General features: G+C 39.9%; 1 protein-coding gene and 1 long non-coding RNA gene across 3 annotated transcripts in view; one reads left to right on the forward strand and one right to left on the reverse strand.

The window, feature by feature from the left end:
* Positions 1–29484: 29484 nt before the first annotated feature.
* On the reverse strand, positions 29485–38340 carry LOC142182733 (uncharacterized). Its single transcript, XR_012711745.1, has 2 exons — positions 37836–38340; positions 29485–29866 (listed from the first exon to the last, which is right to left on the reverse strand). It is a non-coding gene; the product is annotated as an uncharacterized LOC142182733 (long non-coding RNA).
* Positions 38341–64548: 26208 nt separating this feature from the next.
* LOC107766127 (protein TIC110, chloroplastic) overlaps positions 64549–72089 on the forward strand; it is a 13158-nt gene continuing 5617 nt past the window's right edge. Inside the window, exons 1-11 of one of the 2 annotated variants that reach the window (XM_016584869.2) lie at positions 64549–65258; positions 65845–65904; positions 66645–66768; positions 66924–66992; positions 67100–67198; positions 67800–67866; positions 68547–68611; positions 68790–68884; positions 69082–69209; positions 69397–69497; positions 71399–71615. In XM_016584869.2, the coding sequence (XP_016440355.1) occupies positions 64720–65258; positions 65845–65904; positions 66645–66768; positions 66924–66992; positions 67100–67198; positions 67800–67866; positions 68547–68611; positions 68790–68884; positions 69082–69209; positions 69397–69497; positions 71399–71615 (1564 nt within the window). In that variant the 5' untranslated portion in view covers positions 64549–64719. The remainder of the gene's footprint in view (positions 65259–65844; positions 65905–66644; positions 66769–66923; positions 66993–67099; positions 67199–67799; positions 67867–68546; positions 68612–68789; positions 68885–69081; positions 69210–69396; positions 69498–71398; positions 71616–72089) is intronic. The other variant, XM_016584877.2, reaches the window with a different exon arrangement.

The raw sequence follows: 72089 nt of genomic DNA on the forward strand, positions 1-72089 counted from the left end.
GTGGCTTGAAATCGAAGAAGAGGCCCAATTCCGACTTTCTTTATATTTTTGCTCTCTTTTCTTCTTTTATTTTTCTAAAACTAAATTATAAAAATACTTAAATTATTATTAAGAACTAAATTAAGTTATAAAAGCGCAAATTAACTCCCAATAACAATTAACGCACAATTAAGTAATAATTAAGCATAAAATTGTATATTTGGACATTAAATGCTAAAAATGCAAACGATGCCTATTTTTGTAATTTTTATTTTTTGTAAAACAAACTTAATTACTAACAATTGTAGAATTAAATCCTACATGCAAAATGCGATATATTTTTGTATTTTTATTAATTTAACAAATAAACATGCACAGACAAATACAAATAATTATTCAAAAAATATCACAAAATTGCACATCAAGGAAAATCATATTATTTTTGAATTTTTTGGGAGTAATTCTCTTATAGGGCAAAAATCACGTGCTTACAAATAGTACCTGTAATGATTGCATCTGAATCCTCAGCCTTAGGCCTGGCTGGAACGGCGTAACATCGGGGCTGGGCCCCACCACCCTGAACCATATCTCTGGGACTGCCTGCAGCTGGCTGGCCTCCACCTCTAGCGGCTTGAGCTCCACCTCTAGTACCTCTACCTCTACCTCTAGCACCTCTACCCCCACCTCTAGCTGGCTGGGCGGTCTGTGGAACACCTGGTGCCTGGACCATAGCATGGGAACCCTGCTGCTGCGACTGAGTACCCGCCAACCTCGGACAAGTCTTCCTTATATGACCATACTCACCACACTCAAAACATTCACCTGAGTGTTGTGGATGAGGAAACTGAGTCTGACCCTGGCGACCCGAATGACCACCCCAAAAACTCTGGAGAGGCGGTGCACTGTAGGACGACTGATCGAAATACCGCATCTGCGGACCACGGCTACCTGAAGCGCCGTGAGAAACCTGAAGAGCTCACTAAAAGGGCCTAGGAGGATGGCCTCTACCATATGAATCCCTGCCTCCAGACGAGGCACCACTGAATCTACCTGAATGACGGGGCCTCTTATCCGACCCATGACCACCTCCCTGCGACAGGACTATCTCCACTCTACGTGCCACATTGGCTGCCTCCTGAAAAGTGATCTCACTCCCAGCCTCCCTAGCCATATGAAGGCGAATCAGCTGAATAAGACCATCAATAAACCTCATCACCCTCTCTCTCTCTCTCTCGGTAGGAAGTATGACAAGAGCATGGAGAGCTAAGTCAATGAACCTGGTCTTATACTGGGTAACCGTCATGGAACCCTGCTGAAGGTGCTCAAACTGCCTCCGATAGGCCTCTCTCTGAGTAACGGGGAGAAACTTCTCCAGAAATAACACTGTAAACTGCTCCCAAGTCAAGGCTGGCGATCCGGCTGGTCTCGTTAAGGAATGATCCCTCCACCAAGTCTTAGAGGATCCAGACAAGCGAAATGTAGCAAAATCGACCCTATTGGTCTCAACAATACCCATGTTCCTGAGAACCTCATGGCAGCTGTCTAGATAATCTTAGGGATCCTCAGTAGATGCACCGCTAAAAGTGGAAGTGAAGAGCTTGGTGAACCTATCCAGCCTCCACAAAACATCGACAAACATAGCCGCTCTATCACCGATCTGAGCTACCATACCCGGCAGAACTACTCCAACTAACTGAACCACTAGAGTTTGAATCTGAGGAGCTACCTGCTCCGGAGTGCGAGTAGCAGGAGTCTGGGCCCCTCCTCCAGCCTGAGGGACGGCTGGTGCTACAGGAGGCAAGATCGCTTGGGTGACACTCTCCATGGGGCCCACTAATCGGACAAGAGCATCCTGAAGGACTGGGGTAGCAATAAACCCCTCTAGGACCTGAGCTGGGCCCACCGGAGTTGCTGGAGCCAGAACCTCATCATCAAAGTCAACATGAGGCTCTGTTACTAGGGCTACTGCTCGGGGCTAAGCTCTACCCCTACCTCGGCCTCATCCTCTGCCCCTCGTGGGAGCTACTGCTGGGGGCTCGGGCTGCTGAGCGGTAGATGAGGAAGCGCATGTTCTCGACATCTGCAAAAGAATAGAGTAGAAATTCAATTAGCATTGAGAAACAAAACCGCACGACTTGAAAGAACAAATGTGAAGTTTTCCCTAACTCTGTAGCCTCTGGGGGATAAATACAGACGTCTCTGTACCGATCCCTCAGACTCTACTGAGCTTGTCCATGTATTATGAGACCTATGTAACCTAGAGCTCTGATACCAACTTGTCACGACCCGGAATTTCCACCCTCGGGAGTCGTGATGACGCCTACTTGTAGAAGCTAGGCAAGCCATGAACTTAGAAATCTTTAACTCTTATGTGTTAATCCTTTTTACAATCATTTTAACAAGTGATAAATACCTACATGACAGCGGAATATGAGATTTAAGCGGAAGTCATAAATAAATATGAAACCAGAATATTCGAAAGTCAACACATGCCTCTACCCAGAAACTGGTGTCACAATATTCACGGACTACTAAGAGTACTACATACAACAGTTTGAAGGAAAAATAACACTGTTTCTCTCGGATACATGAGATAACAAAACACAATAAAAGATAGAGGAGACACCGGGCCTGTGAACACATGCAAGGCTACCTCGATGTCTTGGTGGATTGAAGGTTGGCTCCCATACTGCTGCTGATCAAGTGCCGCTCTAGTATCTGCACAGAGTGTAGAGTGTAGTATCAGCACAACCGACCCCATGTGCTGGTAAGTGTTTGGCCTAACCCTAGCGAGGTAGTGACGAGGCTAGGACCAGACTCCAGATAAACCTGTGTAGTTATATAATATACAACAGAAATATAAATAGGTAATAACAGTTTTAAAGGGAGGGGAAACATGCATCGGAGAAACATATCAATTCTATCAGAAACTTAATAAAGTATGAAAAACACTTCATGTCTACAATCAATACAATAACAATACTATTGAGGCGCACAACCCGATCCCTTATCATTTAACATTATTGCGGCTTGCAACCCAATCCACATATATATAACTGTTGCGGTGTGCAACCCGATCCAATATAATATCTGTTGCGGCGTGCAACCTGATCCACATATATAGCTGTTGCGGCGTGCAACCTGATCCAATATAATATCCGTTGCGGCGTGCAACCCGATCCAATATAATATCTATTGCGGCGTGCAACCCGATCCAATATAATATCTAATAATGTTGCGGCGCGCAACCCGTTCCAAATATACAGTCCACAATAATCATAATTAACCGTCCCAGCAAGGGATCAACAATAGACTACACTACCCCAGCAAGGGGACTCCATAGTACAAGTATATACGTCCCGGTAAGGGAGAAACAGCCATAACCAAACTTGTTCCAACACCTAACTATCTCAACTATAACTCCACTAGTTTCAACATCTAACTATCTCAGCTATAACTAAACTTGTTACAACACCTAACACAAAGAATCATCAACATGAGTGTCTGTAATATCAATTAAGAACACAATGTAAGGGAACCTCAACTCAACAATAGCCTGGTAAGGGGGCAACATAATGATCTCTTCTCTTTCTCACTTTTACTTCACAATTCACTTCACAACACGAGCCAATGCTCTAGAGTTTCGATTATCACTTATACTTTCACAATTCATTATACAACTGGAGCCAACGCTCCTCAATGTTCATAGGTCACAACTCTTTCCACAACTTTACACAATAAATAGAAATCTTCACCAAGGCATGAATAATACAACGAGATCATAAAAATCACAAGATAAGACACGGTCATACTTGACACCAACACATAGATACTCGTCACCATGCCTATACATCGTACTCAACAAGAAACAAATAGCAAATAGGACACAACTCCTAATCCCTCAAGCTAAGGTTAGACCAAACACTTACCTCGATGCCTCGAACATAACTCAAGCTTCAATTATAGCTTTACCCCTTGATTCCACCGCCAATTCGCTCGTATTTAGTCACAATTCACTTAATTACATCAATAAACTCTAAATGAATCAACCCCAATGCATGAAAATGAGTTTTCCAAAGTTTTAACCAAAAAGTCAAAAATTGCCCCCGGGCCCACATGGTCAAAACCCGAGGTTCGAACCAAAACCCGATTACTCATTCCCCCACGAACCCAAATATATGATTTGTTTTGAAATCGGACCTCAAATCGAGGTCCAAATCCCCAATTTTTTGAAAAACCTAGGTTCTACCCAAAACACCTAACTTACCCCATATAAAATCATTGATTTGAAGTTGAAATCTTGTTAAAAGATGTTAATGATTGAAGAAAACTAGTTTAAAATGACTTATAATTGATTTGGAGAAGGAAAGTTGTTTGAAAAACCGCCTCTTATGTTTTTGGGGTTTTGAAAAATGAAAAATGACTGAAAACCCCGTCTATTTATACTCCTCTCAGACTCCCTGTACGGACCGCATAAAATGGACTGCGGTCGCACAGGCCTTCCTGAAGTGCTGCGGTCCAGTACCCTGCAGACCGCACGAAATGGACCGCGACCACACAGGTCTCCACCGCGCTCCGCACGAAACCGACCGCGGATCGCATTGCAGCACCCTGTGCGGACCGCACAAAGTCGACCGCGGCCGCACATCCTTCACCGCGCACCGCACAAGGTCGACCGCGGACAGCGCTGGTGGGGTTCAGAGACCTGCAATTTCTGATTTTAAGCCTAAAACATCTCGAAACCTACTCGAAACTCACCCGAGCCCTCGGAACACCAAACCAAGTGCACACAAAACCTCAAGTACATCCTACAGGCTTATTCGTGTAATCAAATCATCAAAATAACATCATGAACATCAAATTAAATCTCAAGATCAATGAAATCTTCTCAAAACTTCTTTAAACATAAACTTTGCAATTTAAGTCCAAATCACGTCATATGACATCCGTTTTTCACCAAATTCCACAAAAATGTCTTAAATCATATATAATACATGTACCGTGCGCCGGAATCAAAATACGGGCCCGATACCATCATGTTCTAATCAAATTTCATTTCAAATTTCTTTAAACAATTTCAGAAAATAATTTTCTTTAAAAATTCATTTCTCAGGCTCGGGACCTCGAAATTCGATTCCAGGCATACGCCCAAGTCCCATATTTTCCTACGGACCCTCCGGGACCGTCAAATCACGGTTCCGGGTCCGTTTACCCAAAACATTGACCGAAGTCAAATTAGCTCATTCTATAATCAAAACTTATCGTTTTTCACAGATTATCATATTTAAGCTTTTCGGCTACGCGCCCGGGCTGCACATGCAAATCGAGGTGACTCTAAATGAGGTTTTTAAGGCCTCAGAATACGAAGTTTATTTTAAAACAAGTGATGACCTTTTGGGTTATCACACCAAAAGTCTTTCCAAAAGGACTAACTTTTGCTACCAAATACCTGCCCAAAAGATATACTTTTGTGTGCTAAAAGTCTGTTCAAGGACTGTCCAAAATGGAAAAGGACAGTCCTTCAACAACTGTGGCAGAAGCATGAGGTAAAAGGATACTTTCAGCCACTCTAACACTAAAAGTAAGCTACTAAAGTACCCTAATACATGATTGAACTAACTAATCTTTAATTTTTAACTAAATAACTGTACCACCCTATTTTTTTAAACAAAAACACAAGAAACCATATAACTAGACTGAAATTATCAACCAAATAGACAAACATCAGTTGTTAAGTAACAACTAGATTAACAACACTTCAACATAATTCAAAAAGTAATCTAGAACCAAATGACCTAGTTAAAACATAAATTTAATTGCAATAATGGTTACAACCTAACGGAACTGGTTATGAACTAATCAGAATATCAAACTAGCTAAACCAAATAGGTAATCAAGATCAACACAATCAACAAGTAATCGATATTAACTAAAACTTTAAACGATGATAATCGATACGGGTCAGTGTTCTGTTGAAACTAAACTAGAACAACTATCCTAATTTAACTAAATAAAAAGGCATGAATTACATGATTAGGAAAAAGCATAGACATAGAACACAAATTAAAAGCTAAACCTAATTGCTAAAAAAATAGAAACTACATTAAGCGTTAGACTAGGACGACAACTAATCAGAATTTAACTAAAATAAGAAAACTATAATCAAATATATTAAAACAACAAATCAGAAACACAGAGGAGAAGATTAGTGTTTTACCTAAGTGTTCAGGCTTCGAACCAATAGTGTGACACAAATAGATGGTGAATCGACCTCCACGCCTCTTTTTCTCGATGACAAATGCCAAAAAACACAAACTCCAGCGAACCAAGTTTAGTTCAGCACTGTGTCAGTGAGAAAGAGAGATTAAGGGTTCGTGTTTATGCATAGAAGAAGAGTTTCAGGGGTTTTTTGGGTGGTAGAGCAATAGCGATGTTGCGGCAGTGGGGGTGGCTGTCGGTGCTGGCGAGGTCAAGACCAACATAGAATGATAGATCATGTGGAGCTCTACACGTCTATGTAAGTATTGTATGAAGGAGAGGCCTAAAACTCGATGAATTTACGAAATAAAGTAAGCTAGGGTTTAAGATTTTAGTTTATTCGTGGAGTTTGGGAGAGATTCAAGGGATTTGGTTGGGATAGGCAGAAAGAGGAGGAAGGGGGGAGGAGATGGTAAAATTTTGGGGATGATTGGAGGTGCGCCGCCAGTCACACCTCCTTTTTTACCCACACCCCGTGAAGGGTATGAATACAAGGGAGTTTTTCCAATTAAAGGACAATCAAAACGGGATCATTTGTTTATTCAAAATCAGAGTCGCCACTTGGGATAATTTAGGGTGTCCCAAGTCACCGGTTTAAGATCCCGAATCAAGTAAGTTGACTATGTTCTACAGCCTGCGAACACAGAAATCCGGTAAAGAATTTTGTTAACCCGGGAGAAGGTGTTAGGCACTCCCGAGTTCCGTGGTTCTAGCACGGTCGCTTTGATCGTACTTGGCTTATTAAAATTATTTAATTACTGATTTTAGATCCTATGTGCATTTATCTATTAATCGCTTTTAAATCACTTGATTATTCATAATTAAAGAATTGAGTTACGAGCACGTATACTCTTTTCCTTTGGCGCGTCAAAAATCATGTCACGCGAACATGTCCATAATTAATAATGCCTTGTTTATTTATTTAAGAAAAAATGGTTGAAGTTGCGCGAACGCATCCCTCGTGTTACCTTTAGAATGTGCAATCATGTCACGCGGACGTGTCCACAATCGCAATGGTATATTAAACGGGCCTAAAGCAAACTATGAACATTTATTATTTATATCTAAATCATAAGAAATTAGTAGAGGGCCATGCATTTAAGAACATGAACTAACTATGAAGGGCTACTATTATAACTCGCATAATATGACTCACTTCGAAATCCCATTAATACTCCAGTCAATTTGTTAAAGGCCACTTGAACTTTTGATTTAATTTCCAACCAAACTACTTGCAATTTGAAAGTTAAAGTGTTATTAGAAGCGGAACCCACGTTTGATTGTTAAAAGAATTTAGGCTAGCTATGTGATTGTTAAAAGAATTTAGGCTAGCTAACAACCAATTGCCAATAGTTTGAACATGACATGAGAACGTAATTGGGCTTAACATAAAGCCCAAATCAAAAGAAGAGCCTGCAGCTAAAGAAAAGTTCAGTAACTAGACTGACGATATTAAGCTTATGCAATATATGATAAAATAACTCTCATTTACAAACAACCCTACACTCATGCTCAAACGGTTCTGATTTACCAAATGAATTTAAAAGTCCCAAGCTAAAAGTAAACAATATACTCATTGGGGAAATAGGTTCCCTATATCACAGGGTTAAATCATAAGTCTAAAGCAAACACTATTCATGCATGCAAATACTGATGACAGGGGGCAGAATTCAAGTACTGTCTTTAACAGGGTAAATACAATCCAAAGAGAGCTCTCAAGCAGTTGCATTGAACTTTAAAGTTTTTCAACAGAAACTCCCAACATCAGACACTTAATGCTTTCACCCCTGCTGCTCACAGGCCAAACAATAAACTCTGAAGCCATTTGAACCCAGAATACAACATATAACCATAAAATTAACCTGGAATCAAACGTTACCATACAACTCACGTATTGTTCAACTAAGTCAAATTCATATCTCAACAGCCTAAGGTTAAATACAATGGCAGAAAATCAAAGATGAAACTATGGAAAGATTAAGAAGTACTGTGAATCTGGAAGTAACACTATGCAATTCAAAGAAAGAGAATTAGATTATAAACAGAGAATTTGATGTCATGCTTTGCACATCCATTTTCATTTCATACTTCAAACTTGCTTTGCACTAGCATAGTCCAAGAATATGTACCTGATGGCAACAATCAAACAAGGAAAAAGGGGTGAGAGAGCGAGAAGAAGCAACAACGGCAGAACCAATTTTCAGACAGAAAATGATGCGCAACAATCCAGAATCCAGTTTCAATTGAGCAATACCCATAGCGGACTTCAAACTAGACTTTTAAAACCCAAATTCAGTCCATTTTTTCAGATGAGTCAATAATTGTTTCAGAAATTGAGAACCTCAGAAATCACAGAAGAATTTCAATGGAACAGTGATCTTTTATGAAATTTTAGCTGTTTTTTGATTTTTCCGAATTATTCTCCCCTTATCTCTGAACTCTGCCTTGAATGACAAGGAAGAGATGCCTTTATAGGCAAGCAAATAGGGCAGACCCAAAGAGATACATTTTTGCCATTCAGTCCTTTTTTTAGTTTCCATTTTAGCTTAAACACCCTTGGTTTAAATTGAGATTTTGCAAAGTAGTCCCCTCCCCAGCTTCCTAGAAGCTTCCCAGTCAGTTACAAGTAGATTCCCTCACTAAGACTACCCAAACTAACCCACATACCCCTGTTATTTACCTTAAACCCCAAATGAGACATGAGTCAAATTAACCTACGGCTGAATTTACCCCAAAAACCCAAACCAATTTGGGCTGCTTTTTGCCAAATGGACCAAAGACAAACCAAAGCCCAGACAAACACTTATCTATTTGAAAAGAAAAATCTGCAGGCCATGATAACATGCAATGATTTCAAAGCAAATCTACTAACTTACTGATCAATTAACGCTGACTAGGCGAGGATTTAACTCAGTTGAAGTAACTTAATTTTAAAATAACTTGGATGGAAAAACAGAAAACAAGATCAGAGAGTTATCCATGCTATTGACACAACGGACTAAAGATATCAGAAAGCAAACTTTCACGAAGAAGAGAAGGACAATGACCGGAAGACCAATCTAAACTTGAGAGATTAGTCGAGTTTCAGCCAGACTGTTATAAGAAAATTAAGCTAAAGAAAATGGGAGGAAGAAGAGAATAAGACAATCAAAAAGGAAGAGCAAACAAGAGAAGAAAAGAGCTTACCGATTTAGACTCGGAATCCATCGGAGACGAAAGCCCTAACAAAGCTAAGGTCGAAAATTTGAATCCGAACTTCAGACCTCGAAGAACGGTGCCTTCTGCCCATGCATGTACCAGGATTGACGACATGGTGGTTTCGAACTTTTGGAGTTGACCTCACATTCGAGATTAGCGGAGCTCCTGGCCGATTCGAAGGAGAGTAGTTGTGGATTTGGCATGAGGGGATCTTGGGGGTTGTGGGGTGTTAGTTTGGGGTTGAACGGAGGCGGCGGTGCCACCAGAGAGCACAAGGCGACGCTAGGGTTTACTTTCAAAACCAGATTCGAGACGTTATGGGTTGATTCGAGGAAAACGGAGGGGGAATTTGGAATTAGGGGCACTTGATGGTTATGGGGTGTCATTTTGGGAGTGGTTGGAGGTGGCGTCGTTGATGGATGGTGGCGGAAAAGGGGGCAGTTCCGTTAGGGTTAGGTTTGGGCTCTCTGAAGACGGGGGTGTGGGAACGATGAAATGAGGGGGGGTAGGGTGCATTCAGACATATATATATTGAAACCCCCACCCCCAAGTTCTGATCCGTTGGATCAGGCGATATCAACGGCTCAGATCAAGCCTGCTGAAACGACGTCGTATGGTATTGGAGGGGTTTGGACCGGGTTGGACGGTCTAGGCCTGGGTCAAACGGGTGGGTATGGGGAAAATGGCTTTGGGCCTGGGCACTTTTAACTAAAGACAGCCCAATTCTATCTCTTCAAATGTTTTCCAATTTTCCATTAATTTTCAATTCATTTTCTTTTGAAAAATCTTTTTTTTCTTTTTTCCCAAAATTAAAATTAAAACCTAAAGTAAATCTTAAACCAAATTATCCTACTAATTGCTACTACAAATAATTAAAAACCAAATTAAATGAAAAACTACCAAAATTCAAAATTAAAATCAAAAGTGCAAAATAAACTATTTTTGTGCTTTTTCCATTTTATAAAATAACTAATTTGTCAATTAATCCTAAAATGTAAAATTAAATCCTAAATGCAAATGCAACATATATTTTTGTAATTTTTATTAATTAAATAAAATAAAAATGCACAGACAAATGCAAACAATTACCATAAAATGTCACGAAAATCCCCAAAATTGCAAATACTGTAAGAAATTATTTTGTTTTGAATTTATGGGAGTAATTCATATAGGGCAAAAATCATGTGCTCACAGCTGCCCCTCTTTGCTCGGAAACACGAAGAGTTTTCGTGCAAAGATAAGTGAGCGAATACGAGCAATTTTTGCCCGTTTGAATACTCCGCGTGAAGCATTTTTGAAAGATTTGACCACACCCTACTTCTGAGGTTGCCTACATATCCTTGGCTAAAAAGGAATCAGGTCAGTATAGTTCGGGAAGTTTTGGTAGCTGGGACTACCATGAAGCTGGGCTTCCACTGTTGCTGCTGCTGTTGCTACTGCTTTCTGATCCCCCTTATTATACCATGTCAAAATAAAACAAGAAGCTAGACTAGACTATTGTCTATGGATTACAAAAGTTAAAAATAAAACAAGAAGCTAGACTAGACTATTGTCTATGGATTACAAAAGTCCTATCTATATCCTCAAACTTGCTCTTGTATTTCTTGTTGCCTTGTTGTCCTCCATTCTCCCGGAGACATCCATTTGTTGCCACCTTGAATTGTAAACTGAGGTGTTTTCCCCTTCTTTAGGTGGGGCCTGACTGCTGAACTTGATATGTATTCTCATGCTATCCAGGTGGGCTCCTGACTTCAAAACGTGAATGTATTCCCATGCTATCCAGGCGGGCTCCTAACTTCAAAACAGATAAAACAAAGAATTTGAACGCTAAAAACTTAAATTGTACTCCCTTGTTCTCCAGGCGGGCTCCTGACTTCAACTTGAACTGTATTCCCTGCTCTCCAAGCGGGCTCCTGACTTCAACTTGAAATGTATTCCCTGCTCTCCAGGCGGGCTCCTGACTTCAACAAAACAGACAAAAACAAAGAAAATTTTCTGCCCCAGTTTGGTGGCTGGGGACAGATGTGATTGTAAAACTAAATCATATTCCAAGTATTACTAAGGATTTGAAAGCTAGGTCCCATTATGCAGGGGGGTCCTGACAACTCTTAACTAAACAACAATTTAAAATCTAAGGTATATCTTCTACAGGTGTGACTTCTGCTAAATCTTGCTATCTAAGAGAATCTTTAAACTACTCCTCATTATCCAGGAAGGTCCTGAAAATCAAATGTCAAGTTTTATCTTAAGGGTGACAACTTTCATGTCTGAATCGTACTAGTCTACAGCAGAGTTTACGCTAAATGTCATTATCTAATAGAAATTTTAAAGCTAAGTACCATTATTCAGGAGGGTCCTGGAAACTCCTAATTAAATCATATCTCGAACATGCAAACTTCTAAGCTAACTTATATTCTTTTGGGATACATTTATGCTAGATTATGTTATTTCTGAACTTCAAACTAGGTCCCTTTTTCCAGGAGGGTCCTGAAAATTAAAAATCAAACCTGTTTGGTTACCACTTTTCTCCACGGAGAGTTCCTCTGAAACAAACGAACTTTTCTGCCCCTGTTTCAATCAAAGAAAATTTGTCAGTTTAAAATGGTGGTTAACCGATGGCATTCTTGCTGAAGATCTTTTCGCTGCATTGTTTTGTTCTGACTGGCTTCTCCGAACTGGCCCTGAACCGCTTTGACTTTCTGACTGACTTTCAAACCCCATGACCTTTGACGAGCCGAGTATTCTATACCCCCGCTGTTGTTTTACCTCTAACCTTTTTACCTGAGACTTTGCATCTCCCATGACATTAATCTATTCCACCGATGAAACTTCCGGTGATTCCTTGTACCCCTCTCTTGCATCATGTTATCCTTAGTATGCTTTCACCACTTCGTACTTTGCAATTTTGGAAGTTGGTAGTGAGCTTTGAAATCACTTTCCCTTGCTTTGAACAAGACTGACATTGAAACATCCTTATATAAATACCCAAACGAAAAATAAAATGCAATGACTTTGCGGGTTAAGGATAAGAAGAATCCAAAACCAGATGACTGCTACAAAAGGAAAAAGAAAAAGAAACTTATTTGAGTAGAACAGCTGGTACCAATGATCATGACATGCATTTCGGATTAATCGACCCAATCTATCCAACCAATCAACTTTCAGTTGCCGTACTTCGTTGCCCCAGAATTTCCATGACCTGATTACTTTACCCAAACCTTGACCTTGTTCATCATGTGGCGCCTTGAAAGGTTTTCACCAGCAGACCTCTTTCATTTGTTCATCTCTCAACTCACTTTCGCCTTATGGTGCCCGCGAGGATTTTCACCAATAAGACTCTCTCATTTTAATTTCTCTCAACTCCCATCGCCTTACGCTGCCCGTGTGGGTTTTCACCAATAAGACTCTCTCATCTTTATTTCTCTCAACTCCCGTCGCCTTACGGTGCCTGTGAAGGTTTTCACCAATAAGACTCTCTCATTTTTATTTTTCCTGCTTGAACTAGAGTGTTGCCCCTGACATGAATTACCTTTACCTGCTCGACTTGGCATTTCTCAAAGACTGAGCAGAAGGTCTTTCTTTGGACCGTAATGTAGGCTTTTGGACAGGGTTAAAAAGAAAGGGTATAAAAGGCTCGAAACAATTCAAATGGGTTAAAATTACAACTTTCGGAATCAGTTTTCTCACAACAACTACAACTTCTGCCCCAGTCTCTTGCATGGAGACTTTTGGATTTTGTTTTGATGGGACCGAACCATGAGGCTGCCTACGTATCCTTAAAAGGAATCAGGTCGAACGTAGTTCATGTCATAGAAATTACTTCGTTGTTATGATTTTTCTTTTCTTTTTTTCTTTTCTTTCTCTCTTTTTCTTCTGTTATTCTTCTTTTCTTCTTCTTCTTTTTTCTCTCTCTTTTTTTCCTTTTTACTTTTCTCTTTTCTTTTCTTTTCTTTCTCTTTCTTCTCTCTTTTCATTTTTCTTCTCCTTTTCCTTTCTTGTTCACTCTTTCTTTTCCCTTTCACTTACTTATCCTCCGCACTTGCGTTTTTGAATTGTGCCGTTGATCCCAAAAGAGGGGTATGGAAAGAAAATAAATAAGGCTCAAAAAAGGGTGACAAGGGATAAAGTGTTTAGATAGCAGAACAAAATGCCTTCATCATTTCAATCTTCAAAATATGCCAAATACAAACAAGTATAATCAAAGAAAGAAATCATACATAATATCTTTTGACTGCATCGGAATTGATAGCCATTTCTACACATTTCCCTTCCACATCTGTCAAATATAACGCGCCATTGGACAATACTCTAGTTACAACAAATGGCCCCTGCCAGTTTGGGGCGAACTTTCCCTTTGCTTCAGCCTGATGAGGCAAGATACGTCTCAACACTAACTGACCCACTTCGAACTTCCGTGGACGTACCTTCTTGTTATATGCCATCGCCATTCTCTGTTGGTTCAATTGGCCGTGACACACTGCTGCTAATCTCTTTTTATCGATCAGACTTAATTGTTCCAAGCGGGTTTTGACCCATTCAACGTCATCAATATCTGCCTCAGCGACAATCCGAAGGGATGGGATTTTGATTTCTGCGGGTATCACCGCCTCCGTGCCATACACCAACAAATAAGGAGTGGCCCCTACCGAAGTACGTATAGTAGTACGATAACCCAAGCAATGCAAACGGCAGCTTTTCATGCCACTCTCTAGAACCTTCTACCATTTTTCGAAGTATCTTCTTTATATTCTTGTTGGCTGCCTCGACCGCTCCATTCGCCTTAGGGCGGTATGGGGTGGAATTGCGATGTATAATCTTAAACTGCTGACATGTCTCTGTCATCAGATGACTGTTGAGATTAGCGCCATTGTCCGTGATGATTACCTTCGGAATCCCAAACCGAAAGATGATATTTGAATGCACAAAGTCAACCACTGCTTTCTTGGTCACAGATTTGAACGTTTTCGCTTCAACCCACTTAGTGAAATAATCGATGGCTACTAGAATAAATCTGTGTCCGTTTGATGCTGCTGGCTCGATTGGCCCAATGACATTCATGCCCCAAGCAACAAAAGGCCATGGTGCAGACATTGTATGTAATTCAGATGGTGGAGAATGAATCCAATCTCCATGCACTTGGCACTGATGGCATTTACACACAAAACTGATGCAATCCCGCTCCATAGTGAGCCAGTAGTAACCTGCTCGGAGAATCTTCTTTGCTAGAACGTACCCACTCATATGTGGTCCACAAACTCTGGAGTGTACCTCAGTCATGATGACTGTGGATTGTCTGGCATCTATGCATCTTTGCAATCCCAGATCTAGAGTTCTCTTGTACAATACCCCTCCACTTAAGAAAAATCCACTTGCCAATCGTCGAATTGTTCTTTTCTGATCACCAGTGGCTTGTACCGGATATACCCTCATCCTAATGTATTATTTGATATCATGGAATCATGGCTCCCTATCCAGTTCTTCTTCCACCATATTACAGTACGCATGCTGATCACGGACCTGAATCTGCAAAGGGTCCACATAAGCCTTATCTAGATGATGTAACATTGACGCCAGAGTGGCCAAAGCATCGGCGACTTCATTATGGATCCTAGGGATATGCCTGAATTCTATCGACTGAAATCGCTGACAAAGATCATGCAAACATTGTCTGTACGGTATGAGTTTTAAATCTCGTGTTTCCCATTCTCCCTGAATCTGGTGCACCAGAAGGTCCGAGTTACCCAAGACCAAGACTTCCTGGACACCCATATCCACAGCTAACCTCAAACCCAGAATACATGCCTCGTACTCAGCCATGTTTTTGGTACAATAAAAATGAAGCCGAGCCGTAATAGGGTAGTGTTGCCCTATTTCAGAAATAAGTACTGCTCATATCCCCACGCCCTTCATATTTCCGGCTCCATCAAAGAAAAGTTTCCATCCCGGCTTCTTGACTTGTTCCAACTCATCAATGTGCATCACCTCTTCATCAGGGAAATAAGTTTTTAAAGGTTCATAATCTTCATCGACCGGGTTCTCGGCCAAATGGTCCGTCAAGGCCTATGCTTTCATTGCAGTTTGAGTCATGTAGACAATGTCAAACTCTGTGAGCAGGATCTGCCACTTTGCAAGCCTCCATGTGGGCATAGGCTTCTGAAAGATATACTTCAATGGATCCAAGCGAGATCTGAGATAGGTAGTGTAAGATGACAAATATTGTTTCAGCTTTTGCGCCACCCAGGTTAGGGCGCAACATGTCCTCTCAAGCTGAGTGTACTTGACCTCGTACGGTGTGAATTTCTTGCTGAGATAATATATGGCATGCTCCTTCCTACCAGTGATATCATGTTGACCCAATACACAGCCGAATGAATTGTCCAATACTGTCAAATATAGAATCAAAGGTCACCCTGGTTCTGGCGGGACCAACACGGGTGGATTTGACAAATACCCCTTTATCTTATCAAACGCCTTCTGACATTCATCTGTCCACTCGACCGCAGCGTCTTTCTTTAACAGTTTGAAGATAGGCTCACCAGTTGTTGTGAGCTGAGCGATGAACCTGCTGATATAATTCAATCTCCCCAACAAACTCATCACCGCGGTCTTGTTCTTCGGAGGTGGCAATTCCTGGATGGCCTTGAATTTTGATGGGTCCAATTCAATACCCCGGCGGCTAACTACGAACCCCAACAACTTTCCAGATGGAACCCCAAACGCGCATTTTGCAGGATTAAGCTTGAGATTGTACCTGCGAAGCCTTTGGAAGAACTTTCTCAGATCCCTGACATGGTCAGACTACTTTCTAGACTTCACGATCATATCGTCCATGTACACCTCGATTTCCCGGTGTATCATATCGTGGAATGTTGTTGTCATTGCCCTCATGTAGGTTGCCCCAACATTTTTCAAACCGAATGGCATGACCCGATAGCAGTACATTCCCCATGGCGTAATGAATACTGTCTTTTCTACATCTTCCTTGTCCATTAAGATCTGATGATAACCCGCGTAACAATCCACAAAAGAACCAATCTCATGTTTGGCGCAATTGTCAATCAAGCTATGGATGTTCGGCAATGGGAAATTGTCTTTTGGACTTGCCTTGTTGAGATCCCGATAGTCAACACACACCTTGGTCTTGCCATCCTTCTTCGGTACAGGCACAACATTGGCTAACCAGGTGGGATACCAGGTGACCTGAATGAATTTGGCATCGAACTGCTTGGTAACCTCTTCCTTGATCTTCACACTCATATCCATTTTGAAATTTCTTAGCTTCTGTTTGACAGGAGGAAATGTCGGGTCAGTGGGCAACTTGTGAACCACTAAATCAGTGCTTAGACCCGGCATGTCGTCATAGGACCATGCAAAAACGTCTTTGTATTCGAACAGTGCTTTAATTATCTCCTCCCTGAGTTGGTTCCATATGGACACTTATTTTAGTTTCACGAACATTATCTTGGTCCCCTAGATTAACTGCTTTTGTATCGTTCAAATTAGGTTTGGGCTTTCCCTCAAAATGACTTAGTTCCTTACTAATTTCTTCATATGCCTCATCATCCTCAAATTCCAATTCGTCATCACACTCAATTTCTTGTATTATTATTTCAGAGTTAGATTGGCTTTTAAAACTGGGCCGAAGATTCCTCACGCATGTCGTGTCATTGATATCAGCATAAAAAGAACTGTACAAAAGAAGAAAACAAAACAAAATTAGAAAAAATGAAGGAAAAGGAACAATTGCATTTCATTAAATATATAAAGATAACAGGGTTTTAACACATCCAACTGGACGGAACATAATATATGAATTACAGACCCTGGAATAATCCAGACAACTAAAGAAAATCAAAACCCACTACCAAGACTCCCTCCGGGTAGGAAGAGGAGTAGCTTCCCAATTGTTGACTTTTGCACGTGGTCCCACAAATTGCACATCTGCCTTGCTGGACCCTTCCCCAGCCTGAACCATGTTGACCTCTGCGAATAACCTTTCGAACCCCTTCTCTAAGTCCCCATCGGCCCCAATCAGTGGCCCAGAGACCTTTGACAAAAGTTGCTTTCTGATACCCGGCCTGACGAATGACCTAGACAGACGCGGGATTGACTTTGGCAATGCCCATGCTTTCTGTTTCATTTTTCTAGCTCTTCTCACATCTGCAACGGTAGGCTTGAACCCCAGACCAAAAGTATCCAGATTCTTTGGAAGAGAAACTGGCTGCACAATACCCTGCAGAGATGCACCTAAACCCTTGCCCGATACGAAACCATTTTTCAACATTTCAACAGCCACCATAACTGATGTCGCAGCCATCTTTGGAGTTGGAGCGCACTTTCCTTCCGGAAATTTCTCTACCGATACTGTGTTAAAAACCTGATAAACCCATGGTCCCTTGCCATCGTCAACCTCTATGAATGGAATAATGGCACCATTGGGTACACACAAATTATCTTCGCCATGTACAATGATTTCCTGTCAATCCCATTCAAACTTGCCCATTTGATGCAGAGTAGACGGGACTGCCTTGGGAGCATGGATCCAGGGTCGTCCCAACAGCAGATTGTACGAGACAGCCACATCGAGCACCTGGAATTCCATGGTAAATTCAACTGGCCCTATTGTGAGCTCAAGCACTATGTCCCCGACTGAATCTTTTCCCCCACCGTCGAATCCCCGAATGCAAATATTGTTCTTGTAAATTCTTTCATCCTCCACTTGCAGCTTGTTCAATGTGTAGAGAGGACAAATGTTTGTGCTAGACCCGTTGTCAACCAGTACTCAAGTAACCACGGAGTCTTCGCATTTCACCATCAGATAGATGGCTTTATTGTGCTCGGTACCCTCCACGGGCAACTCATCATCGGAAAAAGTGACCCAGTTTACCTCAAATATCTTGTTAGCTATCTTTTCCAAGTGGTTTACTGAGATTTTGTCAAGAACGTGAGCCTCGTTCAAGATCTTCATCAAAGCACGACGGTGTTCATCTGAATGGATCAATAATGATAAGAGCGAGATCTGAGCTGGTGTCTTCCTTAACTGTTCCACAATGGAATAGTCTTGCGCTTTCATCTTTCTCTGAAATTCTTCTGCTTCTCCCTCAGTCACCGTTTTCTTCACCAACACTGGATTATTTTTTGAGGTCTTAGCTTTTCTCAACTCTTCGGGGGCAAAGCATCTCCCCGATCGAGTTAAACCATGAGTCTCACACACTTCTTCTTTAACCTCTTTCCCCTGGTAAGTTACTGTCACTCGTTCATAATTCCACGGGACCGTCTTGTTATTGACTACTGGAAGCTGAGTTATTGGTTTTATAATAATAGGCTCTATGCAAGCACCCTTCACGACCACAACAGGTTTACTTGTAACCCCTGGTACCACCACTTTAGCTTTCTCTGGTTTCACTGTGACAGCGCTTGGCGACCCTTTCCCGGCTACCACAGCTGGCTTATTGTCTAGCCCTTTCAAATGGACCACTGATTTCCCACTGGTTACCTTTTCCTTTGAACTGGTTTCACTGGAGCGGATCATCATTATCATCTACGAGGGCTTTTTAGCCTCCCCTCCCTTGTGTATCAACTCAATCATATGGGTCTCATGGTGAGTTGGCAAAGGATTCTGGTTGATATTTGGTGCTTCTAGGGCCTGAACCTTGATCCGATGAGTATCGATGAGCTCTTGTACAGTTGTTTTCAGTTTCCAGCATTTCTTTGTGTCATGGCCCAGGGCCCCTAAACAATACTCACAACTCACCGAGCTATCAAGATTTCTGGGAAGGGGATTCGGCATTTTGGCCTCGATCGGATTCAACTGTCTCAATCTGTGGAATAGGCTGGTATATGATTCTCCCAATGGAGTGAAAGTCTTCTGCTTCTGCAACCTTTCATTCTTAAAGGCTTGATTGGGTCAAAAACCTATTCCAAGAGGGTTTTTGTAGGATTTTGGGGGTGGATGGGTACTTTGTGGAGCTTGGTAGGGACTCTGTGCAGCTGGCGCGTGAGCGAGAGGTTAGGTATAGGTTTGTGCGTGATAGACAGAAAAATGGGGATCTGGCGATGGGTAGTAATGTTGTGGTGAGCTATATGGAATGTGGGGGTATGTTTGGGGATAGGGTCGAGGCTGGTTGTAGAACGGTGGAAGGTTCTTGGATCCACCCCAAGCTGCCGACTCAATCGTTGCAACATTCTCTTTCTTCTCCTTTCCGAGCACACCCCCAGTACCGTTTTGAATGGTCTGAGTGGTTGCTTTGATTGCTGAATAACTCGTAATCTTATTGGACTTGAGTCCCTCCTCGACCATGCCTCCCATTCTCATAACTTCATTAAAGGACTTGCCCATTGCTAACACCAAATGACCAAAATAAGTGGGCTCCAAGGCCTGTAAGAAATAATCAACCATCTCGCTTTCTTTCATCGGAGGATCAACCCTCGCTGCTTGCTCTCTCCAACGGAATCCATATTCCCTGAAGCTCTCACCGGGCTTCTTTTCCAACTTTGTCAACGACAGACGATCTGGGATAATTTCGAGGTTGTACTGAAAATGGCAGGCGAAGGCTTGGGCCAAGTTGTCCAATGTGTACCACCTATTGTGATCTTGTATGTTGTACCATTCTAAGGCCGATCCACTTAAGCTTTGGCTGAAATATGCCATCAGCAATTCATCCCTTCTACCTGCCCCTCTCATCTTGCTACAAAATCCTCTTAAGTGCGCTACTGGGTCACTGTGCCCATCGTACAGATCGAACTTGAGCATTTTGAACCCTGCTGGCAACTGAACATCTGGGAACAGACATAAATCCTTATAGGCCACACTCACTTGGCCTCCCAGCCCCCTCATATCTCGGAATAATTGCTCTAAGCTTTTGACCTTTCTGATCATCTCTTCATGCTCGGGATTTTTGGGTGATTTCTCGGTCTCTGCCGGGATATCAAGATGAGGAGTGTCAGGATATGGTTCAAGAACTTTGAAGGTGGGTTCAGGGGGATATTACTGGTTGTCGTTGAGTTTGGAACAGGGGTTCACTGGAAGATCTGTGTAATGTAGCAGGTGGAGGTGCCACAAAAATAGGTGTAATTGGTGGGGGAGGGTATTTGACTTGTTTGGGTGGTGGAGCTTGAGAAGTATGGGAAGTGGTGCCATGACATTATTGGTAGAGGGGGAAGGCTAGAGATGAGTTCACAGTGGGAGACTCTGGAGGTTGGGCTGATGGTGGGATATAAGCAGGATTGGCGGGATAAACCGATGGTGGAAGCCCCTTCGCCCAAGCTTGGTACATTTCAGCCATCTGCTGCTTTAGCTTATACATTTCTTCCCTTATTGCATTAACGTCCATTTCTTCCACCTCTTTCGATGGGTCGACAATACTTGTTTCAGGTTCCTGGTCAACCATATTCAGCCTGTCTTTCGATCGGGTGTTGTAGGAGTGAGTTTCCAGAATGCCAGTTAACTAACCACCTGCCTGGACTGATACATCAAACAACAACCTTGTTAGCGATTAGGCTTTTACAGATTGATAACCGCACATTGGGCATGAATGCACCTAAATAGTTAACCATCTCTATTATGTATTTGATCGGTTGCATGCGTCATCACGGCCTTTTCTTTCTTTTAATTGCGAACTTCCCCTTTTCTTTCTTTTCTCTTCCTTCCTTTTGTTCTCTCTTTGTTTTTATTCTCTCTTGATTTTTATTTTCTCTCTTTTCTTTCTTGTTTTTCTGCTCTTTCTTTCTCTCTTTTATTTAGTTACAGTCGAATCCTATGGAGATTGCCTACGTATCATGACCTCGCATGAATCAGACCAAGCGTAGTTCTTGAGGATAAGTGTAAAATAAAGTAAAACATTTTGTTATTTTCAATTTTCATAAAAAAAAGCGCTATTACAAAGACTGAAACTAACAGACTGAAAGAAACTAACAGACTCGAGATACAGACTCAAAAACAAACAACCCACATACTCAGAAATACAGACTCCAAAACAACCAATAGACTGTAACGGAAAGCAAACACAGACTCAAGAAATCGCGAATACATCAATGCCTCAACTGTCCCTGGGACCCGCGGGGCATCATTCGGCCTCACTACGGGCCGACTTGCTAAATCCCCCTGAAGGTGGTAGAGATCTTCCATTACCCGGCAAACAAAAATCATCACAGTAGTGAAGAACATAGATCTCGTCATATCCTCACAGCTACTGCACTTCATTGCGATATAGTTGGCGACCCTTTTGACTCGCTCTTTTATGACGCCCTTTTCTTGCAACAAACGCCCAATTTGTTTGGTTCTGACTTCCAAAGTTCGTTCGGCTACCTGGTTCTGCTCTTGGAGTTGTTCCAAGTCCCTTTCTAGCCATGCCATTAAGGCGTAACAATGTTCTCTTTCAGCCTTAAAATTTTTGGCTTGTTTAGCCATTTCACCCTCGGGGTTGCCGATTGCCTTTTCCCAACCTGTGACCCCTCTTTCATATCTTTCTTTCATCGGTTGAACGAAAGCTACAAGCCCTTCGGCGCTTTTAGCCAACCTTGCTTGTGCTTTTGCTAGTTCAGACTCAGCTTTCTACAGGTCATCTTCGTAGTCACGTACCTTTTGAGTGAGGTTATAAATGAGCCTCCCGTCTTTCATGCTTCGGCCTGGGTTCTTGGCTTCAATTTTCAACTGCCGAACCTAAGCTCTAAGGGCCTCATTTTCTCGCACCAATCTTCTCCTTTCACCTTCGGCCTCTTGTGCCTACAAATCATTGTTGAAGGTGACATTTCTCAATTCTTCTCGCAGACCATGGATAATGGCCTTTATATTCCTTTTCCTTCTCCCCCCAAGCTAACCTCTCCTGAATTTTATCATCAAAGTCTTGAACATGAGGCCTTTTAGCGGGCCTCTCGGGCTCTGGCTCGTTGTTTACATAAGACATTTTCTCAAACCAAGCAGCATAATTTGGATCTACTTACCCCTTAGCGATATTTGGTACCTGGGTGCCATTTTTCAGATACCGACAGCTATTCCAATCCTGCTGAACTACAGCCTCAGGCAATGCAGCTTCTGGATGCAACTCTATGACCTGGGTGCTTAGATCTTCATCTTCAGGCACGACCTGATACCTTCCCAATTGCCTCAAAACCCTCTGTGGTGCATATGGATGAATACTCTTTACACCCATTATCCTCACGTATCCTTTGATAGCAGTCATATAGATGGCTTCTGGCCTCGGGAGCCATCCTATAGCCACTCAACCTGACTTGCATCAAGAGCTTTCAAATGAGAAACCCATGCTTTGAATCCTTCTGGTGCGTTGTAATCTTTTACCCTCTCCTCATAACTAATGATGAAGTTATTTGGGCTCGAACCATTACTCATGAATCTAGGATGATGGCGAAGATGCTCGATCAACCACATTTGCAGAATGATGTTGCAACTCAAAAAACTGAGCCCTTGCTTTGCATAAAGTTAATACGCGATAGATATCTGCTAGCACCAACGGGGCAAGTGTATGATCTTCCTTGGTAATGAGGATTTGTGCAATTCTAGCCATACGAATATCCACCGTTCCTTTATCATTTGGAAAAACCATGATCCCCAAGAATGCCACAATAATGCGAACTGACGATGAATTTGCCAAAGGCCCTTGTTTTGTTTGTTGCTCAAACCTTTTTCATGCGTTTCAAAACCAACAGAATGCCCGAACCTGAAGTATAAGAAATGGAAAGCACAACACCCATTGCTCACACGTTCATTATTTGTCTGTTTACTAATATTCAGGAGGTCAAAGAACTTGTGCACCGATGGAGCCCTTGGAAATATAAGTTGTTGCTTCCTCAAATCCCATCCGAATTCAATGTACCCGGCTATCTCCTCCAAAGCAGGGGTGATCTCAAAATCAGAGAAACGAAAGACGTTGTGGACAGGATCCCAGAAAGTTACCAAAGCTTTGATCAGATCTTCCCGTGGTTTGATCTCAAAGATGTCTATAAGAGCACCCAAGTGCTTTTTCACCCATTTCTGACCATCTTCGTCTAGATCATTCCACCACATACGCAAGTGTACCTGAGCCTGTTCCCTGACCACTTCTGGCGGTTCCTGGATGGTATTCATTTGTTCCTGTGGAAGATTAAGGTTAGGGTTGACTCGAGTGAACCTTTTTGTAAACAGTTTTTGAAGAAGAAAATAAAAATAAAGGGAAAAGAAAAGAAGACAAGAACCATAACTTCTTCCCCTATATGCCAACTTTAGCCAAGTGATTATTTTTGCAAATGCGGCCCCTTCCCAATTTCACAGGAATTTTGAGTCCGGGGGGAATTATTTTATGACCCTTCACAAACTTGTCCATTTTTTTTTACGAAAATAGCCTTTCGACAACTGAAGAATACTCTGAGGCTATCTCGGCAAGAATGGTTTAAGACATTGTCGAAGCTGGATCGGCTTATTTCGACCAAAAATCAACATTGCATTCACTCAACCACCGACTCTCTTTTCTTGTTTTTCTTTCTTTCTTTTTTTCAAAAATAAGGCCGAACCTTATGTAGGTTGCCTACGTATCCCACATCCGGTGAGAATCAAACCTGCGTAGTTCGGTCAGTTTTGACACATTTGAAAGAACACAGTGTTTGACTCTTTTAAAAATAACTATTTTTCTATTTTCTCTCTTTTTTGAAAAAAAATTTGGGCTTTCAAATACCGGGATGTTTAGAACCGGGTTTTATTTCCTTCCCTATATCACTCTTGGTTTTCCTCTCTTCTTTTTTTTGCTTTATTTTCCCTAGCCGTCAGCATGCAAGCTAAAACAAATAAATGTTCACATAGCACATAGGATGCATCAGGATGGTCTTTTATTTCGGGCACACCTGTCCTAGACGGACCCAACCCCTGTGTTGAGTCCCCTAAGTCAAATGCACATGATGCAAACAAATGTTCCTACTAGGGATCCAGCATGGGGTTGTGTTTTCTAGGTTTAAATCTTGGGGTTTTGGTCTAGACTTGGGGTACCCGAGCGGACAACTGGGGCCGAGGAGGGGGCGACGTACCGGGAACACTAAAGTCTACTCGGCCTTGTCGTTTGCCCAACCTCGTTCTACTTGGTATAATTTCTACAGAAAAAGCGGGCTACGCGAACGTATGCACCATTTTCAGAAGACATAGATGGGTGGCGTAAGAAGACAGTTATATAAAATCCAGATAATATTAAAGCGGTAAACATATAACATTTAGCACAAAAGTTCACAGAATACAGTAATATCAATAATAAATAGAACCAAGCAGAATCATATTAACAAGCTCGAATTCTTGAACCCTGAACCAGAGATTCTGGGTTTGTTCCCCAGCAGAGTCGCCAGAGCTGTCACACCTCCTTTTTTACCCACACCCCACGAAGGTATAAATACAAGGGAGTTTTTCCAATTAAAGGACAATCGAAACGGGATCATTTGTTTATTAAAAATCAGAGTCGCCACTTGGGATAATTTAGGGTGTCCCAAGTCACCGATTTAAGATCCCGATCAAGGAAGTTGACTCTGTTCTACAGCCTGCGAACACAGAAATCTGGGTAAGGAATTCTGTTGACCCAGGAGAAGGTGTTAGGCACTCCCGAGTTCCGTGGTTCTAGCACGGTCGCTTTGATCGTACTTGGCTTATAAAATTATTTAATTACTGATTTTAGATCCTATGTGCATTTATCTATTAACCGCTTTTAATCATTTGATTATCCGTAATTAAAGAATTGAGTTACGCGCACGTATACTCTTTTCCTTTGGTGCGTCAAAAATCATGTCACGCGAACGTGTCCATAATTAATAATGCCTTGTTTATTTATTTAAGAAAAATTGGTTGAAGTTGCGCGAACGCATCCCTTATGTTACCTTTAGAATGTGCAATCATGTCACGCGGACGTGTCCACAATCGCAATGGTATATTAAACGGGCCTAAAGCAAACTACGAACATTTGTTATTTATATCTAAATCATAAGAAATTAGTAGAGGGCCATGCATTTAAGAACTTGAACTAACTATGGAGGGCTACTATTATAACTCGCATAATATGACTCACTTCGAAATCCCATTAATACTCCAGTCAATTTATTAAAGGCCACTTGAACTTTTGATTTAATTTCCAACCAAACTACTTTGCAATTTGAAAGTTAAAGGGTTATTAGAAGCGGAACCCACGTTTGATTGTTAAAAGAATTTAGGCTAGCTATGTGACTAACAACCAATTGCCAATAGTTTGAACATGACATGAGAACGTAATTGGGCTTAACATAAAGCCCAAATCAAAAGAAGAGCCTGCAGCTAAAGAAAAGTTCAGTAACTAGACTGACGATATTAAGCTTATGCAATATATGATAAAATAACTCTCATTTACAAACAACCCTACACTCATGCTCAAACGGTTCTGATTTCTCAAATGAATTTAACAGTTCCAAGCTAAAAGTAAACAATATACTCATTGGGGGAAATAGGTTCCTGATATCACAGGGTTAAATCACAAGTCTAAAGCAAACACTATTCATGCATGCAAATACTGATGACAGGGGGCAGAATTCAAGTACTGACTTTAACAGGGTAAATACAATCCAAAGATAGCTCTCAAGAAGTTGCATTGACCTTTAAAGTTTTTTAACAGAACTCCCAGCATCATACACTTAATGCTTTCACCCCTACTGCTCACAGGCCAAACAATAAACTCTGAAGCCATTTGAACCCAGAATACAACAAATAACCATAAAATTAACCTGGAATCAAACGTTACCATACAACTAACGTATTGTTCAACTAAGTCAAATTCATATCTCAACAGCCTAAGGTTAAAAACAATGGCAGAAAATCAAAGATAAAACTATGGAAAGATTAAGAAGTACTGTGAATCTGGAAGTAACACTATGCAATTCAAAGAAAGACAATTAGATTATAAACAGAGAATTTGATGCCATGCTTTGCACATACATTTTCATTTCATACTTCAAACTTGCTTTGCATCTAGCATAGTCCAAGAATATGTACCTGATGGCAGCAATCAAACAAGGAAAAAGGGGAGAGAGCGAGAAGAAGCAACAACAGCAGAACTAATTTTCAGACAGAAAATGATGCGCAACAGTCCAGAATCCAGTTTCAATCGAGCAATACCTACAGCGGACTTCAAACCAGACTTTTAAAACCCAAATTCAGTCCATTTCCCAGATGAGTCAGAAATTGTTTCAGAAATTGAGAACCTCAGAAATCACAGAAGAATTTCAATGGAACAGTGATTTTTTATGAAATTTTAGCTATTTTTTGATTTTTTCGAATTATTCTCCCCTTATCTCTGAACTCTGCCTTGAATGACAAGGAAGAGATGCCTTTATAGGCAAGCAAATAGGGCAGACCCAAAGAGATACATTTTTGCCATTCAGTCCTTTTTTTAGTTTCTATTTTAGCTTAAACACCCTTGGTTTAAATTCAGATTTTGCAAAGTAGTCCCCTCCCCAGCTTCCTAGAAGCTTCCCAGACAGTTACAAGTAGATTCCCTCACTAAGACTACCCAAACTAACCCCCATACCCCTGTTATTTACCTTAAACCCCAAATGAGACATGGGTCAAATTAACCCACGGCTGAATTTACCCCAAGAACCCAAACCAATTTGGACGGGCTGCTTTTTGCCAAATGTACCAAAGACAAACCAAAGCCCAGACGAACACTTATCTATTTGAAAAGAAAAATCTGCAGGCCATGATAACATGCAATGATTTCAAAGCAAATCTACTAATTTATTGATCAATTAACGCTAACTAGGCGAGGATTTAACTCAGTTGAAGTAACTTAATTTTAAAATAACTTGGATGGCTAAACAGAAAACAAGATCAGAGAGTTATCCATGCTATTGACACAACGGACTAAAGATATCAGAAAGCAAACTTTCACGAAGAAGAGAAGGACAATGACCGAAAGACCAATCTAAACTCGAGAGATTAGTCAAGTTTCATCCAAACTGTTATAAGAAAATTAAGCTAAAGAAAATGGGAGGAAGAATAGAATAAGACAATCAAAAAGAAAGAGCAGACAAGAGAATAAAAGAGCTTACCGATTTAGACTCGGAATCCATCGGAGACGAAAGCCCTAACAAAGCTAAGGTCGAACATTTGAATCTGAACTTTAGACCTCGAAGAACGGTGCCTTCTACCCATGCATGTACCAGGATTGACGACAGGGTGGTTTTGAATTTTTGGGGTTGACCTCAGATTCGAGATTCGTAGAGCTCCGGGCCGATTCGAAGGAGAATAGTTGTGGATTTGGCATGAGGGGATCCTGGGGGTTGTGGGGTGTTTGTTTGGGGTTGAACGGAGGCGGCGGCGCCACCGGAGAGCACAAGGGCGGTGCTAGGGTTTTCTTTCAAAACCAGATTCGAGACGTTCTGGGTTGATTCGAGGCAAACAGAGGGGGAATTTGGAATGAGGGGCTCTTGATGGTTATGGGGTGTCATTTTGGGAGTGGTTGGAGGTGGCGCCGCCGGTGGATGGTGGCGGAAAAGGGGGCAGTTCTGCTAGGGTTTGGTTGGGGCTCTCTGAAGACGGGGGTGTGGGAACGATGAAATGAGGGGGGTAGGGTACGTTCGGACATATATATATTGAACCCCCCCCCCCCTCCCAGTTCTGATCCGGTGGATCAGGCGATATCAATGGCCCAGATCAAGCCTGCTGAAACGGCGTCGTATGGTACTGGGGGGGTTGGACCGGGTTGGACGGTCTGGGCCTGGGTCAAACGGGCGGGTATGGGGAAAATGGCTTTGGGCATGGGCACTTTTAACTGAAGGCAGCCCAATTCTATCTCTTCAAATGTTTTCCAATTTTCAATTCATTTTCTTTTTAAAAATCTTTTTTTCTTTTTTCCCAAAATTAAAATTAAAACCTAAAGTAAATCTTAAACCAAATTATCCTACCAAATTAATTAATTAACCCTAATAATTGCTACTACAAATAATTAAAAACCAAATGAAAGGAAAAACTACCAAAATTCAAAATTAAAATCAAAAGTGCAAAATAAACTATTTTTGTAATTTTTCCCTATTTTTATAAAATAACTAATCTGTCAATTAATCCTAAAATGTAAAATTAAATCCTAAATAAAAATGCAACATATTTTTTTGTAATTTTCATTAATTAAATAAAATAAAAATGCACAGACAAATGCAAACAATTACCAGAAAATGTCACGAAAATCCCCAAAATTGCAAACACTGAAAGAAATTGTTTTGCTTTGAGGAGTAATTCATATAGGGCAAAAATCACGTGCTCACACCGCCGCCGTGAGGTAATTTCTGGCCGGCGGCGCCACGGTGGAGAGGGGGCGGTAGATGGGAAAAGGAGAAAGAAGAAAGGCTCTAGGGTTTGGATTTTAGGTTAAATGAGCCAAAAATCTGATTTTGAACCTTATATAGGATATTGAACATGGACCATTGGATCGAAGATCATTAGATGGCTTAGATTTAAAATATGGGACTTTAAACAAAACGACATAGTTTTGGCCTAAACTACGTCATTTTTGTTTTTCTCCTGATAGCCCTCTCAATTGGCCTTGATATTGCACTTTTGACCACTCTCTTTCAAAATTTAGCCCATTTTCTTTAATCCTACTTATTAAATTAAATTTATACAAACAAATTAATCAATTAAGTAACTTGTTCAAATGATCAATTAATTAGATTAATTCACCAATTGAATAGTTAGTTAATTCCTAAAATGCACAAATGAAAAAAACTATTATTTTTTTTGTTGGTATTTTCATGATAGGAAATATTCAATTTGAGGAAAAATAATCAAAATAACAAAATACGAATGACTTTAGGAGATGTTAAAAGAGTGCAAAAATTAGGTATTTACAGCTCCCCCTCTTTGCTCGAGAACATGAAGAGTTTTCAAGCAAAGAAAAGTGAATGCCATGACTAATTATTGCTCACACATCCCTTCAATAAAAGCATTTTTGTGAAAAAGGTAACCGAACCTTGCTTCTGAGGTTGCCTACATATCGTTGGCTACAAAGGAATCAGATCAGTGTAGTTCTAGGAAATTTTGGTAGTTGGGACCACTAGACATTGGAGTTAAGACTGTTGTTGTTGCTATTACTGTTACTTATTTCTTACATCAAAAGAAAAAAAGAAGAGCACTATATATGTCTGCAAACTAAGAGTACAACATTCCTATCTATGCGTCTTCTGGAGTCAAATCTTGATTCTTGACCTACTCACGTGTGTTAACCTTTGATTGGATCTTGATGTCTTTTCGAAGAAAATATTATGGCTCATTCTCGATTGCTTGATTTCCTGCTTAGAACTTGAGAAGATGAATCTTGAGACACCGGGTTGCTGACACATTAATAAGGCTAACTCCAACTATCTTGTGATCGAAAGACTTCTTTCTTCTAATGAGAAACTGAAACTGCAAGCTTTAATCGTCACTTGTTCTATAGGGCAGAGCCTGCAAAGCCATCAAAGACAACCAAAACAAACAAAATATTTCTTCCCAGTCTGGCACTAGGAAAATTTTGTGAGTTATTACAGAAAGCTATAAATTATCTAATTTACTGAAATAAAGACAAAGACAGTAGTATGAACAAGCCATATGAGGATACGCAACCATGAGGTAGTACCATGTGTTACCAAAGGGAATGGAATTAGAGGATGGTGCCCTGTATTATTGAAGGGAAACGTAACTGGGGGTTAGCACCATGTATTACCGAAAATGAGTGTAATTATGAGTTGGTATCTTGTATTACTAGGAAGGGATGTAACCAGGGGTTGGTACCCTATATTACTGAAGATAAATGTAACCAGGGGTTGGCGCCCTTTATCACTAGGAAGAAATGTAATCAGGGGTTGGCGCCCTATATCACTAGGAAGAAATGTAACCAGGGCTTGGCACCCTGTATTACTAAGGAAAACTATAACCAGGGGTTCGTACCCTGTATTACTGGAAAGAAATGTAACCAGGGGTTAGTACCCTGTATTAGTGGAAAGGTGATGAATCCCTCTAGGAGAAAAGGTTCTACCTGAGTTAAGCCACGTCAAAACAATGTGAGCGGAAAGTACTTCTACTCGGAACTATAAGCTGGATCCCCTAGGCGAAACAGTTCTACCTGAGTTAAGCTACATTAAACACCCTGAGAGTACTTCTACTCGGAACTATGAGCTGGATCCCCCTAGGCCAAACAGTTCTACCTGAGTTAAGCTACGTAAAACACCCTGAATGAAGAGTACTTCTACCTGGAACTATGAGCTGGATCCTCCTAGGCAAAATGGTTCTTCCTGAGTTAAGCTACGTAAAACAACCTGAGCGAAGAGTATTTCTACCTGGAACTATGTGCTGGATCCCTTGGCAAAATGGTTCTACCTGAGTTAAGCTACGTAAAACACCCTGAGTGAAGAGTACTTCTACCCGGAAATATGAGCTCGATCCCTTTAGGTGAAATGGTTCTACCTGAGTTTAGCAATGTAAAATACCTTGAGCGAAGAGTACTTCTACCCGAAAATATGAGCTAGATCCCCCTAGGTGAAATGGTTCTACCTGAGTTAAGCTACGTAAAACACCATGCGCGAAGAGTCTTATACCCGGAACTATAAGTTGGATCCCCCTAGGCAAAATGGTTCTACTTGATTTATGCTACGTAAAACACCCTGAGCGAAGAGTACTTCTACCTGGAAATATGAGATGGATTCCCCTAGGTGAAACGGTTCTACCTGAGTTAAGCTACGTAAAACACCCTAAGTGAAGACTTCTACCCGGAACTATGAGCTGGATTCCCCTAGGAGAAATGATTCTACCTGGGTTAAGCTACGTAATACACCTTGAGTGAAGAGTACTTCTACCCGTAACTATGAGCTGGATCCCCCTAGGCAAAATGGTTCTACCTGAGTTAAGCTACGTAAAACACCCTAAGCAAAGAGTACTTCTACCCGGAAATATGAGTTGGATCCCCTAGGTGAAATGGTTCGACCTGAGTTAAGCTACGTAAAACACCCTGAGCAAAGAGTACTTCTACCCGGAAATATGAGCTGGATCCCCCTAGGTGAAATGGTTCGACCTGAGTTAAGTTACATAAAATACCCTGAGCGAAGAGTACTTCTACCCGGAAATATGAGCTGGATCCCCTTAGATGAAACAGTTCTACTTGAGTTAATCTACGTAAAACACCCTGGGAGAAGAGTACTTCTACACGGAACTATGAGCTAGATCCCCCTAGGCAAAATGGTTCTACCTGAGTTAAGCTATATTTAACAACCTGAGCGAAGATTACTTCTACCCAAAACAATGAGCTGGATCCCCCTAGGCGAGATGATTCTACCTGAGTTAAGCTACGTAAAACAACCTAAGCGAAGGGGTACTTCTACCCGAAAACAAAAGTGGACAAAGAGTACTTCTACCCAGATTAAGCCAAATTAAGGAAACCTGGGTGAAGAGTACTTCTACCTGAAAATATGAGCTGGATCCCCCTAGGCAAAAAGGTTCTACCTGGGTTAAGCTACGAAAAATAGCCTGAGCGAAGAGTACTTCTACCCGGAAATATGAGTTGGATCCCCCTAAGAGAAAAGGTTCTGCCTGAGTTAAGCTACATAAAACATCCTGAGCGAAAAATACTTCTACCCGGAAACTATGAGTTGGATCCCCCTAGGAGAAAATGTTCTACCTGAGTTAAGCTACGTAAAACGTCTTGAGCGAATAGTACTTCTACCCAGAACTATGAGCTAGATCCCCCTAGGCGAAAGGATTCTACCTGAGTTAAGCTACAAAAATGGGAGGTGTGAACAATAGTGATGCATGCTGAAAAAAGTATCATGGAGATTTTAAGGAGCTTACGTTTGGTGACATTCGTTCTTTTAGAATCGCCATTCAACACTACTTTTTTCCTGTTTCAAACAAAGAAAAATTTATGAGTTTTCAAAGTGGTGGTTGGTATGTGGCCTTGATGTACTGAGTAGCTTGATTCACGGCCACTGCTGTCGAAGACCCAATTTTGTCAGCGTGGTACCGAGATGCTCGGCTGCTCTATATCATTTTCCGGAGACCTTGGCTTTCCAATGTTTCCCCAATTGTTTCATACCCAGATGTCCATGGTACCGCAACTCGTGTCTCTAAGGCAATGCATTTTTCTTTAAAATCAAACTTAGTTGTCTTGCACCCAATATAAGTTTGTGTCCGTAGTGCTTATCAACTTTTCTCATGAAGCAAGACTTGCTCATGCGACTTACAGTTTCTTTGAAACACTTTGTTCGCCTTATCAAATGAGATATCACATGGATTCGTGCCTTCCTCAATGTTATATATGCCCCAAATTGTGCTCGATATTACGGGGAAACTATAGCTAGTTTTGCAGCCATTTCTTTGCTTCGCTTTTGATGCAGGATTAGATCGAAAGGGACTCAAAGAAAAATTATGTGTAAAAATAGAATAATAATTGAAAGTAAAAAGAACTGTGTTTAAACAAAAGGTGTCCCTTTCGGGGGAAGGAATAGAGAGACTTATCTGGAGGTATGTGCCGACTTCAATGAATCATGACATGCATTTTGGACTAGACGTCTGATCCGCTGAGCTATCTAATTCTCAAAATCCGTCGCAAATGTTCATCTTGAAATTGTCTTGGTTGTGCTCATGCCGGAGAATCGAAGACCCTCATTCGGCTAGTAGCTCTTTGCATGTTTTTGCTAACTAACCTCTCTCATTTCTCTACTAACCATTGCCTTATGGTGCCCATCTAGGTTTTCACCAATAAGACTCTCTCATTTCTCTACTCAATGTTTCCTTATAGTGCCCATATGGGTTTTCACCGATAAGACTCTCTCATTTCTTTTTTTTAAACTAAGATACTGTATGCAGGAGGTTGCCCAACGCCCTTGGCATGGGGACTTCAAATATTCTCAAAGATCTATCAAAAGTTCCTAACAGGGAAAAGGTGAAAAGAACCTTGAACTGAATTACAACTTTTGGAACCAGTTTTATAGGAAACCCCGTAAAATAAAACAAACTTTTGCCCTAGTTTTGGAGTATTAGGAATATGGATTTTTATTCTGATGGGACCGAACCTAGGGTAAGGCTGCCTGCGTATCCTTTCGGAATCGGGTTGGATGTAGTTCAATTAACCCCGAAGATTTGTTGTTTTTCTTTACACGTACAGAGGATCCAGAAACAAAGAAGACAAATACGTCTCAAAAGAGTTAACAAAAGGGTGACAACTATTTGGAATAGCGAGCAAATGATAGCCTTCGTCATCTCGATCTGAGAAAATCAATGCGTGAAAATTCTACAGTGGGTATATATCAGACATAATATCTTTTGAGTGCATCTGCATTAATAGTCATGTCTGGTACCCGTCCTTCTTCATCTACCAAGTGCAAGGCCCCTTTTGGTAACACTTTCTTGATGATGTAGGGTCCTTGCCAGTTCAGGGCGAACTATACTTTAGCTTCTACCTGGTGCGGAAGGATGCATTTCAAAACGAGCTAGCCTACCTCAAACTACCTTGGGCGCACTTTATTATTGTAAGCACGTGCCATTCTTTACTGGTATAACTGGCCGAAACACACTGCTGCTAGCCATTTTTCATCGATCAACATCAGTTGTTCTAATCGTTGACCCACTCAGTGTCTTCAATCCCCTATTTCACAATAATTCGGAGAGAGGGAATTTCGACTTCAACAAGTATTACAGCTTTAGTTCCATATACAAGCAGATACGGAGTTGCATCAACAGATGTGCGAACAGTCGTGCGATATCCCAAAGAGCAAAAGGCAACTTTTTATGCCATTGCCTGGAACCTTGGATCATCTTCCTAAGAATCTTCTTGATGTTTTTGTTCGTCGCTTCAATGGGGCCATTGGCTTTTGGCCTATAAGGGGTAGAATGGCGATGCATGATTTTAAATTATTTGCATACCTCCTTCATCAAATGACTATTTAGATTGGTTGCATTGTCATTGATAATGCTATTTGGGATACCAAAGGGACAAATGATGTTGGAATGAACAAAGTCTACCACTGCTTTCTTGGTGACTACTTTGAAAGTGACGGCCTCCACCCATTTGATGAAGTAATCAATTGCAACCAAAATGAATCTATGCCCATTTGAAGCCTTTGGCTCAATTGGCCCAATAACATCCATTCCCCAAACAACGAAGGGCCAAGGAGAGGACATGGGATGCAACTCCGAAGGAGGCAAGTGAATCAGGTCACCATGAATCTGGCATTGGTGACACTTGCGAACAAAACTGAAGCAATCTCGCTCCATAGTAAGCCAACAATACCCTGCCCGCAAAATCTTCTTCGCCAAAACATATCCATTCATGTGAGGTTCGCATACCCCCGAATGCACTTCACTCATGATCCACTCCACTTCTGTGGCATCTATGCATCTCAAAAAGTTTAAATTCGGGGTCCTCTTGTACAGTATTTCCCCATTCAGGAAGAAACCACTGGCGAGCCGCCTTATAGTTCTTTGTTTATCTCTTTTGGCATGCTCTGGATATTCTCTTATTTTCAGGAATCGTTTTATGTCATGATACCATGGTTCACCATCTGGTTCTATCTCAATCGTATTGCAGTAACCGTGTTGATTCCGAACTTGGATTTCTAGTGGATCTATATGAGTGTTGCATGGATAAGGGAGCATCGAGGCTAATATCCAAGGCATCGGTTAGCTCGTTGTAAAACCTGGGAATGTACCTGAACTCGATGGATTTGAATCTTTTGCTCAAGTCTTGCATACATTGTCTGTATGGAATAAGCTTGATGTCTCGAGTCTCCCATTTACCCTGGGCTTACCGGATAAGCAAGTCGAAATCTCCCATAACCAATAGTTCCTGCACATCTAGATCGAGGGCCATTTTCAGACCCATGATACAAGCTTCGTATTCTACCTTATTATTGGTAGAGAAGAACCGAAGTCGGACCGTTGCAGGGTAATGATGTCCAATAGGTGAGATGAGGATTGCCCCGATCCCAACTCCCTTGATATTGACAGCCCCATCAAAATACATTTTCCATACAGGGTGATCATCTGGAACTACTTCCTCTATTGAGTTGACCTCTTCATCTAGGAAGTATGTGCTAAGTGGCCTGTACTCATCATCAACTGGATTCTCTACCAAATAATCTGCCAAAGCCTGTATTTTCATTGCGGTGTGAGTGACATAGACGATGTCGAACTCTGTGAGCAGGATTTGCCATTTTGCGAGCCTGCTAGTGGGCATTGGATTTTGGAAGATATACTTCAAAGGATCCATTCTGGATATGAGGTAAGTAGTGTGGGCCAAAAGATAATGTCTCAGCTTCTGAGCGACCCAAGTCAAGGCATAACATATCCTTTCTAAAAGGGTGTACTTAACCTCATAATTGGTGAACTTCTTGCTCAAATAATAGATTGCATGTTCCTTTTTGCATGTTGCATCATGTTTCCCCAGGACGCATCCAAAGGAACTATCCATCACCGATAGATATAAAAACAAAGGCCTGCCAGGTTCAGGTGGGACTAGTACAGAGGGTTTTGACAGATAATATTTGATCATGTCAAAAGCTTTTTGGCAATCGTCCATTCACTTGATAGCGGCATCCATTTTCAGCAACTTAAAGATGGGCTCGCACGTGGTTGTGAGCTGAGCAATGAACCTACTGATGTAGTTCAACCTCCCGAGCAAACTCATGACTTCCTTTTTGTTTTTTGGGGTGGTAAATCTCGAATGGACTTTATCTAAGATGGATCCAATTCGATGCCTCTCTAGCTGACTATAAAACAGAGGAGTTTCCCAGATGGAACCCTAAATGCACACTTGGCTGGATTAAGCTTAAGGTCATACCTTCAAAGCCGTTCGAAGAACTTTTTCAAATCGCGCACGTGATCAGCCTGTGTCTTTGATTTTATGATGACTGTTACACCTCCTTTTTCTACCCGAAAGGGCATAGGGAATCAGGGAGTTTTTTCAATTTAAGTGACATAAATCGAAATGGGATTATTTATTTAATTTCAGAGTCGCCACTTGGAATAATTTATGGTGTCCCAAGTCACCTATTTATTTTAAATCCCAAATCGAGGAAAATTTGACTTCATTTAAAGTCTGTGAAACCAGAAAAACTAGCTAAGGAATTCTGTTAATCGGAGAGAAGGTGTTAGGCATTCCCGGGTTTCGTGGTTTTAGCACGGTCGCTCAACTATTAATAATTGGCCTAATTATCTGAGTTATTACATATTTTAAACCTATTGTGCATTTTTAATTTTATAACTGCTTTTATTTATTTATGGAATTATTTATGAAACAAGTCACGATGGTCGTACACTTGTCATTTTGGTACACATTGCAAACTGCGCCACATGAAATGCACCCGCGATTTACGATATGTTTATTTTTATTATTATTCAAAGTTATTTTGATCGGGGCACAAGAAATGCACACCCGAATTTGGGAATTCGGTATCACGACTATGCCACGGGAACCATACCCCTAGTCACGATAATTTAATTACGCACCTAAAGCAAACTACGATTGTTCATGAATTATTTTCCTAAACTACTTTGAGATTTATTGTGAGGTCATGACTTATAGATGAGTGTGGTAACATGAGATAGTGTTTTAGCTTACTGAATTCTCACAAAATGATTTAGCAAATTGAAGTACTACAACAGGTTTAATCACCAACTTAAACAGAATCATCATACAATAGTCTTCTCTACTTGAAGTTCATACTTCCTTATCTCAAATTCATAATATCAAATTATCTACAATTAATGAAACTGATTCAAATAAAAATATGAGTTGAATCGGTAAACTACTGCTTCATATAACTCCTTTCAATTGCCAACTATTGCCTTACACACTCCTGGGATCTTATTAGGTAGATATAAAATGATTGGTTTCACAAAATAAAGTATATAATCTATAATCATAAAATCCAAATACGAACAGAGATCATTGTAACTATGGATTCACAGAAATCATAACAGTTCATTCATATTGCTCATTCGTGTTTTAACCCTTTTATGACAGTGCATTCAAAGTCAGTTTGTGCTATATCTAGACCTGCTAGTTCCAGCAGATCTGTGAACTTTAAACACAAATAACAAATATGCTATCACAACAAAATAAGATCTGGACATATTTAAACACAAAAAAAAACATCGCATGAAAAGCAGTAATATATATGAATTTTATAGAGGAATAGAGAAGTGTAATTGTGCTACAATTCAAAAATTATACAAGTTCATAAGATGTGTACCTAAAACTTGAAACATGCTGAAATTGGTCAAATAAAGGTAGAGAGATAGATTAAGATGGAGTTACAGAGTTTAACACAAATCCCATTTCAGCCATAGATATTTAACAATACTTGATTCAAGTTCACAACATGAATTCTTATGACTTTATGGCATTAAATCGACCAGAAACATAACATCAGGGGGAAATTACCTCGACAATAACGAAACCAACAAAAACTCGACCAAATAAAGCTTAAGAAACTTGAAAATGGAGCCCAGCACCTTTGAAACAGCAAAAAGCAAAAATTCAGCTAATTTCTCTTCCCTCGAAATCTTTATTTCACTTTGAATTTCCAAAAAAAAATCGTTTCAGAATCTTCTCAGCTATTTCGTATGCGTTTTTTGAAATTTTCAGATTTGAGATTCCCTTTTGAATTTCGAAAATCCATCTTCATCAACTAATTCATATTTTGAACATGTGTATGTATGAAGATAAGAGTGGTGAGTGTGTGGGGGTGTAGGCAAATCGAAGGGAGTGAAGAGGGGGAGGGTGCGCTGATTTTCATTCTCTTCTTTTTGTGAGGATCTGATTTGTTCAAGATGATGCGCTAGGAGGAGGAAGATGGATTCTAGGGTTTTTCATTTTGGGGAGGGGTTCATCTGATGTTTTTGTGTGTTTTTGATGGAAACAACGTTGATTAGGGAGTCTATTCTGATCTCGTAGGTCTTAGCTAGGTTTTAATTAAAGGGGAGGGGAAAATGGGTCACTGGTATGAGCCGGTTTTGGGCTTGGCGGGTCAGTTAAGGGGTTGGTTAGGTTTTTGGGCCAATGTAGTGTTTGGCTAAATTTTGAACAAGACCCAAACAATTCTTTAATTCCCCCTTTTTTGTTTTTTTTTTTTTGTTTTCTTTGATTTTAAATTCTAATTAAATTAATAAAATCCTAAATCAATCTAATTTTGTAGAAATTAAAATTCTTTATCTATTTCTAATATTGAAACAACTAATTAACTTAAAACTAAAGAAAAATGCTAATTTTAAATACTAAAATCTAAATATGTAAAAATGACCTTTTTGTGATTTTTGCTCAATGTAATTAATTTCTAAATGCAAATTGGATGGCATGAAACTAAAACGTGACAATTTTTATAATTTTTCTATGATTTTAAATTATTAAAAAATGCATAAAATGCAACTTAATAAAGAAAAAACTTGTAAAATCCGTTGAAATTATTTTTGGCCTATTTTTAGGAGTTATTTTCATGTAGGGCAAAAATTAGGTGCTCAAAATGACATCATCGACATATACTTCAATCTCTTTGTGCATCATGTCGTGAAAAATGGTAGTCATGGCCCTCATATAAGTTGCCCCTACATTCTTCAAACCGAATGGCATGGCCCTGTAACAATAAGTACCTCATGGAGTGGTGAAAGCGGTCTTTTTTGCATCATCCTCGTCCATTAGAATTTGGTGGTACCTAGCATAGCAATCCACAAATGATTGTATCTCATGCTTTGCGCAATTATCCACAAGAATGTGGATGTTTGGTAAAGGAAAATTATCCTTTGGACTTGCTTTGTTCAGGTCCCTATAGTCAACACAGACTCTAGTTTTTCCATCCTTCTTTGGCACATGTGCAACATTTGCCACCCAGGTAGTGTATCGGACAGCCATGACCAAATTGGCACTCAGTTGCTTCATTATTTCCTCTTTGATTTTGCCAGTCATGTCTGTTTTAAATTTTCGTTGCTTTTGGTGGACTAGTGGAAAATCAGGATACTTAGGAAGCTTATGAACCACTAGATCAGCACTTAAACCCGGCATATCATCATAAGACCAAGCAAACATATCTCTGTATTCAAATAAAAGTTGAATCAAGGCATCTCTGGTTTTTGTTTAGTGTGAATGCTTATCTTCGTTTCTCTAGCTTCTTCATGACTTCGGATATTGATCGGCTCAGTCTCATTGAGGTTGAGCTTAGGCTTGTTTTCAAATTGTTCCAACTCTCTTTTTATTTCCTTAACAACCTCATATACATCATATTCAACCTCTTGATGCATTATTTCGATATTAGATAGCTTTTTAAGATTTGGGCGTGAATTCCACATGCATGTCATGTTATTAAAGCCGACATTAACAAAACTGAAATGGAAATAAAATGGCAGAAATTAGGAAAAGGAAAAGATACAAAACTTAATATGAAACTGAACTGCATTTCATTGAATGCGAAAGGATAGAAGGGTTAACATAAGAAAAATAATCATACTGAGATGTTTGGATTACAACCCTGAAAGTAACCCAAAATACAGAAAGAAGCTGCAAAAGCAAACTACCAAAACTCCTTCCTTGTGGGGAGAGGAGTTGCTTCCCAGTTGTCGAGCATGTTGTTTGGGTCAATTAGTTGCATATTGGCACAACTGGTGCCTTCACCAGCCTGGATCATATTCACTTCAGAAAACATCTGGCTGAGGCCATGGTAAATTTCATCAATATTTGCATGCGCCGAGGAATTTTGACCTTCTTGGAGTCGTGGCTTGACAAAAGTGTAGAAAATATGAGGGATAGGTTGTTGCAAGACCCATCCATGCTTTTTGTGGTGCTTGGCTTTGTTTTCATCTACTTGTGTTGGCTTGAAGCCTAAACCAATAGTACCCTAGTTACTGAACAGAGAAATAGGCTCCGCAATTCCTTGCAATGATGCCCCAAGCCTTTTCCTGGCTCATAACCTTGTCTCAACATAACTACAACCACCATTACAGATGTGGCAGAAAAACGAGGATGCAGAATGGCTTTCCTTAATCAACATGGTCCACATCAACCACTTCAAAAGCCTGATAGATAATAGACTCACACTCTTCCTTAGCCTCAATACAGGAGATTAATAGGTCTTTATAAATGGAAGACTCATCTTCTCCGTGAATAATAATTTCCTGCGTGTCATGTTTGAATTTGAGCATCTGATGCAAGGTGGATGGCACAGCTCGGCCGTATGGATCTATGGCCTTCCAAGAAGAAAGTTATAAGAAATGACCATGTCCACTACTTGGAAGACAATCTCAAAGTCAACCGGCCCAATCATCATGGTGAGGTTGATTTCCCTAATGGTATCTCTCGCTGAGCCAACAAAAGCCCGGATGCGAACATTGCTAGATCGGATTCTGTCTGTATTGATCTTCATGCTTTGCAAGGTAGAGAGAGGACATACATCTACACTTGATCCTCCATCAACCATGACTCGCTTTACATAATGCCCCTCACATTTGACCATAAAGTACAAAGTCCTATTATGCCCGGCTCCCTCATCGGGATGTTCATCATCCGTAAAGGAGATTATGTTCACCTCGAAAAATCTGTTGGTCATCCTCTCTAACTGATTCATTATGGTCTTCTCTAAGACATGTGCCTCGTTCAAGATCTTGATTAGTACACGAGCATGTTCTTTGGAATGTATGAGCAGAAATAGTAGAGAGAATTGGGCAGGAGTCTTTCTCAGCTGGTCGATGATTGAGTAATCCTGAACTTTCATCTTTTTCAAAAACTCTTCCGCCTCTGCTTTAGTGATAGGTTTCTTTATTGGCAAGTGGCCTTCTCTGATTTTCTTGGCCTTCATCAACTCTTCTGGAGAGTAACATCTCCCCGATCGATTCAAACCTCCAGTTTCCCCCACTTCCTCTATGATTTCCTTGCCTTTGTAGGTCAACACGATTTTATTATAGTTCGAAGGAGTGGTTTTCATGTTTGTCACAAGGGGTTGCACAGCAGGTTTGATTATGATCGGCTCTGTTATACCCTTCATACCTGTTACACCCCATGTTTTGTACGTGGAAGTACGCCACAAATAAATTGATATAAGATCGAAAATGAGATGTTACGTCCCGCCTTTTTGTGCGTTGAAGTTTCATCATAAATTAATCAACATAAGTTCGGGAATGAGATTTATTTTGGGATTATAAGTGTCATGCTATTTCAAACAAGGGATAAGTAAGTTTGTGAAGGTGAGGGGGTAGGCAAATCGAAAAAAAATGGGTTTCGTCGAAGTTTGGCATTTTAGGATAAAATACGGCTCGAGCTAAAATACCTAGTATTTATAGACTAGTACCATACAAGGTACTACATGACCATGATAGTAAGGTGTACAAGGTATGTTAAAAGCGAGTAGTATTTTAAGTAAGTTAAGATAATTCTTAATTATACGGATAATTGATTAATTAACGGGTACCAGGACATTACCTAATTAATCCAATTATTTGGATAAGCATTAAATCAAAATGTGGCAGCAAAAGAATCATGATATTATGACTCTTAAGTTAATTATATATGTGGCAAAATGTCCATGATGAGTCAAGATACAACATGATTACACGTTTTCATTTATTTAGAGAATTGGACATAAGTACCTTGGTTGCTTTCTTACGTGAAAATACAATGCATCCTAGCTAGCTCCCAATTTGATTACCAAAAGTCCAGTTCACATTCAAATGAGGCATCTGATCAAATCCTATAGATTCATGTGTTATTTTCAAAGAATTAGGTTAGATAACACCACAATTATTAGAGATGTATGTGCTAAGTTGTATCGGATGAATTCCCAAATGAATTCATATGAAATTTCATAATGCTACAGTAGCGTGAGATGCAATTATAAGGAATCACGCTACAATCTTTCTCAAGAATATCATATGGATTTTCCCCACTTCAGTCCATCATTACGTGTTGTCGTAATTGACGTGTGTTAGAGGGATTGTCAAGAAAATCGGCTCAGGTATGTTAAGGCTATTCCTTATTTTCTTTTGGCATGATCTATACGACACAAACGAAACGAGCAAATGCACAACTTCCATAAATGACTATATTCATAAAAGTATTAGAGGTGCCTATGTTCTTGAATTTCCATGTGTCCTATTATTTTATCATCTGTTCATGGGTCTCAGAAAAATACGTAAGTTGAAAAAGTTTACTTTATGATATTAATCAAAGGTAAAATGGTTTTATGACACTCCAAAAGATTTTATTGATGTATTTCTCATGCATTGCATTTATTTATACATGTACATTGACCCATGACCAGATGGTGTTATAGACGCGTATATATGTATGTATATGTATATGGGATAAGGGAAAAAGATTACGACGTTATATGTGCACCACCACCCGATCAGTTGGTATACATTGATGATTTGCCCACAGTGGCCGAGATGATATGATGGGATGCCCTCAGAGGCTTGATGATGTTATGAAACATGTACCTATGCACGACATGATATTCATATGTATATGCATGACACCATAATTATTTCATGATTTACAAAGTTATCTAGACTTATAGGTTGATTCATTTACTCTATATTTCTTTCTTGTCTTTTATGTACTTATTTATGTGCCTTACATACTCGGTACCTTATTCGTACTGACGTCCTTTTTGCTTGGGGACGCCGCGTTCATGCTCGCAGGTCCCGATAGACATGTCGAGAGCCCTCCAAGTAGGCTATCAGCTCAGCAAAAGATATTGGTGCGCTCTATTTGCTTCGAAGTTGCTCGTTTGGTCAGTATAATTTAGATGTGTATTGTTTGGTATGGCGGGGCTCTGTTCCGACCTTTAAGTTAAGTATGTACTCTTAGAGGCTTGTAGATAAATGGCATGTATACGAAAGCTTGTATGGCCTTGACGGCCTATGTTTAGTGTACGAATGGTTATTTTGGTCTTATATGCCAGTATGTCTAATATAGAAGTTTGTATTCCCTCATGTTTTACTCTGGTTCACTTACCTATTATAAGATTATACAAAAGATACATTACGTTAGTACTCGGTTGAGTAAGGTACCGGGTGCCCGTCGTGGCCCATAGGTTTGGGTCATGACAGTACCGCCCTGATTCTGCCTTGTGATGGGGTGGCCTCCAAAGACATACAACCTTGGTATTGGAACATTGGAGCGAACTTCCAACCTCGAGACCTTGGGAACAAATAAAGTTACCTTTTCTGACCTTGGGGCGCCTTTCACAATCAATGGCACATCTCGGCTTGGACTTACTTCCAAACCTGTTCCTTCTTGAATTGCTCCCACTATCATTTCTGTTTGACCGACCGGCATGTATTCTTGATCTCAGCCAATCATTCCCACAAAAGGAACATCATTGTGTACTGGCAAAGGGTTGTTTGTTACATTAGGAGGTTCCTCACCATTAGTCACTACAATCAGTTTTTCAAAAACAAGTTTCTCTATGGCTTTTTTCAGAGTCCAACAATCATCAGTGTTATGCCCCGGGGCACCTGAATGATATTCACATCTAGCATTTGCTTGAAATCTATATGAATCAGGATGTATATTGTGGGGAGCGATGGGTCCAATCACGCCCATTTGCTTCAGCTTCTGGAATAGACTAGAGTATGATTCAGCCAATGGAGTAAATTTTTCAGTCGGCCTCTACTCTCTACCATAATCCTGCTTGGGACGAGCATTGTAGGGTGCCCGAAAATTTTGTTGCTGAGGTCGGGGGATCCTTAGAGCTGGTGCCCGTACCTGCTGATTGGGAGGCCGAGCATAGGATTGAGCATTGAAGACTGTATACTTGTGGTGGGCCACAGAGTACTGAGTAATTGGCGAGGGATAATAATGTTGAGGGTAGCTGGATTGCCCCTGCTGAACTTGCGCATAAGGGTGCGATGCCCCTCTTTGAACTTCCCTAGATCCCGAAGTCATCATGGACCCTTCATCTCTCTTCTTTCTATTTGCCAAACTTCCCGACCCATTTTGGATAGCTTGGGTGGTGGCTTTGAGAGCAGCTTGACTTACAATTCTGCCAGTCTTGAGGCCATTTTCGACCATTTCTCCTATTTTGATCGCTTCTGCAAAAGGTCTACCCATTGCGGACATCATGTTTTGGAAATATCAGGCTCTTGAACCTCTAGAAAAATAGTGACCAACTGATGGTTATCCATTGGTGGCTTAACTCTAGTCGTTTGCTCCCTCCACTTGATGGCATACTCCCTAAAGCTTTCGGTCGACTTTTTCTTCATATTGGACAAGGAATTACGATCTGGCGTAATATCAATGTTGTACTGAAATTACTTGACGAAGGCCTGGGCCATGTCTTCCCAAACATGCCAGTGAGAGATATCTTGGTCAATGAACCATTCGGAAGCTACCTCTACAAGGCTTTCCCCAAAATAAGCCATCAACAACTCTTCTTTTCCTCCTGCACCCCTCAGCTGGTTGCAGTACCTTTTCAAGTGGGCGATAAGGTCGTTGTGTCCATCATATTTCTCAAATTTTGGGGTCTTGAACCCTCGGGCAAATGGATGTGAGGGAACATGCATAGATCACTGAATGAAACAATTTTGTGACCACCTAGTCCCTGTATATTCTGTTCAAGACTTTTCATTTTCCTGTCCATCTCATCTGGCTAGGCTTTTCATTTTCCACTGGTAACTCGTACTGAGGAGTCTAATTGTATGGAGCCGAGACCCTGAAAGTCATATTTGGAGAATAGTATTGGCCATCATAAGCATGAGATGGTGGCTCATTGTTAGCGTGAGATGGTGGCTCATTGTTTGGCCTCGTCACAGGAGGTGGTGGAGGGATTGTATATACCGGTGCGCCATACACGATGAGAGGGGTATTCCTGACCGGTGCAACTGGGGGTCGCATATTAGAGGTACCGAGGGTTGCATGGAGGATGTAGTTTGGCACATACCCTGGTGGTAGAATATGATCGCTCGTTGCATAGAGTGGTGGTTGAGTGGCCTGGGGTATGGTGGAAGTTCCCTCTAAGGGACCCTGGGGTGGAGGTCGACCGGAAACCCAAGCTTGATATACATCTGATAGTTGTTGTCTCAATTTTCTTATCTCCTCCGACTTTTGCTCAACTGACTGACCCTGCGGATTGTCACTGACCAACTCGATTTTATCATTATTATCCATTACTACCGCTCCCTTAGATCTTGTGAAGTAATGATGTGTTGCCAGTTTCACCACAAACTAACCACCTTAAGTTTACTATATAAGAGGCAACAAATGTGTTAGGGTTAAGCATTTTACAGATAGGAATCATACGTAGATATGCTATGCTCCTAAAATATCACCATCTCTAACATACTTTTGGAAGGCTTTATATTTCATTCCTGCTTATCAGCTTGTTGCTTATTGACATTGTTATTTCCTTCTGTCTTTTTTTGTTTTTTTCCTTTCACTAGCTTTGTTTTGATCCCTCACTTTATAGTCATTAAAAAATATTTGATCAAACCTTTTGTGGGTTGTCTATGTATCATGTGGCCGCATGAATCAGATCATTACGTAGTTCATGACCATTTTTTTTACAAAACAAACATCTTTTTGGTTCATTTTCGAATTTTTCTAAACAAAATCTTTTTCATTGATTTTCAATATATTTTTTTTGATACAAGACTCAAGAAACAAGAATCACATAAAGATAAATATTTAAACAAGACCAGATTTGACTCAAACAGACCTTTTAAAATAAAAGGCAAAATAACAAGTCTCAAAACAACAAAAGACTCTTACAAAACTTAAAGATAACAAAAGAATAATCAAAAGGACTGCTAACTAAAGAAGACTTAGATCTCTGCAGTAGAATCCACCAGCATCACTGTAATCAAGGCGTTTGTCCTGCGGCTGACCCCCAACATTGCGGTATATCCTCTCCAAGTCTACAGATATATGACGAGCAACGTTCAATGATACTTCTGCAAACCGCTCGGGCGTCATGCCCTGGAAACTCCTGCATGCTCTTGAGGTATATGTGGCTACCTCGAGGATCTTTCCCTTAATGTATTCCTGAGCCATGTGCAGCTCTTGATTCTGCCGACCACGGGTCTCAACTAGATCCAGCACATCATGCTCGTGGTCCCAGGCCATATCTCTCTGGCGCCGAACTTCTAGTGACTCCCCCTCTAACCGATTGATCATACTTTGGTAGTGATGCCTTTCTATTTCAAACTCTACGATTTGGCGCTCCTTGCTTGACCCAACTCCCCCTATCTGATCCCTTAGACCTTGGATTAATGGAGCAAAACCTCTACGCTCATGATCACGGACCATCTTGAACTGGGCTTCTCTTTCTTCTTATTGTTGAGCGGTAGTGATCACTTTTTTTGTAATTTGAGCTTTGAGCGCTCGCCTCTCTTGTGCCTACTGAGCCTTTTCCCTCTCGAAATCAGCCTATTGTATATCAATAGCTATCTCTAGAATGCCCTTATCTTCTTGTAAAATATCAATACGAGATTGGAACTCGTGTACCACTTCCCTTTTGGTTTCTCTAACTTTGGCCTAGATCTCATCCTCCCAGTCAACTACATGCCGTATGGATCTTTCTAGCCTTTGCTCAGGGATAGCCTAGTTGTGAAACCACTCAAGGTATGCGAGGCTTACCTCCCCATGTTCACGATCAGCTACCATCTCGTCCAAATCAGAAAATCGACCACCAAACCAAACCTTTTGTGCATATGACTCCCTTGGAGGTTCCTCTCCCTTGAATTCCCACACGAACGGACGCATGTACTCAATCGGGGGCTTATTTAGCTCTCTCCCTAGATGGCGCATGACGCGTAGAGGCACGTAGGGTTGGAAACCTCTGAAACCCATGAGTATGAAGAACGGGCGATACGTCGACATATGCATGACCCTAGTAGAAGGGAACCGATAATAGTTCCAAGTGATCTCAATGAACCAAGTAATGTCCGCTAGGCCCTCACCCCTCTAGAAGATTACAACTCGCAGCTCTGTCTGGGTGACATCCAATGTAATTCAGCCAATTATCATTAAAATTTAATACTATTGGATGATGATAAAGGTTCTATATGAACCACATCTGCAGCATAATGTTGCATCCCTCGAAGTAATCTTCACCTTCTTGACAATGGGTCAAAGCTCGGAATATATCTTCCAAAATCATGGGAAGAATAGTATGATCCTCGCTACTTTACAAATACGAGACTACCGCAACCAACCAAATTCTGATGCGCCCACCACACTCTGGAAAGACCATGATCCCTAGAAATGATATCAGGAACGCGAAGATTCTCAACTCCCTCCAAGCGTCGTAACTCAACTAGTTGACAAATTCTATGCCCGAGAAGTTCTCAAACCCTTTCTCATCACCAAATCTGTCATAAAGATATTCCAACAGACTCCAACCTTCGTTTAAGCAAACTATTGGAATTCGACGGAGGCATAACTTCTTTAAAAAGTTGTTCACACCGACTTTTCTCGGAGCATCAGGCTTTTTCCCATGAAGGACTCTCCCCAATCTGGTGAACCCACCTAATTCTTCCAATGTAGGCGTCATTTCACAATCTTTGAACCTGAAGACATTGTTCATGAGGTCCCATAAACCCACTAGAGCCACGATTAAATCTCTGTTAGGCTTAATTCCCATGATATTTGTGAGGAACTTGAGGTGCTTAAATACTTGATTATGTTCCCATGTAGCAAAACTATCCCACCAATTACAGAGACTACTCAGGATCTTATCTCTGATCAAGAACATAGGAGGTGTCTCGTCCCTTACTCTTTTCTGACTGCTTCTTTATGGAGAACTCATGGTAAAACTAAGAATAAGATAAAGGGTCAGGACTTACCTAAACTGTATGCAAATTCTAATCTTTTCTTTTTTTCTCTTTTTTTTGTTGCCAATTTAGGACTCGATCTATTTTTTTTATTATTATTATAATATATATTTTTTTTTTAAATTACTAGACACAAAAGTTGAGATGATAAAAGCAGGAAGAATGGCTATTATTACGAAACGGCCCTTTGATACTTCCACAGAAGGCATAAAGGATGTCTCGGCAAAAACAACCAAACATAGGAACAAAATGATAAAAATAGACAAAATAAATAAATAAAAACTATTTTTATGAAAATAGCCCTTTGGAACTTTCCAGAAAGATGTTAAGACTGTCTTGGCGAAATAGCTGGAATACGACGGCAAAACAGTAAAAGGGTGACCAAAAATAACATTTTTTTCGAAAATTTTATGCACATGCAGAATTTTATGCCCCTTTTCCTTCTTAATTTGAAAAATGTGGGCTGAACCCGATGGAAGTTGCCTATGCATCTCATATTCGGTGAGAATCAAACCCGCATAGTTCGATAAAACCGAGTATTTTTCTCTTTTGATTTTTTGAAAATTAATCTTTACACCTCACGCTAGGCTACTGCAAAAAAAGGCTTATTTGTACTAAACTAGGAAAATGATTTTTTGTTTATTTTTAATTATTACACTAATTTTTAAAGCCGGTGGACAATGCAAATAAGCCTTCCAAATGATGTATCAAGTAGCGCATAGGTGAACATGATGGTCTCAAAGAGGATACCTGTCTTATATAGACCCGCCCCCTGTGTCGAGTTTCGCTAAGTCAAATGCACGTGATAATATAAAGCGAACCTACTAGGGATATCCGGCATGAGGTTTGTTCTTCTAGGTTTAAATTCTGGTGGAAAAGGTATCTAGACTGGCTTACTCGAGCGGACAACTCGAGCCAAGAGGGTCAGTGTACCGGTAGCATTGCTTTCCGGCTTAACTGGTGGTGCTCCCCGCCTAAAACATATGTGACTAAAATCCTTCACCAGGTGACAAATACCTCGGCTATCTCAAAGTAAGCGGGCTATGTCAAGCAAATGCCCAATTTTTAATTTCAAGAAGATTTAGAGGGTATGTGTGAGAAGACAGTTCATATGTACAGTTCAACAATATCAAAACAGTAAAAAGCGAACATGTAGCATATTAGGCACAAATAAATCACAATATTTACAAAATTAATAAGGCCAAATAAAAAGTCAACATGTACAAGTTCGAATTTTTATTAAGTTCCCAGCGGAATTGCCAGAGCTGTCACACCCTTTTTCTACCTCCGAAAGATATGTGTTATGTTATGGATTGTGGGTTAAAGAGTTTTTCCAATTGAAATGACAAATTTGAGTAGGAATTATTTTATTTGGAGATTCTCCACTTGGAATTGGTTTTCGGTGTTCTAAGTCACCTTTTATTTGAATCCCTAGTCAAAGGAAGTTTTGACTCTATTTTTATCGGTCAAAAAAATAAAGTTCGGGTAAGAAATTTTGTTGACCGGGGAGAAGGTACAAGGCATTCCTCGAGTCTCGTGGTTCTAGCACGGTCGCTTTATTGACTTAAAACTTGGCTTGAACTAATTTTGGACAAACAATGATTTATATGATTTTCATGTTTTACCTATCCGCTTTTATCACTTGATTATTAGAAAAATTAAAGAATTTTTTGAATAATAAGATGTCATAACCACACTACGCAAGCGAATGCGTGATCGACGAAATTTATTATTTAGTCACAATAGCGCTACGCAAAAGAATCCACAGTCATGACAAACGATTATTAGCACGTTATTTACTTTTGAAAAATTACTACAATTGTGCTTTGAGGAAAAATAAACTTTTTTGGAAATTTATTAAATGTCACTACTGCGCTATGCAAGCGAAACCGTGATTTTGACAAAAAAATTATAAATTAATTAAAACTATTGAATATGATATGAAATTGATGAATTAACTTACTAAATGTTAAGCACCACACTACGCAAGCGAGTCCATGAAGTTAAAGCGCACCTACTATTTGTCTAGCGTTTAAATTAATTAAAAGGAAACAAGTTAATTTACTTAGTAGAAAAATCTGATATTATTTTTTTTTAGCTTTATAGTTGAGAAAAATTATGCAAATAAATGTTGGACCAACTCTATATATTTTAAAGAAATGATCCAACTTCTTGTTAAAAGGAAAAATGGGTCAGCTTGTATAGAGCTTTTGGGTTGCTGGAATTTATTATAAGAAAATGGGTGAGCTAGTATATTTATTAACTTGGCTTATGGTGTTCATATTATGTGGACCAAATTCATTATTTTGAATTCTAATAACCAAATGACCAACTGAAGCTAGCAAATAATAGTTCATTTTACATTGTAACAACTTATATAAAAATATCCTTTGAATTTTAATACGCTAAATCGTGATAATAGAGAGACTGTCATATGAATCAAAAAATTAAATCATGTCATGCTCAATCAAGAAGAGAAGTACATTGGTAGTCTTACACTCAATTTTAGAACAAATGGCCAAACTAAATTACATGTGAAAATAACCTCTTTTATTGCAAAAACGAAGAACCTATATTAACCATATTCATTCAACCTTAACTGAAACTCCATTTGTAAATGTCTAAACAAGACTACTACTTTAAATGAGACCACTTAACTTTAAAATGAAATCATAAGTATGACCAAACAGTGGTCAATGAATAAAAAACGGTTTAGTTGGGCAACAAACAGAGGGACAAACATGAAACTGCATGGTTCAAAATATAATACATATTCATTTCACACAACCACACAACTGAGGGATACTCCTTTCACACAACCACACAACTGAGGGCCAAGCAAAATTATATCCTAAACTTTGGCATAAGACTAAAGATACTTGGCACAGTTTAATTAACTAACACGCAGTCATAACATTATCCAACATTCAAAAGTATGTAAGAATGAAGCTGTTAATATTTTCAGGCACTATTGCTTTCATTCCAACTTGATTTTAGGAGTTTACATGGTCTGAAAGTTACCTGGATAGTAAAAAAGAAGAAAAAATCAGCAAATCAACTCTTTCTAGATCACAACAGAACAAGTAGCAACACAGCAAAATAGCCAACAAATAGCAGACTTTTGAACTCAAGAAAATGAACCAGGATACCCAGCAAAGCAGTTGAAACTAGCCACTAGTAACTCCAAAAGTGCATACAAGGCCCCTACGTTTCTCTTGAAAGTTTTGTACTTTAAGAATCACACTCACAAAGTTTTTTTTACTCTCTGGAAAATCACTCAAAAGTTCTCAAGCTTTTATTTCTTTTTGAGTGTGTAAAAGATATTCAGACAGATGTGTGATAGATTGTGTTAAAATGAGCTCTTACTTGGGGTCAGTTCACACAGCTTTTCCTGGATAGGTATATTCCACCTTCTAAGAGGGAAAAGCTACGGTATCAGTTTGAGTAGGGTCAGATATCGGTGACCGACTATGAGGCGAGGTTTTTTGAGTTGTCCCGCCATGCACTGATGATACTTCCTACTGACACAAAGAGGGTGCGGAGGTTTGTTGCAGGGTTGCATTTTGGTAAGGGCCAACATGGCCCGATAGGTGGATATGGGGACTCCTTATCTGCTAGTAGTGGAGATTGCTCGGAGGATTGGGGGCTACCGTCTGAGAGGTAGAAAGCAAATTCAGCAGGACAAGAGGGCCCGATTATCTTGAGAGTTTAGAGGTGCCCCAACTAGGGGCAGAGGTCAGTTTGAGTGGGGTCAGCCCAGCAAGCCCCCATAATCAACACCACCACCTCCACGAGGTGCTCCGGTGCGCCCCTATTTCAACGCCATACCAGAGAGTTCTTACCGCCCGCTAGCTATCCAGGGTTTTTCCAGTGGGTATTCAGGTCCCCAGGGTTCTTTTGCCTCTTATTTTAGTGCTATACCGGAGAGTTCATACCGCCCACAAGCTATTTAGGCTTCTTCAACACGCCATTCTTTCGCTTTTAACTCTCCTTGCTTCATTCATCGGCCTTGGGTTGCTCAACATCCTCTCTCTACTAGGGATGAGAGCCACACTTAAGGTAATATTTATCACATCCAGGCTTTCAGTGCCTATCTTCTGAATGCTAGTATTCACATCTAATCGTAATAGCTAGAGTGCATTGTCACACCTCCTTTTTACGCACCCGCGGGGGTGCAAGAGAGTTTTTTTCCAATTAAAGGACAATCGAAACGGGATTTGTTTATTTATTTCAGAGTCGCCACTTGGGAGATTTAGGGTGTCCCAAGTCACCAATTTTAATCCTGAATCGAGGAAAAGAATGACTTCGTATTACAGTCTGCGCACCAGAAATCCGGATAAGGAATTCTGTTAACCCGGGAGAAGGTGTTAGGCACTCCCGAGTTCCGTGGTTCTAGCACGGTCGCTCAATTGTTATATTCGGCTTGATTATCTGATTTTATACAAATATGAACTTATGTGCCAATTTTATCTTTTAACCGTTTTTATCATTTAACGTTATTTTTATCATGAATTGCAACATCGTGGAAACACACCTCGAACCGCGTTACAATCAATGTACCCATGGTTAGAGCTACGTTTCAGCTCTGTTGAGATTGGGATTTGGGTCACATAAATGTGCACCCGAGTTTAGGAAGATAACATTATTAAAGGCGTGCCTAACGCAACTAGCGTATTGTTATTTTGGGTAGGGCCGTAAAATTTGCTAAACGGCCCGTCCCGAAGTCTAAGCATTTAAAATAACCATATATTGAGGGCCCTGCAATTTGTATTTTTATTTGGCGATGCTCGTCTCATTTATTATTTACAAAGGCAGACCTAAGGCAGCTACATTTTTCTACTTTGCGAGGGCTACGGAAAATCAAACCAATAGCACACCTCGATTTCTAAAGAGTTGAAATTTAATTAAGGGCCATGAGTTATGGAAATTTTTTATAGAGGGAATGTACGACTTAACTGTTAAAACCAAAAGACATAACGTAAATAAAAATCTTTCAAAATTTTCTTCCCTACAAGTTACTTTACAAATCACAACGAAACAGAAACGGAAATTAATTTATTCGAATCATCATTCCATACCCAAAATGCATGCCTTAAGCAGATTATTTACCAAAAATATAACTATAATATGAGTGATTTTTCTTGCCTGCACCAACAATTCTTAATACTTGACTATCCTAATAGTTAAGAATTAAACCATATTGAACATCCATCACAACAAACTACAAGTAAGATGCATTTGAATACAGTAATAATATTTATAAGAAAATAACTTTACTCAACTACCATTCATCAATTTTAGGAGAATAAGATGATAAGAGAAGGATTAGAAGCGGACCTTACTTTGTCCTCAACGTAACGGACCTCGACGAACAACGACGACCTCAACGGAAACGACGACTCGAACCAAGATTGTCAACGACCTCGACGCTCACCTTCTCTCTCTCGACGACCTTGACGGGCTGTGGGTTATTTGGGCGATGACTGACACGAGGTTGAGCCGGAGGTTTGGTGGACTGGTTGTCGACTGGTGGTATTTGACGACGGGGGAGTTGGGGAAGCTGGACGGGAACTACTGTGTGCTGGGCGTGGAGATGGGGAAGGATACCATGCTTCTGTTGGTGAAGCAGAAGAAACGCAGCAGCAGCTGGGCTTGGGAAGGAGAAGAAACGCAGCCGCAGCTGCTCAACAACGCAACAACGCAGCAACTGGGCATGCGAGTGGCGACGGGATAGTCGCCTGATATGGCGTTACTGCAGGTTCGTTGCTGGGGCGAGGAGGCGGCCTGGGGTTATGGTCGTCGGACTGTTTGGATCAGCTGGGCGCGAGGGAGAAGCTATGGCGGGTCGTTTGGGCAAGATGGTGCAGCAGCCATGGCTGTCTTGGTGGAGCTGAAGCTCGCGAGCTAGGGGATAGGGTGGTTGACGGACTGTTTGGTTGACGGCATTGCTACTAGTTCGTGGGGTTGAGAGGTGCGTCTGGTTTTTTGGGTTAAGACGGGAAGGTGACGGAGAGGTTTGGGAGGGGTGACAATGGAGGTGGTATTGGGTTCGCTGCTGGGGGGTGCGAGGGTGGTCTTGGACGATAGGGTTTTCGTTGGTTTCTTCTTTGAAGAAGATGGTGAACATTGCACGTGGTTTTTCAAAATATGTCCAACCTCCCTTCAAAATTTTCCAAAGTCCGTTCTTGTAGCCTTTGCCAAGACAATGGACCCCCATGCGTGGTGGGGTTCAAGACTTGTGTCCCCCATGCGCGGGGGGTTCCCCGTGTGTCGTGTTCCGTCCGTGTTCCCCACGCGTATCCCCCATGTGTGGTGGACTCGGATTATTATGGGCTAGGTCCGAAATTAGGCCTAAAAACGGGTAGTTTGAACCCGAATATTATTCTTTTGCCCGGACCCGATTAAGAACACGACGTTGCTCAACTAATCCTATGTAAGTAAAATAACTACCAAAATAAGACTAATATTTAAAACAAAACTAGATCTTTTTTTTTTTAATTTTTCAAGATTAAAATAGCTACAAAATATTAATAAAACTATTTTTTTTGTAATGTTCATTTTTATATAAAGTAATATTTTTGTATTTTTTCAAAATTAAAATGACTACAAAACATTAATAGAACTATATTTTTTTTTGGTAATTTCGAAATTATATAAAGTACAAAAAAAAGTACAATTTTTGTATTTTTTCAAGTTTATGAGAAATACATAAACTAAAATTTATATATATATTTTTTTGTAATTTTTTCCTTTTGCGACGAAATAAAGTAAAATAGTTAAAATAGCTATATTAGACCCAATTTCACATATTCACGCTAAAAATGTGAAAATTCTCGGGGAGGGTCAAAAATCAGGTGTCTACATGCATCATCTGGGTGTCTCACAAGAAGATCTATTGGCACATTTGTAATACCCTTCGGAAATATCAACTAACACAAGTAATCCATTCACCATTTTAGGTTACTCTAACCCTGGCCGGATCTTGATATCTCTTAACTATACCTGTTAGCCCCCATAGGACATAACTGAAATGGGTGTGACCAATTGTACATACCTTTGTTACTGTTGAATATAACTCAAAAATCTTATGTTCCTCTGCCAAAATTATAAACATTGTTAACCTTCATTAACTGGGCGCCTCGTACCCTTCTTCATCTTGCTTGTTTTGCTTGTTGAAACTTGTATTTATCTTCTTAATCTCTCATTGTCTTTACCATAAAGATGGATAGGCATTCTTGCCTTAAGTCTTCCTATCAGGAAGCTTACACCTTTCAGTACACCCATGATCTGCTAAAGACCTCACATTCACTTATCGTAGGCATCATACAAAAATCCAATTCCTCTGACTCAGCTTTTCCATAACAATATCTCTTTTCAACATTCTTTCCGGATATAGGTATCGTCTTATTACAAATAAGATTTAGGAATTTGAATTCCTATGACTGAGCTCTACCACACGATCTAGAGTAAGAAGAAAGAGTGACAATCGTAAATGCCCTGTAGCCTCCTACTTATAAGTGTGGTGCACGACACACCCATAAACAAGACTCTACTAGACACGGCTTGTAGACTCCCTAGGACATAACTGCTCTGATACCACTTTTGTCACGACCCAAACCGATGGGCCGCGACGAGCACCCGGTACCTTACTCAACCGAGTACCAACGTAACGTATCTTTCTTATTACATCATCATATACATGTGACATACAGGCCTAATAGGCCAACATACTTATTTATAAACTCAAAACATAGGCCGACAAGGCCGTACAATCTTTCACGTATACGACATATGTCTACAAGCCTCTAAGAGTACATAAATGTCATAAAGGTCGGGACAGAGTCCCGCCATACTAAACAATACACGTCTAAATTATACTAACCAAACACGCAACTCCGAAGCAAATGGAGCGCAATAACATCTTACGCTAAGTTGATAGCCTACTTGGAGGGCTCTCGACCCGTCTGTCTGGACCTGCGGGCATGAAACGCAACGTCCCCAGGCAAAAGGGACGTCAATACGAAATAATGTACCGAGTATGTAAGGCAATATACTGAAAGCTGAAACTGAACTAATAATATAATAACTGCAAGTAGCTGGAAGTCAAAGATAATCTGAAGATATGCTTACCTGCTGATACTGACTCAACTCTCTCAATATAGTAAGTAAAATAGCTGTCCGACCTTATAAGGCTCGGTATATATATATATATAACTGCTCTACCGTAGTAGGCTTGCTTATAGGTGCTTGGCCATACTAGGCTCTGCATCTCGACCAACTGGGCTAGCTCATAAGCGCTCGGCCACAGTAGGCTCTGTATATATATAACTGCTCTGCCGTAGTAGGCTCGCACATAGGCGCTCGACCATACTAGGCTCTGTATCTCGACCAACTGGGCCCGCTTATAAGTGCTCGACCATAGTAGGCTCGGTATATAACTTACCATCTGATCAGAGGTTGCCCAATAGGGGCCTGCCCATCGATTATAGCTCGATAGTAATGAAAATAATATAATACTTTATATATAAACTCTCTGCTCTCTTGACTGGAAGAAGGAAATATTCAATTGAATATGAGTCCTTATAAGGAGAATACTGTGACTTACAAAACTAGAAAAATATACGTAAATTTCGGGATATTAATTTTTCTTTATGCCTCACTATCAAATATAAAAAAAATCTTTTACTTATGACGCTTTATCTTAAAATTTCCTTACTTATGTTATGTTTGTCTTAAAGGAATAAATCTACTTTGTAAAAGTTTTAAATGCAATCTGCTTCCTAAGAGTTAAAGAAACTCATTTTCTTTTATATATAAATTTATATAAATACCTTATAGAAAAATCAAGTTCACTCAAAAAATGTATATAATATAATTTTTCAACTATTATTAAATAATTACCTAACCACTTGATTTGAAATAAATTGTACGGTTTCTGTTATGAATAAGCATAACAATTAATGCCAAAGTTTTCCTCGTAAATATTTATTATTCCTAGAAGAATACTGGTTGAATAGGATAAGCTCAAAAATCAAATTCATGCGTGATTTATTTATATGGGATCATGCCAAAATGAAAGAAGGGATTAGCCTTAACATACATGGAGTAAGGAAAAATCCGTATAATATTTTTTGAAAAGATTGCACCGTACTCCTTTAGAACCGAAAATTTTTACGTTGCTACGGTTCTAACAATTCTCGTTAGAATTGTTTGGTTGCAAGAATTTTGGTTGAAAGCTTTGTTCAAAAAACTTGATGTATATCCACTTGTTATTGATTTGGACGAAATGGTTCTTGAATTGTAACTGGAGTTGTTTGGTTTATGTAGGAATTAGAATGGTAAGAAGTGCTAATGTTCTGGTTATAGAAACTGTAGTATCCAAAATGCTTTTACAAGACTTTATTTAAAAAGGTGAGAATGAAGTATCTCTTAGTTATTAATTAGGTGCCACCTAACCCAAAAATCTAAGAGTCATTTTTTTAATTCTTGGCTTGCTGACACATTTTTGGGAGGGGTTAATCTTATCCAAATATATCCCCAATTAATTAGGTAATGTCTCATTAACCTGGTAGTTAATCAATTACGCACAAAATTGATAATTATTCCTACTTACTTAAAATACTATTCACTTTTCACATACGTTATACACCTTACTATTATGGTCATGTGGTACCTCGTATTGTACTAGTCTATAAATACCGAGTATTTTAGCTCGGGCCGTATTTTATCCCAACATGTCAAACTTGGACGAAAATTCATTTTATTTGACTTGCTTCCCCTCTCACCTTCATGAATTTACCTATTGCTTGTTTGAAATGGCAAAATCCTTATAATTTCCAAATAATCGTTTCCTTGGACTGATGCCAATTACCTTACGACAAATTCAATGTACAATATAAGAGGGTGCAACATCGTCGTAATGTAGTGTTGCGGAACGTGACATCTCACTTCCGGGCTCTCATTAATTTATTTATGGCGTACTTTCACGTACAAAAATATGGGGTGTAACACTGGGGGAGCATGAGTAGCATTTGAGAGTAGTGCTTCAGACCTTGCGAGAGTAGAAGCTATATGCTAAGTTCTCCAAGTGTGAATTTTGGCTAGAGTCAGTAGCATTCTTGGGGCATATTGTATCAGGAGAGGGTATTAAGGTGGATCCCAAGAAGATAAAGGCAATTTAGAGTTGACCACGTCCTACTTCAGTGATTGAGATTAGGAGTTTCTTGAGGTTAGCATGTAATTACCGCCAATTTGCACAAGGCTTTTCATCCATTGCATCACCTCTGACTAGATTGGCCCATAAGGATGCTCCTTTCCATTGGTTCGATGATTGTGAGGCGAGCTTTCAGAAGCTCAAGACAGCTTTGACTACAACACCAGTTCTAGTGTTGCCTTTCGGTTCAAGGATGTATACGGTATATTGCAACACTTCACGTGTTGGCTTGGGATGTGTATTGATGCAGGAAGGGTGAGTTATTGCATATGTTTTACGTTAGTTGAAGATTCATGAGAAGAATTACCATGTGCACGATCTAGAGTTAGCAACGATTGTTCATGCTCTTAAGATATAGACGTATTATCTATATGGGGTGTCATGTGAGGTTTGTACAAATCATCGCAGCTTACAACATTTGTTTAAGCAGAGGGATCTCAATTTGAGGCATCGTAGATGGCTTGAGTTACTAAAGAATTATGACATCACTTTCTTTATCATTCGGGCAAGGCAAATGTGGTCGCGAATGCCTTGAGTAGGAAGGCAGAGAGTATGGGTAGCTTGGCATTCATTTCAGCGAAGGAGAGGCCACTAGCTTTGGACTTTTATTCCTTGGCTAACAGACTTTTGAGATTGGACATTTCAGAGCCCAGCCGAGTCCTTGCGTGTGTTGTTGCTCAGTCTTCATTATTGGGGAAGATCAAGGCTCAGAAGTTCGATGATCCGCATTTGGTAGTTCTCAGAGAGACGGTGTTATAGGGTGGTGCCAAGGAGGTTTCTATTAGCGAGGATGGTGTTCTGCGACTCCAGGGTCGCTTTAGGAAGATGATTCTATAAGAGGCACACAGTTCACGGTATTCCATTCATCCAGGTGCTATGAAGATGTAACCTGAGGTAGCATTATTGGTGGCCGCGGATGAAGAAAGACATAGTTGAGTATGTGGCTAGGTGTTTGAATTGCCAACAGGTTAAGTATGAGCACTAGAGGCCAGGTGGCCTACTTCAGCAAATACCTATACCTGAATGGAAGTGAGAGCGCATTACTATAGACTTCGTAGTTGGGTTGTCGCAGACATTGTGGAAGTTTGATGCAGTTTGGGTCATTGTCGACAAGTTGACCAAGTCGGCGCACTTCATTTCGGTGGTGACTACTTATACTTCAGAGACGTTGGCTCATATCTACATTCGGGAGATAGTTCGGTTGCACGGTGTGCTTGTTTCTATCATATCAGCTAGAGGCCCTCAGTTCACTTCCCATTTTTGGAGAGCTGTAAAGAGTAAGTTGGGGACCCACGTAAAGCTCAGCACAACATTTCACCCACATACCGACGGGCAGTCCGAGCAGACAATTCAGATTCTATAGGACATGCTCAAAGCATGTGTGATTGACTTTGGAGGGCAATGGGATCTGTTCTTGCCTTTGGCCGAGTTTGCTTACAACAACAGTTATAAGTCCAGCATCGAGATGGCTCCATTTGAGGCTTTATACGGTCGATGATGTCGTTCTCCTATCAAGTGGTTTGAGCCCGGTGAGGCTAAGTTGTATGGTACAGATTTGGTGAAAGATGCCTTGGAGAAGGTAAAGTTGATGCAGGAGAGACTTCGTACAGCGCAGTCCAGACAGAAGAGTTATGCATATCAGAAGGCGCAGGATGTATCATTCATGGTCGGCGAGAAAGTTCTCTTGAAAGTCTCACCGATTAAGGGCATTATGAGATTCGAGAAGAAGGTCAAGTTGAGCCCCAGGTTTATAGGCCCATTTGAGGTGTTGAGGCAAGTTGGGGAGGTTACTTATGAGCTTGATTTACCTCCTAGCTTATCGGGAGTTCATCCAGTTTTTCATGTGTCTATGCTTCGGAGGTATCACACCGACTCGTCCCATGTGTTAGACTTCAGTACTATTCAACTAGATGAGAGTTTGGGTTATGAGGAGGAGCCAGTTGCTATTGTTGATAGACATGATCGCCAGTTGAGATCCAAGAGGATTTCTGCGGTAAAGGTCCAGTGGAGGGGCCAACCAATCGAGGAGGCGACCTAGGAGTCCGAGGAGGACATGTGGAGCAGATATCCACGCTTATTTGTCACTTCAGGTATGAATCAAAACTCGTTCGAGGACGAACGTTTGTTTAAGAGGTAGAGAATGTAACGATTCGACTGGTCGTTTTACTTTCTAGAACCTTGTTCCCCTATATAAGACTTCCCATACTTGCTCTTACTGATTTGTGACTTGCGGGGATGATTAGTTTAGGATTTGGAAGAGTTTGGGTTGAAATCGAAACACTTAGTTCCCTAAGGTTGGCTTAAAAGGCCAAGTTTGACTTCGGTCAATGTTTTGAGTAAACGACCTCGGAATCTGGATTTAAAGGTTCCAACAGGTCCGTATGATGATTTCGAACTTGGGCGTATATCCAGATCGGGTTCTAGATGACACAGGAACGTTTTGGCGCCTAATAGTAAAATTTGATTCCTTAAGGATTTTGAAGTTCTTAAATATTTGGTCTGGAGCAGGTTTTGTGTTATCGAGGTTCGAACAGAATTCCAAGTCCGAAAATAGTTTTGTATTGTCATTTAAGACTTGTACGCAAGTTTGGTGCCAATCCGAGTAGTATAAGTGTGGTTCGTTGCATTGGATGTGAAATGAAGAACTTGAAGTTCATAAGTTCGATTCAATTGGTCTTAGAGGGGTGATTCTTAGATTTAGCGTTGTTTCGGGCGTTCTGAGTGCTTGAGCGAGTCCATTTTATGATTTCAAACTTGTCGGTATGTTCCGACGGGGCCCTAGGGGCCCCGAGCGTCGATCGGATGAGGCTCGAGTTGAGTTAGGAAATTTTGGAAGGAGAAGAAGCTCTAGGTTATTGCCATAACTGCACCTGTGGTTGGCCAACCGCAGGTGCGAGACCGCAGAAACGGTCGATCCATCGCAGATGCGGCCAAGGGTGGCCAACCTAGGAGCCGCAGAAATGGCCTACCTTCCGCATAAGCGGCCCAGCCGGCTAGTGGAATTTCCATAGAAGTGACTTCTTTTTTGCAGATGCGGTGGGCGCAGGTGCGGCCCAGGACCACAGATGCAGAATTCACAGAAGGCAGTGGCCTTCATTTATTGCGGGTGTTAGTCATTTTTGGCTCATTTCCACTCAAAAGTTGGGCGATTTTGGAGTTCTTGAGAGAGGATTTTCACCAAGCTCTTAGAGGTAAGTAATTCCTACTATATGTAAGTTAAATACTTGGATTTTGGGTAGATTAACATGTAAAGATCGGTAAAAATCATGGGATTTGAGTAAAACCTAAGGTTTTGATAAAAACAAGATTTTACCACGAAATTTATTATGGAATGAAGTAAAAATCATATATTTTTTATCCTTACGTTATGGGTAACAACTTCCCTCAGTAATTTTCGGAATCCGGGCATGTGGGCCAGAGGATGGATTTTAGGAAACTTGTATTTAGGGTTGAAAAATTACTTTAATAGTTAGAATATGAACTCTTGAGCTTGTATTGACTAGTTCTTACCCCGTTTGAATAGTTTTGGATCGTTCGGCTCCGAATTGAGGGTTTGAGCGCGTTTTTGAAATTGGGAGTAAGCTTTGGACCAAGGTGAGTCTCCTTTCTAACCTCGTAAGAGGGAAATAACCCCTATGCGAATTAAATAATTGTATGTGACTATTTGTGAGGGGCTACGCTACGCGAGTCTGTGCATAACTACTATTATGCTAATTGTCCGGGTAGCTTAGGGCCCATATCATGTCATACCTGCAAATATTTACGTTTTTGCTTGCTATGAGATCATTTAGGACATGCTAGGAATTGTAAATAAATGAATGTACGCACTTACTTGAGAGCTTGTATGAATTTATTTGATTATAAATGAGCAATGTGTGCTTACTTGATAATAATTTCTATTTGTAGATTGGGCCGATCGCCTCGGTAGAAATAGATGCATCTATGGTTCGCGCCATTCGACCCTTTAGCAGTGAACAATTATTATTATGTTGGACCGGGCCTTACGACCTCGGCATAATGTGCGCATGTTATTTATGTGGAATTCATCTATGATTTACTCTATTTAAATGCTTTGAAATGTAAATTACTATATGACATGACTAAAATTGATATATATTGTTTCTCCTTATTCTGAGACTGTCATTATATTCATGCTATCCATACTTAGCGTAAACCTTATATATTATTGATATTGACCTTAATAAGTATCAAGTCGACCCCTCGTCACTATTTCTTCGAGGTTAAAATGGATACTTGATGGGTACATGTTGTTTATGTACTCATACTATGCTTTGTACTTAACTGTACAGGATCTTAGGCAGGTGCATCTAGTTGCCCGTCCGGCGCACATTCCTGATTCCTGATCGAGATTTCACGGTGAGCTGCCCATTTTAAGCCGTTCAGTAGCATACCAGAGTTCTCCTCTTTTGTTATTGTTATGTACTTTTTATTCTATTTCAGGCAGTAGGATGATATTATTTTTGTACATTCTACTAGTTGCCCTAATATTTGTGACACTAGTTCTTGGCACACACTTGTAGACCATTATTTTGGAATTTATTTATATTATTATGATCTTGTTATTTATCGATTTATTAAAAGCTTAACTGTTAAGTATGTTGGGGTTGTTTGGGTAAAATAATGAGAACTCATTAGTTGAATTAGAGTTGGCTTTCCTGACAATGGTGTCGGGCGCCATCACAACCTACGATGGGATTTGGGTCGTGAGAGAAGCCATGGGATCAAAAAATGAGTTCCTTCACCGACGGTTTCGTCGATAATTCCTCGGAACCGGTCGAAGAGTACGAGGCCGCCATCGATGGTGTACAGGGAGGAGCTGAGAGCCGTTGCGCCGACGCTGATTCCAAATGCGGCTTCTGCTAGGTTTCTCAGAAGTGATAGTACTGCTTGATTGCTACCCACTTTTTACAGAGAGTTTTAGGGTTTTTGGTACGAAGAATGGGAGTAGAGGGAGGATTGCAAGGTTTTTGGTAGAGAATAGAGTGTTGTACAAGAAAAACCATAAACCTCGGCGCCGGTACCGGGGCGCCGTCTCACATGACGGTGCCTGGATATCGGTGGATTGTGGACGGAGTTTGGAGTTGAGGAACTTGAAAAGTCTGTTATCTTTTTTTTCATTGTATTTCAATGTATCTCGTTGTATTCTATGTATTTCATTGTATTCACTGTCTTTAGTTTTTTCTACTTTTTCAATATATTCATTGTATTTAACTGTATTCAATATAATTATATAATTTCAAAGCTTTACTTTGTTTCACTGTTTTGTCCAGCAGTATATATTCAGCAATATGTATTCAATGTATTGTAGAATGTATTCATATATTTTTTAATTAATATAATTTATGTATTCAGATGTATATATGTATTCAAATGTATCTGCAGTATGTATTAATATGTTTTTGCAATATAGATGACCTGCTATACTTCATGTATTCAATGTAATTATATAATTTCAATATATAAATCTATTTGTAAAGATACCACTAAAAATATTTTAGTAAAAATACCACTAAAAAAAGAAATGATGGATTGAATCTCTGAAGATTGCTCTGTTTTGGGGGTATTTTTCGATTAAGAATCTTTTCTATAATTAGAAATACAAATTTTGTGTGTTATAATTGAGTTTGTTGAGTTATATTAGGATTCTATCGCGTTAACTGATTCACTTACCATTTTAAAATAGTTGAAGACCTTTTTTTCCGTAAATTTCATTATTGTATTCACGAATACAGCTCGCGAATATATATGAATATAGTTATAAATCTTTTTTATCACTGGAAATACAAATTTGTATGTTATAATTGAGTTTGTTGAGTTATATTAGGATTCTATCGCGTTAATTGATTCACTTACCGTTTTTAAACAGCTGAAGACTTTTTTTTTTCCGCAAATTCCGTTACTGTATTCATGAATACAACTCGCGAATACATATGAATACAGTCTATACGTTAGTTGTAATTTCTTTTTTTCTACCGATTTTTCCTATTATATTCATAAATACACTAACTTAATTAGATGGAATACACTCTATAACAAGTTAAAATATAGCTATACTAAGTAATTTAGTAAATGATAGCTATAAATCTTCTTGTTTTAGCTTTACGGAAGGGACGCCTGACTCCTTAAGCGCCTATCCTTTTTCTTCCAAACCAACTCACTGTTCTCTTCCGACTCCGTTAAACCCTATAACTCACCCCTCTTCACATCATCTTCTCCTCTCTTCTCTCTCAAAAAAATTCTCCAACAAAGAGAGAAGACGAGATAGGAGCTCCACAATATGAACCCCTCACTTCTCCTCACTACCAACCAACCTTCTGTAAACCCCACCACAACTACTTTCTTATCTCCTTTTCTCAACCCTACTCCTCTCCGTTTTACCCGTAAAATCTCCCAGAAACGCCACCATTTTCGCTACAATTACAGTTTATCTACTGTCCGTTCATCTGCTTCTTCTGTCCCTGACAAACCCCCTTCGTCGTCTATTTCGGTCAAGCCAGATGTCTTTGGAGGTAAGAAAGAGCTTTCTCCTATTCAATCCCTCGTGGATGCCATGTCACCGCCCATCAGAATAGCCAGCTCGGCTTTAGTATTTGCTGGCGCTGCGGCTGCTGGGTACGGGCTTGGTGTTCGTTTTGGTGGGTCCCGCAATGCTGGGGTGGGTGGTGCTATTGCTCTTGGTGCTGCTGGTGCCGGCGCCGCTTATGCATTGAATTCCTGTGTTCCTGAAGTCGCGGCTATTAACTTGCATAACTATGTGGCTGATTTTGAGGACCCTGCTGCCTTGAACAAGGAAGATATTGATGCAATTGCTAATAAGTTTGTCCACTATACTCATTTGATTTATTTATTTATTTATTTGCCAGTCTATTTACCCGCAACTAATGCTTGCACCAACCAAATTAATTAATATGTGCTATTTCTTGGATTTGTGACCAATGCCCCACTTAAAGTTAAATTAACATGAGTTGGTGCAAACACTGGGTGTGCGTAATTTTTTCCCGTAGTGGGTTGCTTGAATAGTGTAATTCTCAGGAAAAAAGAAAAAAACTCTAATGCGGATGCTTGGACCATTTGCTTTGATTTGATTGATTATCTTTGTGATCAGTTAAGTAGCCTAATTATCATTTTATTTCTGGCTTAATGACCTTTTAGTAACAATTAGTTATTTCAGACAATTGACCGGTGCTGTGGCTGGATTACAGACTATTTTGTTTCCCAAACATGCTACTACCACATATATATTTTAGCTTTTTCTTCTAGAACTTATTTATCAAATTCCATGTTGGCTACTTTATGAGCTTTCACACACTAAATTTTATCAGAGTTCTCTAACTTTTCTAGTTTCGTTTATTGACGTTTGTCACCTCATTTCTTTACCCCTTTACTTCTTTTTATTGTTTAGGTATGGTGTCAGCAAACAGAATGAGGCATTCAATGCGGAGCTACGTGATATATATTGCCGGTGAGTGATAAATTGTCTGCACTGAAGTACTAACTTGTTACGAACACCCTGGCTGACATGAACGCTTTATATATTTCTGAAAAAAATAAATCGAGTAAAACCTCTTCAATGTATTATCACATCTCTCTCCTTTTTCGTTTTCGGTTTCTTTTGTGCTCTTTGTTTCTTTTTTCCCCCAACTGTCGTATGACAAATTTTCTTTATATGAGTTGCTTGTTTGTGAATAAAAGTAGCAGAGTTTGACCCTATTAAGCACTTTGTAGGGCAAAGAATGGGTTTTGTAGTTAATTGGTTGCTTGCTACGTCCAAACATATTGATTTTGTTTCCTTTCTGAGATGTTTTTTCCTTGATTAAGATCCCTGAAAAGTTTTAAGGTTGTGTCAACTTTTGCAGATTAAAAGAAAAAGAAAGTATTTGTCACCTTTCTGCTGTTACAACTTCTTGCACATGCTTTTCTATACAATTTCAGTTCCTTATGACCCAGAAAGTATCAAAATTGCTATCCTTGTCTTGGCATATTGACCCAATTACATTTGAATGCTATAACTAACATGGCGTGATACTTGTTTCAGATACGTAAAAGGAATCAAGCAGAGATTTTTGCTTATTCACTTCAAATGATTATTTTGAATTTATATGTCCTTTTTATTTACCAGTGACATGGCCCATATAACTTATCAGTTTAAACATTTTTAGCTTATCTGCGCCTTCTTATGCATCAAATTTGATTTGTGTTCAGATATGTATCTGCTGTCTTTCCTACTGGGACTGAAGAACTTAGAGGCGATGAAGTTGATACCATAATCAAATTTAAAAATGCTTTGGGAATTGATGATCCAGATGCAGCAGATATGCATATGGAGGTAACTTGAAGTATTTATTTGATTCTGTACCTCAGCATTACAATACTCCTAGCTGTGGTGGGTTTGCAAAGGTAGAATGTTATGTTGATGAGCTACGTTTGCTTTAATAAATAATTCGTCAAGTGTTAAGAAACTTATGCATGTTGGTTTCTCAGATTGGCAGGCGAATATTCAGGCAACGACTTGAAACGGGAGATCGTGATGGAGATATAGAACAGCGTCGGGTGGGTCATCTCTTTAGCTTTAATTTCCACTTTATGGCTACTGTACTGCCTTTAGTTATCAAAGAACAATAAATGGAACTTGACCATTTCTGACTTCTCCCGTGCAGGCATTTCAGAAGTTGATATACGTCTCAACTCTCGTATTTGGAGAAGCATCTGCATTCCTTTTACCTTGGAAACGTGTTTTCAAGGTTACTGATTCCCAGGTAGTGGATAATTCGATGCATCTCCGTTGGCCCCTTCTCGCTCCTCCTTCTTTCTGGAATTGTTCGATTGTGCAGTGCCATGCCCTGCTTGTGGCTTTAACATTTCTGTCTTCTGATTGAAGTTGCTGTCATTCCTCCTTTTCTGTATCCCCTTCATTTATGTATTAGATTCCTAAGTGAGCGTTTGGACATAAGAATTGTAAAATTTCAAAAAAAGTGAAAAAAAATTTCAAGTGAAAATAGTATTTGAAAATTAGAGTTGTGTTTGGACATGAATATAAATTTGGGTTGTTTTTTAATTTTTGTGAGTGATCAGAGTGAAAATTTTGAAAAACAGTTTTTTGGAGTTTTTCAAATTTTCGAAAAATTACAAAATTCATCTTCAAGTGAAAAATTGGAAATTTTATGGCCAACCATTGATTTCGAAAAAAAGTGAAAATTTTTCGAAAGAATAGTGAAAAAGTTCTTATGTCCTAACGGGCTCCAAGTTATCTCCAAGTTATCTGGCTCCGTACTATTTTACCATTTCCTAAAAAAAAAGAGGAAAAGTTATCTGACTCTCTACTTCATTTCACCTGTTTTTTACATTTTTGTTCATTAGGTTGAGGTTGCTGTCAGGGACAATGCACAGCGATTATATGCCTCCAAGCTTAAGTCTGTTGGCCGAGGTAAATACTGATGCCTTAGAAGGCACTTTTTGCTTTTCTCTAATGTATGAGCCATTCAGAGCAAATCTCTTCACATGCTTTCTTTTGTATCGCTGAATGAAAGTAATGCTTTTCCAAAAACATTCAAACTACTTGCTTTTTTGCTTGGGATTTCCTTTTTCTATTCTTAAAATTTTCTCTCTATTGTGGTAATTTTAGCAAATCAGCTTATGTGCGTAAGTTTGTCTCTTTTGTGATATATGGCGCTTAATCCTGAATAAGATGAATTGTTACATGAGGCTCCTTGTGCTGCATGGGTTTGGTGGGTTCCACTCGTGCACCGAGAAGAGATTCTTTTCTCTGGAAGTCTTTCTCTCATTTCAAATTTCTCTATGTCTAGTGATATATCATATTGGTTTATGGGTTTTGAGGGCGTTCTGGCAATAGCTCTTGAGTCTGGATGTATCTTTATTCTCTAGGGCAGTATCGGTCTTTCTATGGCTTTTACCAGCCTTATATTGCAAATGCTAATTCTTTCATTAATTACACAAATTCAACTCCTAGTAGCTAACGGACCTTGCAATTCTAAGTTATGGTGCGTTGGGATGAAGTTCTTTCAGTTGTTTTTTCATGATTTAATTACTCCACTTTACTTCAGAAGCTTTGCATGGTTTATTTAACTACTTCACTTGTTTCTCCAGATATTGATGTGAACCAGCTGGTCAGTTTGAGAGAAGCACAGCTTGCATATCGGCTGTCGGATGAGGTAGTGCCAAAAAAATAATCACATTTCTACTTAAATACATCATTGTAAAACGTACTTTGCTCCTTGAAAAAAAAGATAAGACTGTTTTGAATTTGTTGCATGATATTCATGATCGATTTTACTATATCCATGTATTTGGTCATCATTAATATGCCCATGACTGTTTATGTGTTTGCAGCTTGCAGAAGAGATGTTTAAAGAGCATGCAAGAAAGCTTGTTGAGGAATGCATATCACTTGCTCTTGGCAGTTTGAAATCAAGAACAAGAGCAACGTAAGGTCTTAAGTGTGTTTAACCTCTTAAAAAGGGAACTTTGAGGCATATCCGCGACTTGAATTTCACCGGATAAATCTTTTACTAGGCAATTCTGTGTAATACAAATGGGATAACTCGTGCAATTTCTAGCACGACATAATCTTCCATATTCTTTGCTTGTATCATTTGTTTAATAAATCGATTGGGTTGTTCAGCAGGGGAGCGACACGTGTGATCGAGGAGCTTGATAAGATATTGTCATTTAATAATTTGCTAATTTCACTGAAGAACCATCGTGATGCTAGTCGCTTTGCTCCGGGCATTGGGCCAGTTTCCTTAGTAGGTATGTTTGTTGGTGATCTTTGGCTGACTCTTATAGAACTTGTTTTAAAAGTCACTGGTCTCTCTCAAGTCTAAGTGAAATCCTTTCACGAAGCTTTTTTCTTTCAGCTGTTTGTTGTTTGTGTGTCAGTTTGGTACCTGGAGTTAACTTCCCTTTTTCCTTATTCTTTTCCTTCCTGTTCCTTCAGGAGGGGAGTATGATGGTGATAGAAAGATGGATGACCTAAAACTTCTCTACAGAGCATATATTACAGATTCTTTGTCAAGTGGTCGGATGGAAGAAGACAAGGTATGGTGATTAAATTTTTCTCTCCTTCTTTCTTTATAGGGTTTTTGGAATTTTCCTTTTCTACTTTCCTGCCATTTTGGCAGGAAAGTTTGAGATTCTCTCTTCTTTTCTCCTTGCATATGTCGGATTAAGTTATGTTTAACATATATTTGCTTCTTGGGAGGGGCTTGAAAAGATTAAAGGGGAGGGTTATTCATTGATATACTTTTCCTATGAAAGATGGTTTATCCACCTGCTTCTGTTTTTGGGTATGAATGGACAAGAAGTTAAAGGAGAACACACATTTCTTTTTATCCAGCTTCACTATATTAAACTTCTGGTACAGGTTTAAAAATTAATACTTGTTGATTTGCTTTCCTATGGAAGATAGCTTATGCACCCCCTTGCGTTTGGTATGACGACACTGGAGCAGACACATATTCTTTTCTCTTTTCTAGCTTCCTTGTGGTTGAAAATGCTGACATGGGAAGACAGAATATCCCTCCATTTTTACTCCTTTGTCCCATATCTCTTGCTTGTCCTCCTGCCTCTTTGTTCTACTAAACTTATGATAAGTTAATGGAACTAGAACCAAAAAATGGATGATGTGGTTGTTCAATCAAGAGGATTAGCACGACCTTTGTGCAAAGGTGACATGCACTAATCTAAATGTGGTCCGAGTTGTCTGATGAGGATGAAAGCAAGAAAGACTAGTTTGATAGCGGCTCTTGTCCTAATTATGCTAAGTTGCACACTTGCACAAATAGGCTTGTTGGCTTCAATTGCTTTTCTCCAGAGGATCTCATATTTTCCCAGATGAGAGTGATATACACGTGTATTAACATATTTGGTAGAGCATATTATAGAAGGGAGCTCTTGGTTGTCAGCATCACATGTATTGCATATGCTCCATGTCCCTAAAAACATGTCCAATGAGAAAAATATAGCACAAAAAGCTGTAGTATGTTGGGTGCACCTAAGGGTGTAGCCAAGTGGTCAATGAAGTGGGTTAAGAATCATGAGGTCTCAGGTGGCAAAAAAAACTAGGTGATTTCTTCCTATCTGTCCAAGGCTTGCTTGTTGCTGGTGGGAAGTAGCAAGTATCTCGTGGAATTAGTCGAGGTGTGTGCAAGCTGGCCCAGCCACCATGGTTATTTAAAAAAAGGCTGTAGTATGTTGAGTCCTTTCTTTTGTTTATATCTACATTGATCCTTTTCTTACCCTCTTTTATCTTTTTTTTTTCCTTGAGAACATTCATTTTTTAGAACATTAGAACTATGAAAAAGTACATGTATTGGTTTTTGAATTTCATTCTTGGTAAATATGTTTCTGCCACAAATATATTGATGATATATTTGGAGTACCTTTCTATGAAAACATAAGGTTATAAAAACGTAGATAAGGTTATAAAATAGAGTAGATAATAAATTTGGAGTAATTCAACCTTGTTGAATCTTGCTTTGTGGGTGTAGGCTGATATCACTACAATATCTAATGATGTAATAATAGAGTTTGTTTAATCATTGCGTGCAAATCAGTCAAAAATAATTGCATGCAAAGCAGTCAATGTTCTTTGGCTCTTTTAAGTTGCACGCAAATCAGTCTATGATCCTCTTTGGCTCTTTTGATAGCTGCATGCTAATCAGCCTAAGTTCCTCGTCATTATCACATAAGGATTACTCTTAGCTTGATTCAGGAAACAGATTTCTCATTGATGAGATGGTTGTGGGACCAATCAGTTTCTAGACCGATGTGCTTGTAATATTGGAGTATATTGGATCATTGTTTAAGTAATGTGTTCAGTTGGTTCTGCACCCTAACGAGTAGGAGTTCCCGTGCATCGTCTCTAGGCCATTTGATTTTCTTCTGTTTGTCATTTAGTTGTATGCCTTTTAACCGTTCAATGTTATTTCTTCTTGTAGCTTGCTGCTTTGAACCAATTGAGAAATATATTTGGTTTGGGGAGACGAGAAGCAGAGACAATCACATTGGATGTCACTTCAAAAGTATACCGTAAACGACTTGCTCAAGCTGTTACCAGTGGTGATTTAGAAGCTGCTGAGAGCAAAGCAGCCTATCTTCAAATGCTGTGTGAAGAATTAAGTTTTGATCCGCAAAAGGCTCTTCAGATTCATGAAGGTAACTCATGACTTTACTGTAACTTTATCTTCTAATGGATATTGAGTGACATTTTCATTTTCAATCTTTCTGGAGAGGGAAGCCTCTTGTTAGTAGTCAAGTTTTTAATCACATCGAGGAGTGCTAAGAAGAACTTGTTGAGGCTATTGGTTTGAGTTTCAGTTGATTCATCTATGATGCAAAGATATAACTGAGCTGTCCATTCAGTACAAGAGTGTCGACTTTCTTTTTCTGATTCGGTAATAAAACCTCCTCCTGAAGCAGTCCTTGAAACTTTAGTTGTCCCCATTTCTGCATAGTGCATAGCATGTCAGTTGACTAGAATAGGAGAGGTGTTTGTAGTGTCACGAGTTTGCTTACCGGCCATTAGTAATTTCATTTTATAATTGAATATCCTGATTCTGTTGTGTTTTCCGTTTTGGAGTGTTGCAAGTGAGGATGCAAAATGTTGAGAATGAGGCTATAAGATTAGAG

Source organism: Nicotiana tabacum, chromosome 7 (genome assembly GCF_000715075.1).
Source record: "Nicotiana tabacum cultivar K326 chromosome 7, ASM71507v2, whole genome shotgun sequence".
Classification (NCBI taxonomy): domain Eukaryota; kingdom Viridiplantae; phylum Streptophyta; class Magnoliopsida; order Solanales; family Solanaceae; genus Nicotiana; species Nicotiana tabacum.